The sequence below is a fragment of the Cibotium barometz genome, chromosome 8 (assembly GCF_041138505.1).
Source record: "Cibotium barometz isolate CiBa-2024 chromosome 8, ASM4113850v1, whole genome shotgun sequence".
Taxonomy (NCBI): Eukaryota; Viridiplantae; Streptophyta; class Polypodiopsida; order Cyatheales; family Cibotiaceae; genus Cibotium; species Cibotium barometz.
The window spans coordinates 53,107,278-53,179,366 of NC_141053.1; the positions used below are offsets into that span (position 1 = coordinate 53,107,278).

Consider the following 72,089-nt stretch of genomic DNA (forward strand, 5'->3'; position numbering starts at 1 on the left):
TTGATTTTGATGAGACCTTTGCTCCCACTTGTCGTATGACTACCATTCGTAGCATTTGTGCATTGGCAGCTCATAATGGTTGGAATGTACATCAGTTAGACATAAAGACTGCGTTCTTGAATGGATATGTATCGCAGCCTCGTGGTTTTGTTCAAAGAGGGCAGGAAAACAAAGTGTGCAGGTTGAAAAAGGCTTTATATGGTTTAAAGCAAGCTCCACGAGCTTGGTATGAAAAGATACATGCATATTTGACTGCACATGGTTTTCATAATAGTCAAACAGAAAGCATTTTGTATGTTAAACATGTGGATGATGTACATCTAATCATTGCTGTCTATGTCGATGACATGCTACTCACAAGACCAAATGAGAGTCATATTGCTGATTTTAAGGCTGATTTGAATGCCTCTTTTGATATGTCAGATTTGGGGCATTTGCATCATTATTTGGGGATACAATTTAAGCAGTGTGATGGAGGTATTGCTTTGTGTCAAACAAAGTATATTGAGACATTGTTGCGGAGATTTGGCCTTGAAGACTGCAAGCCTATTGCTACTCCAATGGAGACAAGTTTGAAGTTGAGTCCTCATGATGCTGGAGATCACTTTGATGTCACACTCTATCAGACAGCTGTTGGTTGCCTCATTTATGTATGCATTTATGTATGCATTACGAGGCCGGACATTCAGTTTGCAATCTCACAGGTGAGCAGGTTTATGCATAGCCCAGGGTCTCAGCATTGGAAGGCAATTAAACGCATCTTTCACTACTTGAGTGGCACCATACATCTTGGGTTGTTTTATCCCAAGGGGGGATCGTTGCCGCTAGATTTACATGCTTTTTCGGACTCAGATTGCGCTGGTTGCTATGACACAAGAGTGTCCACAAGTGGTTTTTGTTTCATGCTCTGGTAGCTCATGCATATCTTGGTTGAGCAAGAAGCAACCTACTGTGGCCACTTCTAGTTGTGAAGCTGAGTACAGGGGACAGCTTTCACAGCTACGGTTGAGTATGTGTGGCTCAGACGGCTTATGGGGTGGCTGACTTGGGTGTTGGACAGGAGTCTGCCACCTCTATCTACACTGATAGTCAGAGCGCATTGGCAGTTGCAAGAAACCCAGTTTTTCATGCTCGCACAAAGCACATTGAGGTGCATTATCACTATGTCAGGGAGAGACTCTCAGTACGAGAGATCAGCTTGGCCTATGTGCCAACACAGGACAACCTCGCCGATCTTTTCACAAAGGCGCTTCCTCGTGAAAAGTTTGAAGCTTTCCGCAAAGCTTTGGGCTTGCTCCCCTTTGTGGACTGCTCTACTTAGGGCATGGCACTTCCCTATACATGAGTGCCAGCTCTCGTTCACACCATCACTCCCCCAGGGGGGATTTGTTGCCATATATATAGGCAGTGATGTGTGTGAACATACTTAGGACCGCCGGGGCACTTTTTCCCTCTTTAGGAGGTTTTTCCCCCAGCTTGTATATACGCCCATCACTCTAGGGCTAACTTATCCTTGTACATTCACACAATCTAATACACTGTGTGTTGTGTGCATTCTTGCTTCTTCTTCTCCAAGCTTTGTGTGCTTTCCTGCAACCCTAATTCCAACAGTTCATAAGTGGTTATGTCGAATGTTTCATCAACATCATATAAGCTAATTTTTACACAAGGTTCCATTGTTGTAGATATTGGTTTGTAATTTTCCATGTTGAACCTCTTGACCATCATCTTGCTATATAGACTGCATACCCAAATAGATGTGAAAAAGACCAAGCTCTGACATCTCAAAATTTAAGGCAGCGTCATCCTTGAAGGCTATAAATGAAATTCTCATTGGCACGTATCATGTCATCTACATAGAGAATAACAACAAGCAAATCATGCTTGTCCTTTTTTACATATAAAGTGCTTTCTCTGTATGACTATCTTGAAATCTATGTTCAGTAACAAGCAAATCATGCTTGTCCTTTTTTACATATAAAGTGCTTTCTCTGTATGACTATTTTGAAATCTATGTTCAGTAAAAGAGCATGAATCTTTCGGTACCAAGCTCTGGGAGCTTGTTTCAAACCATATAAAGAGTTATTAAGCTTGCATACTTTTGTTCTTGACCAAATTGGGCAGCTGGTTGACTCATATAACTGCAAGTCACCATTAAAAAAAGGTGTTTTAATGTCCAATTGGTGCACTTTCCATCCATAATGGGGTACTAAAGCAATAACAAATTGGATAGTGGTCATAAGAGAAGTGGGAGAAAAAGTTTTATCATAATCAATCCCTTTCTGGGCATAACCTTTCGCAACAAGTTTGGCCTTGAATATGTCAACCAATCCATCTACTTTTCTTTTGACTTTGAAAACCCACTTAGTACCAATAGCTTTCTTGCCAAGTGGTAGATCCACTAAATCTCAAGTACCATTTTTATAAATGGAATGAAATTCATTCCATTTTTATAAATGGAATGAATTTCATCTTGCATGTCTTTCACCCAATTTGGATCTCCTTGAGTCTCTTCAAAAGACTCAAATTCATCTACATCATGTACAAAACTAAGAAATTTAAACTCAGCAAACATCTACTAAAGTAGTTCGAGCACATCAGATCTGGTTCGTAAACAATTTGCTATCTTGCAAAGTGCTTCTAACCCATCTAAGCGCATAACCCTAGATTCAAGTTGATCTTTCAGCATTTACTACATCTTCCATCTAGTCTAAGTTGGTGCATCAATTCCTTGAGCATTCTTCCCTTGCAACAAATAAGAATCAATAATCAAAATCTGTTGAGAATTGGTAAATACTAGCATAAGTAATATACCATCAAACATGTTCAGATAATTTACATAGGCATGCTTATTAAATTCCATTAATGGATAAATAGAATTCTCTATAAAAACAACATCCCTCTTGACAATAATCTTCTTAGTAAGATGATTGTAGAGATGATGACCTTTACTTTTGGCACTGTAGTAGCCGATTGAAATGCATTTCACTACCTTGTCACATCAAGCTTAGTTTGATTTTTTGTTGGCATTTGTGTATATGCCAAACAACCAAAAACATGTATGTGCTCAACCTTAGGTACCAAGCCTCATAATAAGGAGTGATAGTCCTCAAAGCTTTAGTGGGGAACTTGTTTAGCACATAGGTAGCACAAAGAACTGCTTCCATCCAAACTTTGTGTGGAAGTTGCTGACCTTAACCATGTATCTATTCCGTGACACTCATGTTGCATCTCTTAGCAATACCATTTTGCTACTTAATGTCCTTTTTTACCAAAAAAAATCTTTGAATGTATTAGAGATGTATCCCCTCCTTGTTGGAATGGAGAGTTTGTATTTTTAAGCTAGTTTCATTCTCAACCATAGCAACAAAATGTTGAAAGTGAGAAAATATCTCTTATTATCTTTCATAGGGTCAGACCAGTTGAATTCGCTAATGTAATCAATGAATGTTACAAAATATAAATTTCCTCCCAAAGAAGTAGTCTGCATCAGACCACACACATCATTGTGTATGAGATGTGATTTGTGATCAGCTCCATCTACTACATTCTTTGTGAAAGTTTAGCAAGCAAGTTTGCCATGTCTTGGTGGTGGATCGAGGTGAGAAAGACCCTCTTACATCCCATGTTGCTCTACCAAAAGCATCAAACCACCAATAAAAGTATTGTAAGATTCTTCCCTCCAAATTTTGAGATGTAAAGGTGTAAGAATCTCCCCTTCAGTCTCTGTAATCATCCCCTAATTCAGAATACAAGAAAACATTGTTTTTCCTTGTTTTGGCCTAGAGAGAGAAAATGTTCTAGAGAGAGACAATACAAATTTGAGATATTTTGGATACAAAGTTTCTCCTAATATCTAAGATGAATTTCCCTGACACAAAAGTTCAAAAAGCATTTTCCAATGTGCATTAGAAATTAATTGAATATGTGTATTGGAGACCTTAGCCTAAGGGTCCACATTTTCAAAAAAAATGATTAAGGTGCCTAAGGGTCCACATTTTCAAAAAAAAATGATTAAGGTCCAAATAATGTTCTAAAGGACCAATAGAATTAATCCAAGTGTTGGGATGAGAAAAATGCAAAGAATAAAAGAAAAACTCCCAAAAATGAGTAAATGTTCACATAAGATGAAGAGTTGACCAAGTGCTGGGTTTATTAGTTGGTTTATTAGTTAAAAAATTTAATTTTTGACACCTCAATAAGGGAGGAGAGGACTCATGAAGGAGGCACCTTTTTTTCATCATTACCTTTCATTTATAATTAAAAAAATGAGATATTTTTATCTCTCCTCTCTCCTCTTGCAAAAAACTGGATCAAAAAGTGAGCTAACTGGTCTAAAATGGATCAAACTGAAACTGGAAGCCTCTAGATCCCATTTGGACTTGGTTAGTGGCCTCCCTCACCTATAAATAGACCCCCGTTACTTTATAATTTCATCTTTGTGTATTTACATGCCAGTATTATCTTCATTTTAGTGTACTTTTATTATCCCTCTATTTTACCTCTACTTTGGGAAGCTTTGGAGCTTCACAAATCTCTATTCTCTCTTGGATATTACCCTCTCCATCTTGGTGGCCAAGTTCTCCCTTGTGGGCTTCACTTCTCTCCAAAGAATCAAGCCAAAAATCAAGGGTAAGCCTTAACCAATGATGTTTTTCTATCTTCCTCAATGGTAATCTTCTTCCCAACCCCTCTAATGCTTGGGAGGCTTTTTAATTGATGGTTTTCTCTTGAAATCAAGCTTTTTAGTGATTCATAATGTTTAATTAGATTAATGCTAATTTTTATGCTTAATTATAATATTTTTTATTAATAAATCTCTCTTTTTAAAAGATTAATCATCTTTTTGGATGGATCCTTGTTAGAAGGATGGATCTTAATGCTAATTTCATTATCTTAATCAAAACTCTAGGCTTGACAAGCTAGAGAAGAGGATTAAATATTTTTATGAGATTGAAAGAGTTATGCTAACATTTTGTAAGTATTTTCATGGATATTTTAAGAATAATCAAAAGGTTTAAATATAATTATGTTATAATTATGCTATGTATGCATAATAAAATTTTAGTTTAAAAGAGGAGTTCCTATCACATTTCAATTATGAGTATTTATTTAAGGTTAGAAAATTGAACATTATCTGAAATTGTAGCGAAGCTATGGTAAAATTTTCTAGAAAAAAGATGAATCTTATTTTTATGCATAAATTTAATAAAGCAAAAAGAGGAATTCCCATCCCCCAAACCTCAACTTCAACCACCCTTCAGAGAGGTCACCCCAAGAAGGAATGGGTACCCAAGAGTACCCTAGCTATCTAGGGCAAGTACAACGCTCATGCAAGAATCCCAACTGTAAGTGAAGCTATGCCAAGTGGGAACCCCAAGCAAAAGAGCTTTACTCGAACCCCGAGCCCCAATGGATCCCCATCAAGCTACTAAAATCCCCAAGGCTTCTACAAAGAGAAACCACATCCGTTTGGGTCATCTCATGAACCTCGCCATCTACACAAACCCTAAAGCCAAAAAGATCTGAGCAATGGCCTCAGTATTGAGTAACACCTCAAAATTTAACGTTTCATTGGCTCCCAACCAAGCTACTAGAAGCACAAGGCTTCTACAAAGGGAACCCCCACATCTTGGTGTCAAGGTCAAAGAAACCCGTGTACCCTAGACCCTGCACGAACACACCCACAAACGTTAAATCTAAGTGGGTGTGCCATGCCTTCAATGTCAACCCCAAATCTTAAGTAAGAGTGAAGAATAGTGGCTTCCACCTCCACCCATATCCTGACACTACCTTCAAAAAAGTCAGAAGAGCCCCTAGACTCCAAGCAACAAGAAGCAACACCTTAACCATGTGCGGTGGCCCTAACCATCCTATCTCCATCAAAGAAGAGCCACCCATCGTGCCAAACCCCAAAGAGAACCATGCACACACTTCAATAGCACTGCCCCCAGCATCCCTAAGGCTCAAAAAGATCATCGCCATCCCACAACATCTGCAAGCATAATACCTTGTCACACCAAGACATCCTGGACCTCCATCTACCCATGCCAATCATTACATGGGGTCTTTGCACTCTTTCTTCCACTCACGAGTGCAGGGATGGCAACTACCTCATGTTGAAGAGCCCACACCACTTCCATAACCTGGCATGAAGAATCTCTACATAAACTATCACTTTCCGTGCCGCCTCAACAAGCTACTTGCCACCACCATCACGGTTGCCACTCACGAGTGAAGGGATGGCAACTACCTCATGTTGAAGAGCCCACACCACTTCCATAACCAGCACATGCCTGGCATGAAGAATCTCTACATAAACTATCACTTTCCATGCCACCTCAACAAGCTACTTGCCACCACCATCACGGTTGCCAAAAGCTTTCAATCACTTTCCCTTGCATCTGGCTACAGATCGTCAGTCCCCAACTAACCACTTCAACTTCAGCCACAAACTCCATGACATATCTTGGACTATCCACACCATCCACTTCCCAATAGCAGCTTCACCGTCAACTTGGATTGGCTTGGGTGATGCGAGGACGTGATCACCATTAGAAAGGGAGTATGTTAACCACTCCGTTGGATTAACATGTTTTCGATCGCCCATCCTACGACAAGGTGCCATCTTACCAACGCGCAAACGAGCACTTTACTTTTGTAAGACTACTCTGGAACATATAACGTGGCCTTATCATGCACTTAATAACAAATAGGAAAAGTCTGCGGACTTAGTGTACACAGTTGCTTAAGAGTAATAATAGAGGTCAAAGTTTAGCCGACCTAGTGTGAAAACTAGTCATTTATATATATGTCATTTTTTATAATAAGTGATACACAATCATTCCCTTGTAATACATTACTTTTGAGCTCTCCTTCTTCCCTCTTCTTACTTGCTTGCTCTTTAAATCTGGCTTGCTTGATAGATGCATGCTAAACACATTTAATTGTGGGTTTTATTCTTACATTAGCTTCTTCTTGTTTTTGTTTGCTTGATGGATGCATGCTAGATAGGTTTGATTGTAGGTTTTCTTCTTGCATTCGCTTCTTCTTCTTCTTCCACCTTTCATGAGAGAGAGAACCATCACAAAGAACCATCTCTTCTTGCCTCCATCTAAACATTGAGAGCTCTCCCTTCACCCCTTTGGCAAGGAGCATTCCAATGTGATAACATAGTGAGGATACAACAGGATGAGCTACCACATCCACAATGGAAAGTTGCATTTAAGGCTCGAAGACAAGACCCAACAACACATGCTTCTACTATGGTCACCATTAGAAAGGAAGGTATTTTAACCACTCCATACATTAACATGGTTTCATCCGCCAACCTACCGTAAGGTGCTTTCCAATCTTACATGCACGAACATGCAATTATTTTCTGGAAGACAACACTAGAATATATAGTGAAACCTTAACGTGTGCTTAATGTCAAATAGGGAAAGTCTATGGACTTAGGGTACATAGTTGCTTAAGGCTAGTAATAGAGGCCGAACCATTTTTTAGTTCAACCGGCCTAGTATGAAAACTAGCCATTTGTATATAAGTCATTCTTTACAATAAGCAAGACACAACCATTCCCTTGCAATAGTTTACTTGTGATGTCTCTTCTCCCATCTTCTTGCTTCCTTGTATGCCATTGAATCTTGCTTGCTTGATGGATGCACGCTAGATAGGTTTGATTGTAGGTCTTCTTGCATTAGTTGCGACTTCATTCCCTGCCTATTTTGAACGGAAACACCACCAAGAGGAAACTTTCGTTGCCTCTATCAAGGCATAGAGAGCTCTCCTTTCACTCCATTGGCAAGGAGCATTCTGTTGTGATAATGAAATAAGAACAAGACGGACCAACTAGTGCATCCATACTGGGAAGTTGTATTTGCAGCTAAAAGGGAAGACCCAATGACACATGCTTCGACATGGCTAAGGTAAGCTCTTGACTTGAACATATGTATTAGTTATGAGTCAAGAAAGACATTGATTTAGGGGATGGAGTTGGAGGACAACCAAGATGCTAAGAGAGATGGAGTCTTTAATCTCAATTGGAAACTGATGATGGCACAAGAACATTGAGTCAAGCTATGCCTTCTCCAGAGATATTCATAAAACTTCAAAGGATATTCTCAAACCATGGTGCGGTGCTATGAGAAAATGTATCACTAAAACTCAATCCTAAGTTCTTAGCATTGTGCACCCTTTAAGTTGACACTAGTTTTATTAAAGGTGCTTCCTCAGTAAGTAGATGGCCTTATTCAATGGAAATGAAGAAGCCCCAATTTTAAATTCCTTAACCACCACCACATTGCACCAAAATTCTCACTTTCCGATAACTCTATTCATTACATGTGAATAAACATCTTTATCCTTTGATTGTTGATAGAAAGAGAAAGTACACGACGCTAGGGAAAAAATGTCCAAGCATTGAGGACACTAGACATTATAGATATGCATTACTACCCTTGAGAACACACCCATTTGCATTCCAATGTAACATGCATGCTCAACCCCAAAACTAATGCACGCCAAACACTAGTTTCCAACTTAATAGCATTGCATCATAAGAAAAGACTCTTTACTTATGCATCCACCATCATATAATAGCATCAGATTACAATCCAAGACTAAATGAGCATCATGGGCAAATCAAAACCATACCTATTCACTTGCTATATTGCAAGCTTCAAGTAGGACCCCCAAGATGAGACTCACTTTATCAAGCTTGTTAGGCTATCCATAACACTTCATTTGATTGCATAAACCATGTAGCATGCCCATGAAAACTTCCATGTCATTGAACTCATGGATGTGATAAACTTACATAATTGTGACCATTATTAATGCACATTTAACAAATAATCATCATAAGAGAATAATCCACAAAATAGTCCCCTTTTAGTGCATAAGAGGTCTCATGCAAACAAATGCCATTCGGAATAAACAAGAGCCTACTACTCTTCATTCGCTGTTAACTTGCACACGCATAAGTTAATTGAAAAACCTAAACCTTTGGGGTCTTTATCCTCATTTCATGAAGTTCCAAGCCTCTACAAAGGTCATACTTAAGGTTTATGTAAGGCTCAAACCATGATTACAAGCCTTAACAAAGGTCATACTGAAGGTTTATGTAAGGCTCAAACCATGATTATCTTTAGAGAAGAAAAAACTCTTGGAATATGCAGACACAGCAACCTTGCACATCTCTTCTATAAAATTTCCAAGCATTACATAATTGTGCATGATCACCTTGATGGTTAATTGCTTCATCCAATAGAGCTAAATGTCTCGGCCATTGTGCCTTGCTTTCTTGAGCTACCACATCCAGTTTGAATAATGGAGCATCTAAGAGAGTATTATCCACTCTTATCGATAGTTGCCCATTGGTCTAGGTGACTTGCATGCACATGTTGCAGTCTCTTCACAGTGAAATCAAACTCCAAAAGGATTAACAACGATTAGATAACAATCACAGTGAAATCAGGATTATCAATCATTAGATAATCCTTCTAGTCGCACAAGGATTGTTGATAAGATACAATAATACAAAAGGTTGCCTTGCTATAAAAGGTCTAAGAAGCTTTGTGGCAACTTGCCAGCAAGTCTTATGGATGAGTGAGGAAGTACAATCCACCTTCGTGCAACGAGAGTCCCTTGCATCCTCTTATCTCTGGGGATGTCTGAACCAAGGTTGGGAGTGTGGTTCTCAAATTCAACTCAGCACGTGTGTGGTTCTCAAATTCAACTCAGCACGTGTGTCCAAGCCTTGCCAGACATTGCAATCCATATATTCTGGAGAAGTTTTCAAAGACATTGATTGGTGCAAGTTTTGACCATGCTCAGAGCCTCGGAGCTTCGACCTCCAAGTACAACGAACCAAGAGAGCTAGTTTCCAACTACAATGTGAGCATGCCTTCTTAAATACAACGCTAAAGCACATAGAGCATGCTACATCAGTGAGAAACTAACATTGAAATGGCAAGTTACATTCTGATGGGTCCCCATAAGGAAGAAATTGTTCATAAGTTGTTTTGTATAATACTACGAAAAACGTCCCTTGGGAGTACACCCTCTGTCCGAATAGCATTCTTTTGGGTGTCTTTACTGACAAAGATAACAGTAGGCAAGCCTCGAACCTGCCAACAAACAAGAAGTGAAAGACATTAGAACCATATTGATGAACAATGCAGATGAGATATAAATCCTTCGGCATCTTGTGAGATAAACCAAACCTGCATCTTGTGGGCAAGCTCATATTCTTCATCTGTATCTATCTTCACAAATTTGACCACATGCCCAAACTCCACAGCTAACTGCAGCACACAACAGAGCATGGATAAGCTAGGAACTCTTGAAGACAATACGAAGCCAAAACCGGAATGCTCAATGCTCTATGTGGAAATGTGTCACTTATGGATGAAAAGCCTAGAGTAATCTGCAAGACACAATCAAAAGAATCTAAAGAAAATTCAAATGAAGACCAAAAGAATCCAAGAAGACCTGAAGGACAAGGACAGGATAGTAATGAAGAAAACACAAGTGTCCCACACCATCAAGCAAATGAACCACATTTGCCCGGACTTTCAAATACCATGGAGGAGCCCTGGGGTGCCCTGATCTGCCCCGTAGAATCCAGAGTGGCCAAGGTAAGGTCAAAGGGTGAACACCCCCTATTAAAGGACTGAAAATGGTATTTTATCCCAACCCCCAGAAAACTTCTAGACCTTGAAGATCTGTCTATTGAGGACAACCTTTGTGCTCTTTTCAACTCTATATGAATTTGCAAAAACACCTTCGTTCTCCAAATATTTCTACCATGAGTCTTGTTTGACTCGTGCTCTTAGCAATCTGTCAATTAGTGCATGTGTTGCTTTATCGACTGAAACATGAGCTTTAAAGATGCTTAAGAAAGAATCTACTATCTTCTAAATCCATGTCTTCAATCGATGTGTTTGAGATTGTCAAGAGCATATTGTAGAAGCAGTTAATTTACTAACAAATAAAACAATGAACAAGTCAAACAACAGAATGAAACACAAAACCGGTCACACAAATTAGACAGACATTGGTCACATATATAGACATAGATACTCGGTCCCAATCATAGTCACCAAAAAACGCGTTTTGGTCTGGCGAAACTTGCAAAACGTTTTGTGACAAAACGTGTCACAAAACCTTTGACAAAACGTTTTGTTCACTTTTAAAAAGTCAGTTTTTTTCATTTTTTTTCTCCCAAAAAATGCGTGACCATTGACATCGACTGCCCCCGATCTACTCGTTGCGTGCTTCTGTCACTGCCTCACCTTCGCGCAAGTCTGCTGCTAGTCTCCACGTTGCTACGCACAAGCCCTACATCTGCCCACATTGGAGACTCCCCATGTGCCCACGCTAGAGACCCCAACGCCCCACATCTGCCCCTTGCTGCCGACTGCTGCCCCCTGTGCCCTCTAAGCAGTGAGCACTTGCCACTGCTGCCCCCTCTTCTCCCCCTACTTGCCATGAGTTCTAGCCATACCATAGACACCTCTATGATGATTGAAATTTTATGATGATGCTTTAGTTTGATATTTGAATTGTGATTTATCATTTGTCACTCTGTGAAAAAAGTTAAAGTTCTAATTTGTATGTGTACAATACTACTATGTATATATAAATTAAAATTTCATATATATATATATCCAAAACCTGCAGTTTTGTAGGTGACGAATGAACCCTTTAGAAAAAAAACCTTCAAAACTCAGAAACGTTTCTGGTGAATATGGTCCCAATGGCTAGGATGACCAATGCACCTCCCCCCCCCCTCCCTCCCCCTCTCTCCTCTCCCTCTCCCTTCTTTGCGGCGTATTTGCTTTGCTAGTAAAGAAATGGAAAATACACACCAAATGTCACCTGATCACTTTTGCTCTGACAATTAGCAAACCAGAAATTTGTCCATCTAGTTATGTCGGGCTACTTCCACCTGACACTCAGTCCAGTTCTGCTAGGCTACTTCTGTCAAGTTACATCCCTATCCTATTGATTTCCATCCACCGGGCTGTTGTATGCTCTTTGCTACTGCATCTGCTCATGAACAAGGGAGGCAAGAATGAGATATAAAGATAGATTGTTGGCTGCAATTTTATAGGCTGCTTATCCCCCCTTCATACTGGTCCGCCAGTTGGCCTATTGGTGTTTTCAAGAATCAATAGACATTCAAAGTCTAGACTTGGTGAGAACAACCACCCTGAGAGAAAACACATCTCATCTTCCTCAATGGATTTGGAGAGAAAAATCTGAAGTGAAGTTCACTTGATGACTCCTCTTTGTCCTCAGATACTGGAATGGACTGTGGGATGGGTTGTTCTCCATCTGTCTAGATCACCTCCAAGCCTGGTAATGTCTGCTCCGTAGGTTCATCCTCCAGTATAATCTGCTCCTTTCTTGGGAACTCTATCATTGATACCACTTCCTCTCTTGAAAGATTTCCGGTATCCTTGGACACTCCCTCATGTTGAGCTTCATCTATGGATGGACTTACCAATATATGCGATGCCTTTCTTAATTGGGTCTCTTGTCAGCAACCTGCCAACTTGTTCTCCAACATCTAGATAGTCTCCTCATTCCCCTCTTATCTTATGCCATGTTGCTCAAAGAGATCGAGGTTGTTGCACCATTCTTTCTCCCAAAAAACCAAAGAGCTCTCTAACATCTGCCGAAACTCCATGTTCTGCTCCTACCACAGACGTACTTGAACAAAAAAAAAACAAAAAACAAAAAAAACACCTTTGTGGTCAAAGACTGGGCGAAGGTTGTTGGGGTAAAGGCGTTATGCCCACCCTTATAGTGTGTACAAGCCCATAAGTTATAGTACATAGTACACTTAGTACTTTTAATGTACTAAGTGCACTATGTGTACTAGTGCAATATACATGTGTGATAGGGGAGTCACACACTCATATTATTGATGAGTTGACTTATCCCCACAACTCTCTCTCTCTCCCCTTGCTTCTCTGTGTATGTCTCCCACCCTAACTGTTTCTCCCCATCAACTGGTATCAGAGCCTGAACTTCCAACATGGTTGTGTTGAATTTGCTGTAGATGAGAAGAAGGTGCAGGCGTTGATTTCTCTCCTGGCTTAGGTAGCAAATCAAGTGAGCTGCTTGTGTTGAACGCCAGGCAAGGCGAGCTCTCTGCTTCAACCTTCACACCAGGTGCTACAGCAAGGCGCTAGGCGAAACCACACTCAGTGCTACTAGGCGAAGGCAGCATAGCGAGGAGGCTAAGCAGCCAGGCGAACACCACGTGAGCGAGTAAGATAAACAAGCGATCGACTTCAAGCGTGGCTGAGGCAACGAGCGAAGCGCACAGCGCTAGGCGAATACAGAAGTGGCGGGCGTTGGAACACACACAGGCGTGTCAGCGCTGCCAGGCGCCTTCAGCAGCGCTCGCAGCAGGGGTCGACTACAATCGTGTAGCGTTGAGCTTGATGAGGCCAGGGGACTCGTAGAAGGGCAGGACAGGGACTCTTTCATGTCTGCTGGCCAGAGGGTTAGCACAGTGGATGTCTGCGTCACAGGCGAAGCATAGAGAAGCGGCTTCGGCTTTGCAGGTTACTACCGCCGTAGCCTGCTCGCAGACCTCACACATCCAAACCCTTTCATGGCAGCTTGTTTCATTCACTGGTAGGAGCGTAGCTGGCGGACGTCAACAGCACGAGTGGGTTTCATCTCCTTACTCCTTTGCCTCTTTTGCTCGCTTTTAACAGTAGCGAAGCTGGGGTTTTTTGGAATCTCTTCAAGCTCTTCAGCAGAGGGTAAACCAGGAGTTTGTCACACAGCCGTCCCTACCTGCACAGCTGCAAGAGCATCAGCATCAGCATCAGCATCAAGCATCAGCACCAAATTCGCCTGCAAATCAGAGAAAAATCAGAAAATTACAAGGTATTTTGCTTCAATTTTTTTTGGGACTTGCAATTGAGCAAGTACAATCAACAATTGAGCAGGTACAGGTGCCCAATTGCTCAATTTTTTGAGCAAAATTGGCAAAATTGGGTGACATTGGTCACAATCAGGATAAATTTGCAGGAAATTGGTCACAATCAGGATCAATTTGCAGGAAATTGGATGTCGAAATTTGGGGCTTTTGATGTAATTGTGCATATAAGCACTCATACATGCTGTATGATGTGAAAAATCGCACATTTGGGCAAAATTGCAGCAAATTGCAGTGCAAATCAAGGGGCTTTTGTGCCGATTTGGTTGATTTGCATGCAGGCAATCGCATTTGATGCTGTGGATAATGTGTTGATGCCTTACAAGCACTCAATGTGCCTGTAAATCAAGGGGCTTTCATGTATTGGATGTATATGTGGCCAAGGGGAAGCATCGTGAACACTCTGGATGCCTTCATGTGTGTCAATGTACCATGTATGATCAGAAATTGATCTTAAATCAAGGGGCTTTTCAAGTTTGTATGCTTGTTGAGCTTGGCAAAGCAGCAGGCAAGACATTTATGCCTTGAATCTTCAAAAATCAGCTTGCAGTCAAGGGGCTTTTGCCCAATTTCTGTTCGGAACTGTTGTATGCAGTGTACAGGACTGTAAAAGTCTGATTTTCACTCATTTGGACAGCCAGGAGAGCATTTATTGCTATTGTACCTGCTGGTACAGATTTGGCACAGCTTTGTGCATGTTTTGGCATGGCTGTACACTGTTTTGAGTGACCAAAAGGTTCAATTTTCAGCTGCTGAACTTGCCGGTACAGGTTTGGTACATCATTGGTGAGCACTTGGTACTGCTGTACAGTACTTTGGAAGGGCAAAAGAGCACATTTAAGGTGCTGTCCAAAATCTGCAGCAACCAGATTTTGGTGATTTCATCACAAAAAGTGGGAGAAAAGTTGCATTCTTGCTTCCGCAGTGGGAGATAAAGCTTGGGAGAACAACTGTGAGCACTTTGTGTGCTTTTGGTGCAGTGTTTGCACATTTGCAGGGAGTCAGGCATTGACAGGTTGCATTTTGCTATGGCAACCACAAGTGAGAGCTCTTCATTGCTTCACATCAAGAAGCTTGAAGGCTCGCATAATTATGATATTTGGCAAACCCAGTGCTACAATGTGTTGCTCCAGAAAAAGCAGCACAAGCCTATCAAAGAAAGGGGTGTAATGCCCGCTTCTCTTACAGCTGAAGAGTGGGAAGATATGGATGAGCTGGCAAGATCTACTATCATGTTGTCTGTGTCAGACTCATTACTTTTCAGCATTCGTGAAGAGAAGACAGCTTGGGGAATGTGGCAGAGATTGCAGGACTTGTATGCCCAGCAAAGTGCCTCAAGCAAAGTGTATTGGTTGAAGAAACTCATAGGTCTTCAGATGAAGGAAGGGGCGTCTATGACAGCCCATCTCAATGAGTTTAATGGTATTGTCAGCCAAGTTATAAATCAAAAGTTGGCAATGGACGATGAGTTCAAAGCCACTTTTCTGTTATGCACTTTGCCAGAGAGTTGGGACACATTCAGGACAGCCACTAGCAATTCGAATGCTATGCTGTCATATGCAGATGTTGAGGGTGCTCTTCTTCAAGAAGAGATGAACAGGAAAAACAACTCTGTTGGAAAGTCCAATGCAATGAATGCACGTGGGAGATCCCAGCAAAGGGGTAAAAGCCAAGAAAGGGGAAGGAGCAAGTCTCGCTCCAAAAAGGATTTGGAATGCCATTATTGTGGCAAGAAGGGACACATTAAAAGGCAATGCTACAAATGGAAAAATGATCAAAAAGAAAAGGGAAAAGGCAAAGACAAAGACAAGGATGAAGCCAAAGATGTAAAGCCGAAGGGCAAAAGTGGAGTCAAGATTGAAGAAATCAATGTGTCACATGCAGGTGGCAGTGAGGATGAGGTCCTCTTTACGTCTTCACTTGATGCCCATTCACTTCTTACAGGTGGTCATGGTATGCACTCATGGATCATTGATTCAGGTGCCTCCTTTCATGTCACAGGTTGCAGAGACTTGTTTGTCAGGTACACTGCTGGCAATGAAGGAGTGGTTTATTTGGGTGATAACCATGCATGCAAAATTCTTGGCAGAGGTGATGTGAGGCTTGTATTTTCAGATGGCTCACAGCTTATGCTCCATGATGTCAGGCATGTGCCTGAGATCAAGAAGAATCTGCTTTCTACTGGACAGCTTGATGATGCTGATTATGTTACCACATTTGGTAGTGGAAAGTGGAAAATTAGTAAGGGCTCACTGGTTGTTGCCAGAGGCTCTAAGGTGGACACTCTTTACTTTATGCATGCAGGTGTTTGTCACCATGCTAATGTAAATGCAACCGAGCTGCCGGAAATCTCTATGTGGCATAGCCGGTTGGGACACATGAGTGTCAAAGGAATGGAGCAATTGTCTCGTTTGGGTTACTTGCCTTCTCTAAAGTTTTCAAGTTTTCAGTTTTGTGAGCATTGTATATATGGTAGGCAACTACAGTGCCCCCACAAGAAAGCTCTTGGACAAAAAGATGCTCAGTTAGAGCTTGTGCATACAGATGTATGTGAGATGCCTCAGCTTTCTTTGGGAGGGGCAAAATATTTTGTGTCTTTTATTGATGATGCCACACGCAAGGTGTGGGTTTATCCTCTTCGTTTGAAGAGTGATACATTCTCAGTGTTTCAGAAGTTTGTTGCTCTTGTTGAGAATCAAACTGGCAAAACACTGAAAGCTTTGCGTTCCGACAATGGTGGAGAGTACATGTCCAAACAGTTTCAGGCCTTTTGTGATGCTAAAGGCATCAAGAGGGAGCTCTCTACTCCTTATGATCCTCCACAAAACGGGACAGCAGAGAGGATGAACAGGACCATTCAGGAGAAGGTCCGTTCTATGTTGTCACATGCTGCATTACCTCATGGTTTTTGGGCTGAAGCTGTTATGACAGCCGTTCACCTTATAAACAGGTCACCTAACACGAGGCTTGGTGGGAAAGTGCCAGAAGAAGTATGGACAGGGAAGCCTCCGTCATACAAGCACTTGAGAGTGTTTGGTTGCGTTGCGTACGTGCACATACGCAGGGAAATGCGCACCAAACTTGATCCCAAGTCTCACAAATGCATATTCCTAGGATATGGTGACAGAGGTGAAATGGGGTATAGACTTTGGGATCCCATGAATAGAAAGATCATACGCAGCAATGATGTCATTTTTGATGAAACATGCATGTATAAGGAGCCTGCAAGGCAACATGAGCCTGGCAGAGTCATCTTTGATGATGATGGACATCATGGACAACAACAAAGGGCTGTAAATCAGCCATTACAGCAGGAAAACCAGCCCTTAAATGGTGCTGAAAATGGTCCAAATGGACAGCCAGATATGGCAGAAGATATCCCTATGGATATACCACAGTTGGAGGAGATACCGGGCATGATTTTTCAGCCTTATGGCATGGAACAGGAGCCACCAATGGGTGATATGCAGGCTGGACAGCAACCTGCAAATGATGGTCATTGGGTACGGAGGTCCACAAGACCCTCCAGAGCCCCTGACAGGTTTGTTCCAGGGGTTGACTACTTGATGCTCACTGACTGTGGGGAGCCCTCATGTTACAAGGAGGCTTTACAGAGGGCAGACAAAGCTCTTTGGGAGCGTGCCATGAAGTCAGAGATGGATTCTCTGCATAAAAATGGAACATGGAAGTTGGTGCATTTGCCTGCAGGCAAGAAGGTTTTGCCTTGCAAGTGGGTATACAGGCTCAAAGTTACACATGATGCAAAGCCAAGATACAAAGCCAGGTTAGTGGCTAAGGGCTTCAAGCAGGAATATGGTGTGGACTTTGAGGAAATCTTCTCTCCAGTGGTCAAAATGACCACACTTAGAGCTGTGTTGGCTTTGGTTGCGCATGATGATCTGGACTTGATTCAGACTGCTTTTCTTCACGGTGATCTCCATGAGGAGATATATATGCAGCAGCCAGAGGGTTATGCAGTGAGTGGAAAGGAGAAGCTTGTATGCAAGCTGAAAAAGAGTCTTTATGGGCTCAAACAGGCACCAAGAGAACGGTATCATAAATTTGATACATTCATGAAATCTCAGAAATTCAGGAGAAGTGACATAGATCACTGCTTGTACACCAAAAAAGCTTTGGATGGCAGTCTATTGATTCTCATTTTGTATGTTGATGATATGTTGATTGCCGGGAAATCTCGTAAGGAGATGGATACCTTGAAGCAGAGGTTGCATCAAACCTTTGATATGAAGGATTTGGGTGATGCAAATCACATTTTGGGTATGCGGATACTTCGGGACAGAAATCAGCATGTGTTGTATTTGTCTCAGAAGGAATACATTGGCAAAGTCTTGCAGAGGTTCAATATGGACGGGGGGAAGAAGACTAGTACTCCTTTGCCTCCATATGTGAAACTCAGTGCTATGGACAGCCCACAGTCGGATAGAGACAGGGCTGATATGGCCAAGATTCCGTATGCTTCAGCTTGTGGCAGTCTCATGTATGCCATGGTTGCTACTAGGCCGGACATTGCATTTGCAGTGGGAGTGGTTTCTAGATACATGGCCAACCCTGGCAAGAAGCATTGGGAAGCAGTGAAAGGTGTCATGAGATACCTGAAGGGCACACAGGATATGTGCATTTGCTTTGGCAAACAGGATGCATTAGTGCATGGTTACACGGATTCGGATTATGCCGGTCATCCAGATAACCGGAAGTCTACTACCGGTTATGTATTTACATTCACAGGAGGTGCTGTGTCATGGATATCCAGGATGCAGAATTGCACTGCCTTATCTACTACAGAGGCCGAGTATATTGCAGCCACAGAGGCTTGCAAGGAGGCATTATGGCTATCTCGGTTAGTGGTTGATTTGGGTTATACAGGGGATATTCCATTGTTGCATTGTGACAGTCAGAGTGCCATCCAGTTGGCAAAGAACCCTGTCTTTCATGCAAAGACGAAGCATGTGGATGTGAAGTATCACTTCATCAGAGAGGTGATAGAGAACAAGCAAATTCAGCTTGTTAAGATTCATACGGATGACAACCCGGCTGATCTGTTGACGAAGAGTTTGCCTCCGGAGCGGTTTGCTCATTGCAGACACTTGATGGGCATTGGATGAGGCCAGTTTCAGCCTTGATATGGCCTTGTATATTATCATGTACATGCTGATTTTTTCTTTTCCTTTACTTAAGGGCACTTTGCCTTTAAGTGGGAGGTTGTTGGGGTAAAGGCGTTATGCCCACCCTTATAGTGTGTACAAGCCCATAAGTTATAGTACATAGTACACTTAGTACTTTTAATGTACTAAGTGCACTATGTGTACTAGTGCAATATACATGTGTGATAGGGGAGTCACACACTCATATTATTGATGAGTTGACTTATCCCCACAACTCTCTCTCTCTCTCCTTGTTCTTCTCTCTGTGTATGTCTCCCACATGACCTAACTCTGTTTCTCCCCATCAAAGGTTTTGTCACAAAATTCTTCAATTCTGTTGTTTTCTACTGTTCATGTGTGGGATATGGAACCTGACATGACATACATGTACGGCTTGTGGAGCCTGACATGGTGTGTTTGTATGGCATATGGAACCTAACATGACAATACATGTATGGCTCATGGAGCCTGACATGATGTGATTTCCCGGGACTAGCTATCTTGGTGATTATCTATATTTATGTTTTGGGAAGATTCCGGAAGGATCATGAATCCCTGAACACTTTACTTGATATAACTGAGCAGAGGGGTCTTTCTTCCAGTCTAGCTGCAGTCATGTGTGGGACAGACTTATAAGTTGTTCACATTAGGCACGACTATTTTAATACATGTGGCAACCAAAGACCGAACACCAGACAGATTATGAGCTAAGGCGCTTGTGTTATTATTGGAGGACAAGCTCTATTACTGGAAAAAACTCGAGTTTGGGCTGATGTGCATTCTTTCTTGATGCATGGAGGGCTAGCCGACCTGATTTGGAGCTACCTACAGCTAACCTTCACGTCAGATATCAACCAAGTGGAAGGAGGGTGTTGGTCGATTACTCTGGAGGCTTTTCTAGTGCTGGCTGGCTCCTAACAGCCCTTGAAACGCTGCTGGTCAACTCATTTGGACACCAAAAAGCTGGTCGACTTGTGTGAAGACCTCCCTCTGCTGGCCGGTTGCCTTCTGGCAAGTAAAACTCTGCTGGTCGTGTAACTATTTGGCCCATTTAGCTCTATTTCACATGATGAAATCCATGCTGTGACCGCTCCCTACAGGAGGCTGCTGATCGGAAGACAATATACACATACTTAGAACACTTAATTTAACTGTTATTAAACAATGGAAACAACATCAGCAACACAAATACTAGAAATACTGAAAATACAAATGACACCAGCACTGGGGCCGAAAAATATATTTGTATAAGTGTCACGGGCCTGGCAGGCCAGATTTCTCCACAAGGGAGTGAAAACAACCAAATAAAACTGGTTCAAGTCAATGCAGAGGTGTTGGTCGGAGTAGCCCCAAATCATAGGCTCATTCCCACCTTCAGTGGGTGGACACCTGCCTTTCACTGGTCTTCCGAGACCGTGCACCAACAGGCACGCCCGTACTAACGCAGGCAAAGGAGTACACCGCAGAGGGAACATGGCCTGGTTCTCCCCAATGAGCTTTGCTCCCAAATTCCCTGGTGAGTCTAACCTTCACTGGCTCGCAGAAGCTCTGAGAGTGCGGTTAACAACACCACACAGGGAAATATATTGACCACACCAAGAAGAACATTCCTGAGCATGGTCAGCATATACATGCTTTGCTCCTACACTACACAACTTAAAGCATTCTCTGAATTTAAATTTGCAAATTTCATATTTATACAAATGAGAAAAAATATAAGAGCATCTGGTACGGTGAGTATAATCCAGATACAACTCGTACAATTTGTAGCAGGTACAATCCAGCACATCAAGAACTTCACATGTGTGCAGGTACAACAGATACTGTTTGTACAATTGGTACAATGAATTCAACAGGCAAGTACAATCGGGTACAACGGGTACATATGGACAGCCAACAGGTACACATGGGCAGCCAACATGTACAACAAGTACTGGTCAGATACACGTGGGCAGCCAGCAGGTACACAAGGGCAACCAGCAGGTACACATGAACGGTAAATGAGCATGAGGGTGGTGTACAGCAACAGGTACAAGCGTGGGCAGCCCTGTAGGCGGGTACAACAGCCAAGTACATACGTGGGCAGCAGGCAAGTACAACAACTGGTACAAGCATGGTACAATCGGGTACAACAGTTGGTACAAGCGTGGTTCAGTCGGGTACAACAGCTAGTACAAGCGTGGGCAACAATCGGGTACAGCAACAGCACATACCACAGGCGATGGAGAGAGAGAACCCACCAACCTCACACGTGGGCAGTTTCCAATAATGTTCCATGCAAAAGCCTTATCAAAGGTTATAAAACCTTAATACATAATTAACACTTATGGGCACCATCCAAGAGAAAATGTCCAGCCCCTTTTTAAATGTGTGAACACATTAGCTTATAAACATTAAAGTTAACCATAGTTTATAGATTTTACATTTTAAAAGGACCAAAATGGTAATACTTACCACCTGTTCGCACGCCACACCACCAAGTCAGCAAACAGCATTCCACGGTACTGGGGGCATCCCCGTCCAGTGTATTGACACGACATAACAAGCAGACACGCAAACAAGTCATGCAAAAACAAATTTATGCCTGCAGGCATAAATGCATGTGCACAAATAGTGGACGAAATCTCCCTTTCATGAAACTTGTACAAGAGGTTCTTGTCGGGCACAAAACTGGCGCGACAAATATAAATAAATATGCCCTGGTCTTTCTATGGAGTGACAATCCCATAGGTAAGACACCATCCTGGCTATACACGGGTGGCACCAACAGGCTCCCGTCCATACAGCACGAAGCATCACACACGGGTGACACGAAACTAGTTCCCGTCCATGTGACGCAGCACTAGGCGCACACAAGTGATGTTGGGTTTTATGTTGTGTATGCACCCAGGGGAGTGCTAGTGATCATCAGTATGTTACTGGGGCACTTTTTACTTCAGTTAGTGGAGGTTTTTTTCCCAGTTTAGCTTAGTTTCACTTATAAAGGTTTATAAGTGGTTTTGGTCCACCTGGCACTATTTATGGCCGGACCATGTGAACACACTATTAGGTCACATCTTTATGTGGCTATTGTACTTCACTTTATCACAATCAATACATGAGCAGTCGTGTTCCCTCTCTCTCTCTCTCTTTGCCCCTTTCCGCCAGTTCGCCTCTGCCCCCCAGTTCGCCATTTTGACTCTGCTTACCCCTTTCCGCCAGTTCGCCTCTGCCCCCCAGTTCGCCAGTTCGCCATTTTGCCCCTTTCCGCCAGTTCGCCTCTGCCCCCCAGTTCGCCATTTTGCCCCTTTCCGCCAGTTCGCCTCTGGCCCCCCCAGTCCGCCAGTTCGCCATTTTGCCTCTGCTTACCCCTTTCCGCCAGTTCGCCTCTGCCCCCCAGTTCGCCATTTTGCATCTGCTTACCCCTTTCCGCCAGTTCGCCTCTGCCCTCCAGTTCGCCAGTTCGCCGCCTCTGCCCCCCAGTTCGCCATTTTGCCTCTGCTTACCCCTTTCCGCCAGTTCGCCTCTGCCCCCCAGTTCGCCATTTTGCCTCTGCTTACCCCTTTCCGCCAGTTCGCCTCTGCCCTCCAGTTCGCCCCTCTACCCCCCCCCACCCAGCCACCCACCCAGCCACCCTTGCTCACCCACCCTTGCTCAGGCCCCCAAGGCAGCAACATAACTCTCTCTCTCTCTCTCTCTCTCTCTCTCTCTCTCTCTCTCTCTCTCTCTCCTGCCTGTGGGAAGAACTGCAGAGTGACCTGGAGGGATGGCCCCGAGTCTCCAAGAGAAACTCGAGGCCCTCGAGATGGCAATGAAGGCACTAATCAAGGAGAACAAGAAGACATCCGATTCCAACCTCAATGAGGTGGAAAACAAACTACATCGGCACATCATAGCTCTCGAAGCACAGGTCACGAACCTCAAACAAGAGAACACGGCACTCAAGGAGGAGGTGAGTGCATTGAAAGTGGAAATGGTAGCCATCAAGAATGCTGAGAAGAAAGAAGGGGAGATCAATGACAACACTCTCACGGCCATCAAAGAAGAGATCTCCAAGGAGATCACAAAGGACATGGAGGGAAAGCTCGAAGCCAAGCAGTCAGGATGGGTCGAGGTGGTGAAGAAGAACATCCATAAAGAAGTGAGGGAGGAGACTCAAAGGGAAGAACACCAAATCATTCACACCACCATTGAGGAGGAGAAGATGAGGCATGCCCGCCGCCTCAACATTCGAGTCACAGGTATAGCCGAGACACCCGACTCCACTCCCGAGAAAGATGGACAGCTTCTATGCATGAAGCTCGGCTACAAGGAAGAGCACCCTCTCCCCTTCACCAAAGCATGGAGAGCCGGGAAAGACTCAACACGCAAGCGAGCCCTCATCCTACAGTTTGCAGGAGAGACGGAGAGGGTCACCTTCATGAGGAAGAGGGTCATACTACGAGGTTTAGAGGGAGCTCCTATTTTCTTGGATGATGATCTCACGAGGATGCAGCTTGAGCATAGGAGAACTTGCATGCCACGAGTCTTACACGCGAGGAGAGAAGGCAAGAAGGCCTTCTATCGAGATGGTCGGGTCATCATTGATGGCCGGCCCATGGATTAGCGGTTTGGGGTCTATGGGACACAGACCAAGCAACTGACAGAGATACACATGGCAGTATGGAACTGTAATGGTTCACTAATGGGTGCAGCCTGGATGACTGGAGCATGTTATGGTGGGGAGAGACATCATACTTCTGACAGAGACACATCAGAGCCCAGAGAGAGGGCTACCTCGAGTAGAGGGATTCCGGTGGGAGTCAGCATACAGGAGGACCACACGCCAGGGTACCTCGAGAGGGTTGGGAGGAGTAGCAGTCCTATTCAGACGGGAGCTACAGGGAAGACTGAGAGTGGTAGCACAGGATCCAGAGGCCAGATACATGTGGATCAGCTTACAGCTCTCACATGATGGGAGAATTAGGGTTAGGTCATGTAGGAGACATACACAGTGAAGCAAGGGAGAGAGAGAGAGAGAGAGAGAGAGTTGTGGGGATAAGTCAACTCACCAAGTATGAGTGTGTGACTCCCCTATCACACATGTATATTGCACTAGTACACATAGTGCACTTAGTACATTAAAAGTACTAAGTGTACTATGTACTATAACTTATGGGCTTGTACACACTATAAGGGTGGGCATAGTGCCTTTACCCCAACAACCTCCCACTTAAAGGCAAAGTGCCCTTGCTGCTGCATATATATCTCCTCATGGAGATCACCGTGAAGAAAAGCAGTCTTCACATCCATCTGAATCAAGTCCAGATCATCATGTGCAACCAAAGCTAATACAGCTCTAAGTGTGGTCATTTTGACCACTGGAGAGAAGATCTCATCAAAGTCCACACCATATTCCTGCTTGAAACCCTTAGCCACTAACCTGGCTTTGTATCTTGGCTTTCCATCTGGTGCAACTTTGAGCCTGTAAACCCACTTGCATGGCAAAACCTTCTTGCCTGCAGGCAAATGCACCAACTTCCATGTTTCATTTTATGCAGAGAATCCATCTCTGACTTCATGGCACGCTCCCAAAGAGCTTTGTCTGCCCTCTGTAAAGCCTCCTTATAACATGAGGGCTCCCCACAGTCAATAAGCATCAAGTAGTCAACCCCTGGAACAAACCTGTCAGGGGCTCTGGAGGGTCTTGTGGACCTCCGTACCCAATGACCATCATTTGCAGGTTGCTGTCCAGCCTGCATATCACCCATTGGTGGCTCCTGTTCCATGCCATAAGGCTGAAATATCATGCCCGGTATTTCTTCTAACTGTGGTATATCCATAGGGATATCTTCTGCCATCTCTAACTGTCCATTTGGACCATTTTCAGCACCATTTAAGGGCTGGTTTTGCTGCTGTAATGGCTGATTTACAGCCCTTGGTTGTTGTCCATGATGTCCATCATCATCAAAGATGACTCTGCCACGCTCCTGTTGCCTTGCAGGCTCCTTATACATGCATGTTTCATCAAAAATGACATCATTGCTGCGTATAATCTTTCTATTTATGGGATCCCAAAGTCTATACCCCATTTCACCTCTGTCACCATATCCTAGGAATATGCATTTGTGAGACTTAGGATCAAGTTTGGTGCGCATTTCCCTGCGTACGTCCACGTACGCAACGCAACCAAACACTCTCAAGTGCTTGTATGACGGAGGCTTCCCTGTCCATACTTCCTCTGGCACTTTCCCACCAAGCCTCGTGCTAGGTGACCTATTTATAAGGTGAACGGCTGTCATAACAGCTTCAGCCCAAAAACCATGAGGTAATGCAGCATGTGACAACATAGAACGGACCTTCTCCTGAATGGTCCTGTTCATCCTCTCTGCTGTCCCGTTTTGTGGAGGATCATAAGGAGTAGAGAGCTCCCTCTTGATGCCTTTAGCATCACAAAAGTCCTGAAACTGTTTGGACATATATTCTCCACCATTGTCGGAACGCAAAGCCTTCAGTGTTTTGCCAGTTTGATTCTCAACAAGAGCAACAAACTTCTCAAACACTGAGAATGTATCACTCTTCAAACGAAGAGGATAAACCCACACCTTGCGTGTGGCATTATCTATAAAAGACACAAAATATTTTGCCCCTCCCAAAGAAAGCTGAGGCATCTCACATACATCTGTATGCACAAGCTCTAACTAAGCATCTTTCTGTCCAAGAGCTTTCTTGTGGGGGCACTGTAGTTGCCTACCATATATACAATGCTTACAAAACTGAAAACTTGAAAACTTTAGAGAAGGCAAGTAACCCAAACGAGACAATTGCTCCATTCCCTTGACACTCATGTGTCCCAACCGGCTATGCCACATAGAGATTTCCGGCAGCTCGGTTGCATTTACATTAGCATGGTGACAAACACCTGCATGCATAAAGTAAAGAGTGTCCACCTTAGAGCCTCTGGCAACAACCAGTGAGCCCTTACTAATCTTCCACTTTCCACTACCAAATGTGGTAACATAATCAGCATCATCAAGCTGTCCAGTAGAAAGCAGGTTCTTCTTGATCTCAGGCACATGCCTGACATCATGGAGCATAAGCTGTGAGCCATCTGAAAATACAAGCCTCACATCACCTCTGCCAAGAATCTTGCATGCATGGTTATCACCCAAATAAACCACTCCTTCATTGCCAGCAGTATACCTGACAAACAAGTCTCTGCAACCTGTGACATGAAAGGAGGCACCTGAATCAATGATCCATGAGTGCATACCATGACCACCTGTAAGAAGTGAATGGGCATCAAGTGAAGACGTAAATAGGACCTCATCCTCACTGCCACCTGCATGTGACACATTGATTTCTTCAATCTTGACTCCACTTTTGTCCTTTGGCTTTACATCTTTGGCTTCATCCTTCTCTTTGTCTTTGCCTTTTCCCTTTTCTTTTTGATCATTTTTCCATTTGTAGCATTGCTTTTTAATGTGTCCCTTCTTGCCACAACAATGGCATTCCAAATCCTTTTTGGAGCGAGACTTGCTCCTTCCCCTTTCTTGGCTTTTACCCCTTTGCTGGGATCTCCCACGTGCATTCATTGCATTGGACTTTCCAACAGAGTTGTTTTTCCTGTTCATCTCTTCTTGAAGAAGAGCACCCTCAACATCTGCATATGACAGCATAGCATGCGAATTGCTAGTGGCTGTCCTGAATGTGTCCCAACTCTCTGGCAAAGTGCATAACAGAAAAGTGGCTTTGAACTCATCGTCCATTGCCAACTTTTGATTAATGACCTGGCTGACAATACCATTAAACTCATTTAGATGGGCTGTCATAGACGCCTCTTCCTTCATCTGAAGACCTATGAGTTTCTTCAACCAATACTCTTTGCTTGAGGCACTTTGTTGGGCATACAAGTCCTGCAATCTCTGCCACATTCCCCAAGCTGTCTTCTCTTCACGTATGCTGAAAAGTAATGAGTCTGACACAGACAACATGATAGTCGATCTTGCCAGCTCATCCATATCTTCCCACTCTTCAGCCGTAAGAGAAGCGGGCATTACACCCCTTTCTTTGATAGGCTTGTGCTGCTTTTTCTGAAGCAACACATTGTAGCACTGGGTTTGCCAAATATCATAATTATGCGAGCCTTCAAGCTTCTTGATGTGAAGCAATGAAGAGCTCTCACCTGTGGTTGCCATAGCAATATGCAACCTTTAATGCCTGACTCCCTGCAAATGTGCAAACACTGCACCCAAGATGTGCAAACACTGCACCCAAAGCACACAAAGTGCTCACAAATGTTCTCCCAAGCTTTGACTCCCACTGCGGAAGCAAGAATGCAACTTGTCTCCCACTTTATGTGATGAAAACACCAAAATCTGGTTGCTGCAGATTTTGGACAGCACCTTAAATGTGCTCTTTTGCCCTTCCAAAGTACTGTACAGCAGTACCAAGTGCTCACCAATGATGTACCAAACCTGTACCGGCAAGTACAGCAGCTGAAATTGAACCTTTTGGTCACTCAAAACAGTGTACAGCCATGCCAAAACTTGCACAAAGCTGTGCCAAATCTGTACCAGCAGGTACAGTAGCAATAAATGCTCTCCTGGCTGTCCAAATGAGTGAAAATCAGACTTTTACAGTCCCGTACACTGCATACAACAGTCCCGAACAGAAATTGGACAAAAGCCCCTTGACTGCAAGCTGATTTTTGAGGATTCAAGGCATAAATGTCTTGCCTGCTGCTTTGCCAAGCTCAACAAGCATACGAACTTGAAAAGCCCCTTGATTTAAGATCAATTTTTGATCATACATGGTACATTGACGCACATGAAGGCATCCAGAGTGTTCACGATGCTTCCCCTGGCCACATATACATCAAATACATGAAAGCCCCTTGATTTACAGGCACATTGAGTGCTTGTAAGGCATCAACACATTATCCACAGCATCAAATGCGATCGCCTGCATGCAAATCAACCAAATCGGCACAAAAGCCCCTTGATTTGCACTGCAATTTGTTTCAGTTTTGCCCAAATGTGCGATTTTTCACATCATACTGCATGTATGAGTGCTTAATTGCACAATTACATCAAAAGCCCCAAATTTCGACATCCAATTTCCTGCAAATTGATCCTGATTGTGACCAATGTCACCCAATTTTGCCAATTTTGCTCAAAATTGAGCAATTTGGCACCTGTACCTGCTCAATTGATGATTGACCTGCTCAATTGCAAATCCCAAAAAAAAATTGAAGCAAGATACCTTGTAATTTCTGAATTTTGTTGCAAGAAAGGGGGTGTGCTGAATTTGGTGCTGCTCTGCAGAAAAGGAGGCGTCGATTTTTGCTGTTGATGCTGCTGTACACACTGACAATAGAGGGCTAGGCTTGCTACTCACACTAGTGCCAGCCGTAGCCAGCATTCAACATTCTGCAGCCGGCGCTGAACCAGATCAGCAAGGTGTAATCGTGAAGGCGAAGATCGTCGTTGGCTACGCGCTCACGTCCAGTCGGCTGCAACGCCTCAAGGTGGCGAACACACGCGAAGTTGCCCCTCTTCCAGCCACGTAGGCGTGTCGCCTTCGCCCAGTTACGCGGACCTTACGCGGACCAGTTGTGTGTTCGCCATGTTCGCCTGAGTTCGCACAGCCGGCGCCTTGTTCGCCTGAGTTCGCCTTCTACGCCAGTAGCCAGTTGACGACTTGATTAGTAGCCTTCGCCTGTGTTCGCTCGCTTATGAACGCCACTCGTTTACAGCAGCAGCCGCTGGTGGCCACAAAGCGCAACAAGCGAACAAGCAAGTGCAGTTTGGGCAGCCACGTATGTTGGTTGGGCAGCCTGGGCAGCCACGTATGCTGGCTGGGGCAGCTGGTTGGCCAGCCCCTTTTGTGCTGCAAGGAGCAGGGCGACCAGGAATCAGCAGGGCGACCAGGAATCAAAAGGCCCAAGAGCAGGCGACCAGCACAAAGGGGGGGCGGCCAGCAGAGCAGAAGAGGGAGGAGAACCTGGTGACCAAAGCTCTGATACCAGTTGATGGGAGAATTAGGGTTAGGTCATGTGGGAGACATACACAGTGAAGCAAGGGGGAGAGAGAGAGAGAGAGTTGTGGGGATAAGTCAACTCACCAAGTATGAGTGTGTGACTCCCCTATCACACATGTATATTGCACTAGTACACATAGTGCACTTAGTACATTAAAAGTACTAAGTGTACTATGTACTATAACTTATGGGCTTGTACACACTATAAGGGTGGGCATAGTGCCTTTACCCCAACATCACACGACAGGGTTATATACATAGCTCTATGTTACTTTTCTCCATCAGGATCCTCCTATGTCATTACAGAGGACATGCCACAGGAGGAGGAGACAGGAGCCTCGCCATACACTTGTCTGTCAGAGGAGATTATGCATTATTCTACACTAGGGGAAGTATTTCTTACGGGCGACTTCAATGCCCACACACAGAGCAGACAGTGTGAGGTGTATGACTATGATGACATGGAGATCCTCCACCCTGTGGATCCAGAGGAGATAGGGGCTAGTCGGGCATCAGAGGACACTGGACCAGACAGAGGACATTATGGGGACCACTTACTAGAGTTGGGAGCCAGGCATCGTCTCGTTATTTATAACGGGATGTTACAGTGGCCGGGATCAGGAGGGCTGACATGCTTCCCACATGGGGGTCATACACGGACCGGAGGCACGGTGGTAGACTACATTATGGGGTCTGTGGAGGCATCACAGCTTGTCACCTCATTCTCCATTCCAACTCGTCCTATTGGGGCAGATCATACATACTTGGCATTTTCACTAGCCGGATCACCAGTATCACCAGTCCCCCACATATCGACGCCACACACTACCATCTACTTCACACATGACATGGCAGACATATACACTGGCAGAGTAGAGGATGGACTCCTACTCACGGATCCCCTGGCACCTATGGATACCATTACAGCCCAGCTGGCATCACTCCTACACACGGCTGCATTACAGAGCTTCCCACATCGTGTACACTCAGGAGAGCCTGCGAGACCTGGGACTATGCCCCAGAACAGATGGTATGATGACGAGTGCAGAGCTCTATACTCACGCCTCCGCATACAGAGAGCCTTGGGAGCCATCACAGAGCAGGAGTCGAGGAGAGAGATGAGGAGACTTACTCGCCGCAAAAGGCGGGCCTTCGCAGAGATACAAGAGCTAGAGATCTTTCATTTCTTCATGAGTAGAGATAGCCCTGTCTCATGGCGGCACTTTAGAGAGCCCCGGACCCCGACACCTATTGCAGACCCACAAACATGGCACACATATGCAGAGGGTCTATACCATGCCCCACAGCAGCCACCTATACCTCAGCCACAGGAGCCTCGACCTACCACAGCTAGCTTCTTTACCCACTCGATGGTACAGAAAGCTATCTTCCGCCTACAGCATGGACGGGCCGCCGACCATATGGGCCTGCAGGGTGAGCATCTCATATATGCAGTAGATTCTTTAGCTCCTTTTCTTGCACACCTGTTTAACAGGGCACTAGCAGAGGGTTTGCTTGCGGAGTGGACGATGCACACCATTGTGCCGATTTACAAAACAGTGGATATGCTCGATCCGAGCAACTACAGGACGGTTATGGTTAGCCACGCGCTGGCCAAACTCTATGGTGCAGTGCTGGAGCAAGAGTTTAGCTTATATGCTGAGCGAGCAGGTTTACGCTCATCAGGGCAGGCAGGCTTCAGGAGAGCTTTCTCTACCACTGACCATGTATTCACTTTGAGATGTATGATTGATCAGGCCAGAGTGAGGAAGAGAAAGCTCTATTGCTGCTTTGTGGATTTCCGCAAGGCATTTGACACAGTACCACGAGAGAGGCTCTTTCAGCGCCTACAGTCTCTTGGCATACCAGCAGATATGACATGGGGCATCTATGCATTATATGAGCAGGTTTTTGGGCGAGTCAGATGTCCAGGAGGTATGTCCGAGACTATTGCTAGCACCATTGGTGTGAAGCAAGGATGCCCACTTTCCCCCACGCTATTTGGGTTATACATTGATGAGGTGGCTGACTTCATTACACGGGGAGGCGGAGATGGAGTTGATTTAGCAGGTACCTCAGTACATATTATGCTCTATGCTGATGATATTGTATTAGAGTCTGAGTCTCCAGGTGGTCTACAGCAGCATCTACATGCACTCGATGATTTCTGCACACAGAGGGGTCTTACTGTGAACCTTGGGAAAACCAAGGTTATGGTCTTTCATACATCGAGACAAGGCAAGAGTCAGCTGACATTCACTCTCGCAGGATGCCAGGTGGAGGTGGTGACATCATACGTGTACCTAGGGGTTACCTTCTCTGCAGCAGCCACACGCTTCACCATGGGTTCAGTAGCCAGAGCTAGATTGACACGGGGATATGCAGCATTGGCTATGCTAGAGAGACAGTGTCACCAGGCGCATTTTCAGGAACCCCGGACGAAGGGGTGGCTATTTGACACATTAGTCACACCGGCATTGATGTATGGAGCAGCGGTATGGGCGCCAGGCCTTGCTACCCATTGGTGGACACAGATAGAGAGACCACAGGCCCTCATGATGGCACGCATGATACGCAGCGAACCGTCAGTACCTCATGACATTATCCGAGCAGAGTTTGCTGCGCCTCCTATGATGGTAGAGGCCATATTTCAGACTATATGCCTGCTAGACAGATTCAGAGAGATGCCACAGGACAGACTGTCATACAGAGCTTTTGAGGCATCTAGACAGCTGGCTAAGGCAGGAGACAGAGGATCATGGTATGCACAGGTCACACATTGGTTCTCACAGCATGGCCTAGACATGGATCATCTACCACCATTCCAGTATGACAGGAATGCACCACATATCCGTCTCTCTCATAGTGAGAGGAACAGAGTATCGAGACAGGATCTATGGCAGCTCTATACACGAGAGACATGGATATCGCCTACACAGCCTCTTCCACCGAAGATGCTATACTACAGAGATCACTTCATGAGTATCACTGATGATGGATTTATAGAGAGGCCTAGATACATGGAGGGCTTTTTACCACACGGCTCCCGAGTGGCTATTGGTCAGCTCAGAGTTTCATCACACCGATTGGAGATTGAGACTGGCAGAGCAGCACGGATCCCCCGAGAGGAGAGGGTATGCAGATTGTGCAGAGAGGAGGTGGAGAGTGAGGAGCATTATGTATGCAGATGCAGAGCATATACAGCCATCAGAGAGAGATATCCCATTTTATTCAGAGAGCCACATTCCCTACGCCAGATCTTTGAGGCAGCAAACCAGCGCATACTGGGGAGATACATTCTAGACATACAGCGCCACAGAGAGACATTATTACAGGCTCAGACAGCTCCAGAGGGGGGGCGACAGACACAGATTACTACATTTTTTCAGAGATCCATCCCCCTCCCAGCCCCTACACGGCAGGGAATTACTCTCCAAAGAGCAGACACACTTAGAGCCCACAGGAGACAGAGGACACCTGGCTTTCGGACACCACACCTATACCAAAGAGAGATGACAGATATCAGAGCTCAGTTTCACAGAGAGGGTGCGGAGCGACTGGCTCGCTTCAGAGCACACCCAGGCATGTTCTTCAAGGAGCTGTGGACACCCCCTTCACTGATGTATACCATTTTATACCCCCAGTATGGTACAGGATGGAGCTAGCTAGGTTGCATATCATGATTGTATACTCCATGCATATAGCTTTGCATTCTCCTAGTAGTAGAGCTCCATGCCCTGCACACCCAGATTCAGGTTTTTTTTTTGTTCAGTACTTTTGCATTTTGTTGGGATGACAGAGGATACCCCATACAGGTACTCCGATTTGTCTCATAGGCCGAGTTCGGTCTTTTGGAAGACGTTAATAAAATCTTTCTTTCTTTCTTTCCTCTCTCTGACTGCTGTCACGCCTCTTGTTGAAGTGCCTTCCAAACCCTAACCCTAACAGCTCAAACCCTACATTTGGTATCAGAGCAGGTTAGCCTAGGTGTCCGCACACGCCAGAGCCATCAGTTCGCCTGCTTTCAATTCAGTTGCAGCCACTCAGTCACTTGCCATCAGTGCCCGTACAGTTCCACGCCATCAACTGCCTTCCCTGTCCTGCCCGTACAGCTGCAACTGCCCGTACTGGTTCGCCATCAGCTGCCCTATACGTACAGGCTCTTCGCCTGTTCTGTTCCGTACCCTGCAGCTGCACGTACAGTCCCACGCCATCAGACTACTCAGCTCCGTACACAGTCGCCAGTACCTGTAGCTCCGTAGAGTACCTGCAGGCGACCAACAGCACCTGCTGCGTATACCTGCAGCAAACCAGCACCTGTCTGTCCATACAAGCGACGACTGTTTCCGTACAGCTATTCCGTACAGCAGCTGCCGACTGTTTCCGTACAGCAGTCGATTAGTACCTGCAGCCTCATACAGTCGCTTCTACTCCGACAGCTGTTCCGTACTACTGTTTCGTACAGTCTCCAGCCGAGTGTACCTGCAAAATCTTTTGGGTAAAAATTTACAGCTTTACATGTTTTGAAATTTGGGCATTTTCTCTGTGAGAGTTTTTCTGGCAGATACAGGGAGGTTTTCTTGCAAAGAAACCTCTACAGGCTTTTTGCAAGGCTTTGGGTGCAGAAATTTTGGGACAATTTTTTGGGCATTTTGGCACAGTGTGAGCCACTCTTGCTGCTCTACTCAGTCAATGGTGCATTGTTTTGCACATTCAGAGGATTGAGAATACAAGCATATTTGGGTCAGTTGTACTCAGTGGAGTACAGTGGATGGCATGAATTACTCCTTGTGGAGTTTTATGCTGAGAAATGTGCTCGTGGCAAAAGATCTTTGGGATTTTGTTAGTGGTGATGAACCACGTCCAGGTCCATTGGCTCCAGAGACTCCTCCCCAAGGGGGTGCTCGTGGAAGAGGACAACAGCCACAGGCACCAGGTCAGCCACTGCCTGTTCAAAGAACAAATGCCCAGAAGACATGGGATGCCAAAGATGCACAAGCCTTATCACTTATTGCATTGTCAGTACAGAGGTCTATTATACCTCATATTCGTTCAGCTGGCTCTTCACGGAATGCATGGGTGACTTTGGAGCAAATGTATGCTGCTCGTAATGAGGCACGGATCTCATTTTTTAAAAGAGAGCTAGAAAATCAGAAGATGCATGAAGGAGATGATATGTGTAAAAATCAGCATCGAAATGATACAAATCTCGCATGGCAAATAAGTCCCCATGAGAGGCCACTGAAACCGCAGCCACATAAGGCCTCCTGGATAATGCATCTGCCACCACATTTTTCTTTCCCGGAGTATGTACAATCTAAAAATGAAACATGGAAAGAAAGTTTGCCATTCTCATCTGCTTCTCCGAAAGCTTTGTTTCAGATAGAAAGTTATCTCAAGCTTTGATGATCTGTCTTGACTACAAATTCAACCCCAAGAAGATAATGTTTCCATATCTTTAAGGCATGAATTACAGCCAAGAGCTCTTTCTCATAGATATCCATATGAAGCTCGGCATCATGCAACCGACGGCTCTCATAAGCAACTGCATGAGCTTCTTGATTTAGGACAGGACAGCCCCTATACAATCGCCACGACAGTCCCTATACAATCGCCACAAGCATCACATTTCACTATGAATGACCTTTGCAAGTCGGGAACAATCAATACGGGTCCACATATGATAGCATTCTTGAGTTGCAAGAAGGCATCCTGCTCCTTTGGAGTCCATTTTCAGTCTAAGCAATTGCTCGATAAACTGCCGTGCTAATGTAGCTGTAATAGTCTTCTGGATCGGTAAAAATCTAGCCATTTTTGTCAAGCGATCTACCACATAGAATCATGGCCTTGATGTGTTCTTGGCGATCCGGTAATAAAATCCATGGAAATACTTTCCCATTTATTACTTGGGATTTGCAAAGGATGCAACAATCCAGCCTGTCTAAAGCGTTCAGCTTTATTGGCCTGACAAATTTAACACTTGAGAACATAATCTTCTACATACCCTTTCATCTTTGGCCAATAAAAAGTGTGTTTTACTAACGATAGCATCCTGTGTACCCCTGGGTGTCCAGCAGAAGGGACGTCGTGACATTCCTTAAGAATCTTGGACCTAATGTCCGAGAACTGTGGTACACAAATTTTGTCATTACGGAATAGTGAACCATTCCGAATCATCCACTAGCCTCTTGCAGCCTGAATGGTAGGCTGTTCAGTCATCGAGTCTTGGTCAATCAATGAGCTCCCGTCCTGGATCTTCTGCCAAAATGGACCAAAATAACTATCAGTCCTGCAAAGCCCTCTCAATGACTGATTTATTTTGCTGTTCTTATATCAGGCCAGTTGCCCTACCTTGAAGCAAGAATGGATAGCCAAGTACGGCTGCCACTCTGGCACTGAAGGCAGACTACACGCCAGTAAAGCCAAGAGAAGAAATCCCTTACAATAGAGCTGCTCAAGGCTAGAAATACCATACTGTCTAAGATTTGTAGAAAAGCTGAAAGTGCCATAACAGCAATGCTGGGGAAAAATAAAGTTTCAAGTTCAAGTAAGGGAGGTGAAGGAGGACGTGGAGGTCAAAATAGATACCATGTTGTTTGGCCAGACTCAACAACAAAAGTGCAATCTTAGCTTTATAACAGTCTGCTCATGAAGCTTCAAAACATCAACTCCATCATAGGCAGACTATATGCTATTTCATCATCATTGCCCAAGATGGATGCACATCTATGTATGAAGATATACCCACCTTAGTGGACAAATCTTCATAGATACACTACCATACTAAGTTTCTATCACTTTTCAGAAGGCGAAGAGCAGACCAGCCATGATGAAGGCTAGCACTAAAGAGCAAAGCCAGTGAAATGTATCCATTTCTGCAGTCAGCTTAGACAGCAATAAAAATGCATGAAGTCGTCTTTCAGCTTGCTAGAAAACACAGACCCACCCACAATCACGCTCATATGTATGCACACCACATATCACACATGTTAGATGGTAGCCAAAAAAGGTGAGACATGTGATGGAGTGTGCACACACACTAAAATTAAGTTGATTTGGGTAAACTGGCAGCACACACCCCACGGACATGTGCAATAAGAGCCAATAACTTTCTTTGCTGCATGTGGCCCATAACACCCCACCCAGGCGAGCCACAGGTGAAGCCCAGAGGCTGCACTGGGACAGCCTGTATGATCTGCATGCGCATGGGCAAGCACCCTTTGTGAAGCAGGTCTTAGAAACACTAAGGTAAGCCGTGTTGTGATGCTAGTTTCCATCAATGGTAGAACCTTCACACTAATCCTTTGTGTTATACTAAGACAAAGGTGGTAATATCCTTCAGTTATTTCATGTAATCTCCCATATACTGAAACGCTATTCCGACTGTGCTATTCATTCAGAAAAATCAAATCGAAAGGTTCTGCATTTGAGCTTACCCTTTCAAGCTCCTGAGCAAGGATAATGCAGGGCCCACACCAGGTTGCATAGAAGCCCACAACAACAGACTTCTTTCTGTCAGCATCCAGGAGCTTGTTCAGTTCAGCTCCTGAAACCTTTTCCTGTTTGGCAACATGCAAAGTAAGCTACCCATTTTTAGAGGTTTAAGGGTTAAATATAAGCTAGGCAAAATAATGGGGGCGAAAGCAAAGCTAAATGGGCTTTTAGAGCTTAGGGGTTTAAGGGCTGAGAATCAACTGAACAAAACAATGGGCATTAGATAGGTTATAAGGCTAAACGAGCTTACCACTAGATAATGTCTTGGCGCCTTGGCTACAAGCAGCTGCACTTTCTGCGAATGGGTTCTTAGAGGCGGGACCTCTTTCAATCGCAGGCCTCTCACAGAAGAAGTGAGTGTTGTTTTCCATGTGGGTTTCCCTGAGGCCTGCATAGGAATGCAAGCAAGAGCATCGCATTTAACAGCAGATATGCAGCTCGCGCAAGCGGCTGCCATGTCCCAAATACAAACTCTCCCGCCCCAACCCTGCTGCAACTTCAAACTTTACAACTGTAGTTTCATCTCAAGATTGATGCATGTTGATGTTAACAAATTTGGGAGACAGCTATAGAAAAACACTCTTATTCTTTAAAAACTCACATAATATATTTAATGGAAATGTAATACAACATTTTGGTGCCTTATTTTCTTTATTCGTTATTATTATTATTCAGGGCCTTAATTCATTGGACTCTTGACATCCCTAAGGTCTCCAACCTTAGAATGGCTCCTCCTCCACACCAACTTCCTACTTCTCTCACCTTCCCTCATTGAGGCCCCTCACTTAATGTCGTTGCACCGCTCTAGTAGGTCCACCAAGCCAATGACATCAGCTTCAGCGTTGCAAGATGGCCATGGAGAAGCGCATCATCACCTAATCAGGCCAACACCCCACCAAAGTGGTGAGAGCCTTCCACAATTCGTACACCAACACTAACAACATGCCCCCATCCATTCGCCTACAACATTGAGATGATGTAAGAGCTGGGGGGGAAGAGAGAGAGAGAGAGAGAGATCAATATTCCTTGATCGATGTTGCAAGCACAAATAAAGAGATGATGTAAAAGCTGGGGGAGAGAGAGAGAGATCAATATTCCTTGATCGATGTTGCAAGCACAAATAAAGAGATGATGTAAAAGCTGGGGGAGAGAGAGAGATCAGTATTCTTCGATCGATGTTAAAAGCACAAATAAAGAGATATACAACTCTCTACTTAGTGCTATAAATAGTTATAGCTCTTTGATTGATGCTATCATTGCCTTCCACCCACACGCAAACACACAAAGAGAGAGAGAGAGAGTTTCTCATTCCCTGCATAGAGAGAGATGTAGAGACATGCTAGTCAATGGGGGCTTGTCAACACAAGGCAAGGAAATGTCAATTCCTATGTGCATAAAATTCACCTAGTTTTCTATGTGGTGGAGACATTAATTAATGCCCTTAAGTTACCTTACTCTAACAGCCTTGCACCTCCACGCACCTCCCCTTACTATGCCAACTCCTCGTCGGATCTCCTACTCACGCTATTGTCTCATCCTCTGCTTGCCACCTCTACTCACCTCCCTCCTACTTTGCAGTGTTCCCTCATCCTCTACCCACCCATTTGCACACATCTATCTCCCAAACCTCAAAGAACCTACCCTATTGTATGCAACTAGATAGAGACACAAGGAGATCTAATTTTAGAACCTCCTCCATTTTATTGTGAACTAGAGAGAGAGAGAGAGAGAGAGAGAGAGAGAGAGAGAGAGAAGAGGGGATCTCTCTACAAAATGCCAAAATGAACTATGAGACCAAATACAAAATTGAAAGACCATGTCAGTCTTGATCATAATAATCTATAATCCTTAAAAAAAAAGAAAACATACATGAAAATAAAGGCATACATGAACACATCATACTAATCTACTAGTAAATATGCAATGTCAACAAGCATCAAGTATAATCACCTTTGTTAAAAAGCATTTAGTATTGGCTTTTTTTTGCTTTTTCTTTTGGTTTATGAAAATCTTTAATGAGCCCTCTACCTTCACGATGTACTGCCCACTTGCCTTCTTTTCAAGCTCCTTTAACCTTGGCTAAGTATTCTTCTACTTGAGTTGCATTTGGAGTGAGTTCCTCAGCAATCCATGTCTTTCCACCCTTAGGTTTATTCGATTGTTTTAGAAGCCCAATCTTATCATTCTTGTAACGATAAGATTGGGTATATGAATACCCTCAATTGAATTTGAGGCAAACGCTAACTCCAGTGACATGTAGTTGCTCACCTAAGTACCCCTCCTTATCTCCATGCATAAAGTAAACTACCCACATAGATATAAAGCATCTCTAATCATCTAGTTTTTTTTCCAACTTTGGTTGTGACTTTTGATATGATGTGTTCTTTTCAAATCTTCAGTAAACCACTATCTCAATGCTCATGATCGTCTCATGTAAACCTTGCTCCATCTCTTCTTTCACCTTGACACAATCTTCATCTTCCTGTTGTAGGGCTTGGAATATAGAGTCTCAAGTCAATCTTCTACTTCGTGAAGCCACAATGTTACGACCCCCCACGGATCTCCTAAACACAAAACACGAGTGATTAGTACAAATCCCCTTAAGAGGTGTGCAATCTAGCTCACCTCCCAACCATAGGTTCTATGCTTCGAACCACCCTCGAGCTAGGGGCAAAGGTGTAACCCCCATAGATCCATGCCAATCTATGCTCTTCCACACACATAGCCAAAGTCTTGGTCAAACTTTGACCAATAGTGAGGTAATGTTTCGCTTATATAGTGCCCATTGCTGTTATAAATAACTAAACTATTATAAATAGCCACTAGTACACATGGATTTATTAATAATAACTTAAGCTTCCCGTATTAGCCTGCTTTCTCCTAATATCAGGGCTTTCCTAACCTTATCATATTAGACCACTAATCCTTAAGATTAGCACTATGCATGTAACATACTTCCCTCCTCAGATGTTTCCACTAAAGGAAACATCTAAGCTGTAAACTAGCAACTGCAACAAACTAGGAGGTAGTTGATGTAAACTAGCAACTGCAACAAACTAGGAGGTAGTTGATGTAAACTAGCAACTACCTCCCACGTTGAACACATTCTCAATCTTGGAAATAAATAGGGGAAACTCGAATTTATTTGACAATTGACTCCATAATCTGGTTCACCATTCATGTACTTTCTACTCATTACTAGGCCATAGAAACTAACCAGATCTATAGCCCCCATCCCTATACAACTATCTTACTGGAACTAAAAACAAACCAACTTGAACCAAAGTCGTGAGGAACACAACAATCCCTCAATCCAACTCCCAAGGAATCAAATAATCTGACATCATAGATATAATTACTGTAGCCAATCAAATTACCTATTCTATGAAGATTAGGTAATTCCTTGTACCTAGGGGATATAAAAAATACCTTGTTATTTATTGGGAGTTATATTTATTATTTTATATGGGGGACACCCTACGTGTGATTTAATATTATGGTTACCTATCTCTCATGACAAGCATTGGGATTGATTGATGTATTTAATTGATTATTTAACTAACATGGATTATGTCTATGAGTATAGGTAGTGAGATGTGTATCGATAGAGGTGATGCACTGCACGAGGGTACCGATTGAGATGTCGTACGGATGGTTGGTGCAAAGATGAAGGTCATGTGCTAATCATGATATTTTTGCATCTAAATTTTATTGATCATTTGAAGCCTATCATGTGATCAAATTTTATGTGCATATATGCACAAGATTATTTTATGTGCACGTGTGTAGTTGTATAGGCCCATTTGTATTTATCATTGGGCAAAAGTTTTGTCATGTGTAAACCCTATAAACTTCGGAGAAGGTTATTTATATGTAAAGCAAAAGGCCCAAAGTGAAAAAGGTGCTATTATTGGCTCCAAGGGGTTAAAATATGAATATAACATAATACCGTGTGTGGGAGAAGGAGCCACACATGTTGGGGGGGAGATTGCACCCAATGCTCTTATTCATGTGTTGATAAGTATTTTCTTCTTCTTATGCTATGCTATGGTGTGTCAATTAAATTAGTATATTTATTTGAATTGTGAGCTAAGTAAGTACTTGGAGAAAAGATTCATGTTTCAATGGTATTAGAGCAAGGCGAAGAACAAAAGATTTTGATATTCTTTGGGAAAAGGAAATCAAAATTTTTGGAATTACTTACCAAGGCAAGGTAGGCCTCTTCTCGTAATAAGTTTTATTAAGATGAATTTATAAAAGCATGTAAAATACTTTTTAAGCTGCAAAGCCTGCCAACCGTGCATGGTACGAATCGACTTGTCTCTTTCATGGATGAAAAGAGAGATCTCTTAGACCTTTGGGTAAAGAAGTTAATGGTTTTAACCCTTGGACATAAGTAAAAGCTAAAGTTTAAAAGGTTAGCTTATTTAAAAAGGGAACAAATTTGGGATTACTTTGCATGTTAAAGGCTACCATGGAGTTGCTTGAATAGATCAAACATTACCAACAAGACCAACTTATGTGAGAAACTTCGCTAGCCTTCTCTCTTCTATTGAACGGTGTAGGGCAACCTCTATCAGCACATATTTTCAACTTCAAGGCCTAAGTCTATATTAAAATATCATGTTTTAGCTTTAATCTATAAAGCTTATAAGGCTTTTTACTTTGTTGAATGCCTCAAACTACCTAAAACTGCCGATGACCCTACAAAACCACTCTTGGTTGAAAAGAGGTTTCTCCAAATCCAAATTTGAGACATTGGATGCGATTAGTACACCGAGGAGACTAAATCTTCCACGCTCAAAATTTCCAACATCATAATTTTTCTCCCTCTCTTCCATCAACGGTGGCTGCTGCTCGTGTCTTCTTATTTTCCTTTTTTTTCCTTGGTTGCGTTGAAATAGTTGGCCTCTTTTATTTATTTATTTATTATTTATTTATACTATCTTTCTTTCTTTTTGATGATGCGTTGCCGCCACCTGAACACTCTTTCCCTCTCTTTGCTAAATTGGTAATTGGCACATGCCCATCAACCACCCCTTTCTTCTCTAGCTCTTGTTGATTTGAGCCGTTTGTTGTCGGTTGTTTTTTCCCTCTCTCTCTCTTCTCTGGTCCACCATCAGTTTTCTTGTTTGCCCGTTAGTAGCTAGCTTTTATTCAATTCAAAGCTTACAAGCTTTGCTATTTCAAAGCCTTAAAAGCTTAGTTATAAGCTATATCTTAAAGCTTTAACCTTAAAGCCTTCCATTCCTTTTGACCTTAACATTCTATATAAATATAGCCCCCTTCTACACTTTTTGATAACATAGATTACTTTATGCATAGAATCTAATTTGTAGTCTAGGCTTCTTTATACATACATACATATATATATATATATATATATATATATATATATATATTACATAGGGCCATATTATAGGGTATGACCACCACTGATCCGGCAATCGTGGCTCTCTTGGAGCAAATTGGGCTCGACGGCTTGCCCACCTTGGAACCCTGGGGGCCGGAGCTCCTCAATTGCTTGTACTTCATAAAGACTTATGATGCGAATGAGGCTACAAGACAAGTGTTGGACAACAAGGGCCACCCCCACATAATCCACCTCACTCTAGACCTCGTTCGGGAGGCGCTCCATCTCTCGCAAGTGGAGTAACCGTATGTTCTCCTCACCAATGTAATACACCACATCCGCGACACTTACCAGGGCTCCACCACCAAAGATGGGGTCGAGTGGCAGAATATCCCCCAGTAAGAGTTGGTCATGACCGCCCATGCCCTCTTCTTTCTCCTCACCATCCGTTGGACCAATCATTTCAATCGGTGCCATCCCTCTACCCTCACCCTGTGTCCAGCAAAGAATGACAATAAACTGGGCCAAGGATCTACACAAGGATCTCCAAGCGGTCTCTGCATGAACCCACAAGGAAAGCTCACATGGCAGCCTCACTCCTCAACCAAGGTTTTATATCATGTTGCAAGCGACCTCCCCCGCCCCGTCCAACTTGAGGGTGCCACCACCATTGCCACCCCTCTGCCTCCACCTCGCCCTTCTCCAACCTCTCCACCCCCATTGCCACCCCTCTGCCTCCACCTCGCCCTTCTCCAACCTCTCCACCCCCCAAACGCCATCATTTCCCTGACACTCAGCAATAGGAGCCTGCTCCCCACCACGCCATGGCTGGAATAGACACGGATGCCCGCCCGCTGTGCAAAGCCGCTAAAGATGAGGAGCTGCGTCGCACATCACAATTCTTCAACTAAAACCTCTACGAGACACTCCCTCCTCATGTGTCCTCTCCACTCCCTCCTCCCTTCTCCGAATTAGGCACTTCCTCCCCTACCGCCTCCCAGCGCAACGCCATGGATACTCTACGATGGGCTCATGCAGGCAACTTCCACTCCCAGGAAGCTTATTCAACGGGTATCCACTCCACCCACGGTGCGGTGCCCAATTTTTCCCAAGGCTTCTCTAACCTAGCATGGGAGCTAATTAACCAAATGACAGATTACATGCACATGCAATAGGAGTAGGTCACCGCCGCTGTGCAACAATAGATGATGATCATGAAAGCTAACTATCCAGTAGACCCAGGAAGCCCTCCACGAGCCATGTTGGCTAATCACCACCTCCAAGCAGCCCTGGAGGACTGAGAAGCTATGCTCACTAACAACCTCGCCTCCCTCACTGCCCTGGTAGGGTGCCCAAGAAGTGGAGCAGTAGGCCTTTCACGCCCTCTCTCTCGCCCAAACATAGGCCCATCAACTCCAACAGCGAGTGGCGCGCGTTGAGGAGGACAACCGCAATATCAACCTCTCCTTCCACTAGTACATGGAAGTTACAGAGGGTGCCCTGCGCCAAAAGATTCCCAACTCCAAGCTACGGAGGCCTGGGCTCTCCAGCCTCCACACCCCACACAACCCTTCTGGCCCTGTCCCTAACATTGTCGAACGGAAAGTCAATGCACTAATTGGCACAGCCATCGAGCTTCCAAACCTCGCCACCCCTCCCCAAAACCCCACCCAACTCCTTGACCTTAACTATCGAGCCATTCGCCTAAACCTTGTCCAGCACAACTTTTTCCTTGATGAACCTATTTCCTCCACCACATTTTCCTACATCCTCACCAAGCTCCCCTCCATCTCCATCTCCTTTCTTGCCACCCTTTTCTTTCAGGGTCAAATCTCCTTTTCCAAACCCGCCACCCTCTTCGACTTCCCCGTCCACCCCTTTCAAGCCAACCTCCACAACTAGGCCCACCTTCTTTGCTGCGAGCACCCTACCACCATCGATGAAACCATTGACCTCGTCATCCTCGACAGGCTCCGCCCCTACCCGTATCCTCCATCCTGCGCCGCCGAAGCCCTGCACTTCCTCCATCATCGGTGATGGGAAATTATTTGTGCCGGCTACAAATCCCTCTGCTGATACAAGCTACCCCCTTACACCCACGAAGGCCTTCTTATCCTCTACCACATGTGCCACCTCCAGCTCCAGGGAATCCACACCACTAGGATCATCCAATTCAATGATCTCCATGTGGCATTTCCCCTGGACTTCTCCCCCCAAGAGGCTGATGATGCCCATCGCTTCTTCTACTCCGAGTGGTCAGACAACGATTCCTCCTCTTAGGATGACAATGATGATGAAAATGATGGAGGAGCTGCTCCCAATAACCCCCCCAATGAGCCACCCCCACCCTCGTCTCCTCTTCATCAACCTTCCCCCCCTCACCCATCCCAACCTGGCACCAATTCACCCCCACCACCACTAGGTACCACCATGCTTTCCCTCTTCCCCTCACCATTCTTTACACCCCCCACATGCCTACTCCTCCTCCATCACCAACCCTTCCTTCACCCCCACCCTTACTCTTCATCTGGGCCTCCCCCTCAACCTAAAGGATATTCCCTTGACATCGGCAAGACCCCCACCTCTCCTTACCTCAACCCTCACCCATGGTCCCCTCTCCTCGCGACAGCCCCTCCACCCCCATCACAATCACTCCCCAACACCTTTGGAGGAAGACGAGATCCCCTCCACCACCCTCGCAAGAGAACGAAGAGATCAATCCACCCCTCAACCCTCTCAATTGGTGTACGACCCCCTAGATTGCATGGAGTTTGAGTAGGCCATCAACATCCTGCTCGATCAACAACTCCAAGAAGCCCCTATTAGTAGGGTGACAGACCGCATGGACATCCATGTCCTTCGGCCCTACTTGGACGCTAAGCACAACGCATGGAGGAAGCGCCAAAACCCCCATTGGCAACAACAAGGAGGTTACCAGCAACCCCCTCCACTGCTTGCCCCATCACCTTCAAACTTATGGTCGAGCAGCCTGCCTGGTGTTGGCCCTTTCTTCTCAAACCATTCATCTAGGAGCAGTATTGCAAGGTGCTGCCCCATCATCTATGGATCGACCCCGCCTACTTGCCCATTAGCCGATGTTGGGCTTGGGACCTCTTCAATAAGGAGTAGATGGCGAACCCCAAGCTCTAATACAACTTTTCATGGTTCAACCCATCGACGTCCCAAAGCCCCTACACTGAGGCAAGTATGCTCATGAAGATCCATGCCTTCGACAGATATGAGTATGTGCCTGATCTAGCGATAGTGACCACCATCCATTTCTTCCATCTCATTATCACACTTTTGGAAGAATTCCCGGATTGAAACGCTACTACGAGGGCACAACCAAGGCCTTGCATTCGACCTCAACAAAGGCCCCAATTTGAAGGAGTTATTCGACTACTACTATGAGCGCATCCAATGGATGCCCGCCTCTACTAGCGCATGTAGACCTTTGAAGATATGATGAAGACCACTTTTTGAACAAGCTAAAAGGTCCTCCATCGATCCCCCCAACATCCCAAGTCGCAGTTCGATTTCATCCGCACTTACTCCATCTACTATTGCTAAGTACCCTTGCTAGCTCCGAGGACGAATTTGAATTAGGGAGGGGGGTATGTTAACCACATTGGTTAACATCATTTTTCAAGCATGCTTATGCTTCTTGTAACTCATTACTATGTAACCACGCTAAGCGCTTCATGAAAAAGATATATGGGATGACCGAGCTTACAACTTGTGTAATGCCAGTTCACAAGAATGAGCCTAGGTGTACATATAGCTAGGAAGTTAGTTTTGGGCCCCCAATTGTAAATGGGCAGCCGACCATTGTAAAAAGTGTGCTCATGTATATAAGTGATTTATGAAATATGAAAAGGAACAATCCCATTATCACAATTGAGTTTTGCCTTCTCTCTCTCCACTCTCTTATGGCTATGGTGGTAAGCTTGTATTGGTTGATGCATGCTTGTTTGAATATGGTGTGTGTATGTAGGTGAGGATTCTTGTCTTGCCTTATCTTCTCCTTCTTCTTGTCTTCTTCTTGAGATCACTCTTGCATACACATAGGCATTGAGTAGAGGTAGAACTTTCCATAGCTCCCTTCCTCTTTGCTTTCTACCTAGCTTGTGGAAGCTCCATTTGAGTAGAGGTAGAACTTTCCATAGCTCCCTTCCTCTTTGCTTTCTACCTAGCTTGTGGAAGCTCCATTTGAGTGACGCAAGTGGAGGTGGAGTGAGCCCCTAGCGGCCTCACATCGGGGAGTTAACCCTCATTAGGTTTGGCTAAGTGCTAGTCTCCTAACCGACCCTTGCATGGCTTCTTTCTCTTCTTCTCTCCCTCTCTTGTGTAAGGTAGCATGTTGATTTGGTTAACAATGTCAAAAAATTTAAACATATTTATACAGATGATCAATTCTTTGGAGCTGATTTAATCTTTTTTGTATATGCAAATGAGGAAAATTTTAGGAGACTCTTAGTCATACTACAATGTTTTAGATTCTAGATGTAACTTGAGAAAGTCTAGGATTATTAGCCTAACTTCAAAGAATTCTTTGACATCTTTAGATGGGGTGTCCGCGATTGTAAACAAGGGGGGAAATGCATTCTAGATGTAACTTGAGCAAGTCTGTGATGATTATCCTAACTTCAAAGAATTCTTTGACAACTCTAGATGGGGTGTCAGGTTGTAAACAAGGGAAATGCATTGGGATGCTCTATGGGGGTGGTTGTAATTGTTACACCTTCGACAACTCCGGTGACCCTCTTCTTTGTCGATGCTGACTATAGATCACACTTAGCATATTTGCATTGTATATTTGTGGTTGGTGATTGTTGTGCCGGTATATTAATGGCGTGCCACATCGCTTAGTGAGCTAGGTTTACATTAGTATGGGCAACCGTAGAGGCCTAAGGACATTATTCTATAGTCTTGGATGCTTAACATGAATTCTAAAGGGTTTTAAAATCCACATTGTAAACCTAAAATGTATTCCTTGTTGGGACATAGTTTTGAGCTTTTGAAGTGATCTTGAAATCGATGTGCAAACCAAGGTGAAGCTTAGAGATTTTATATTCTATCTTGCCTATCTCTTGTCTCTCTTTCTTGCCTATTAGCTTGCCTCCAAGCTTGTGTGAGTGTGTGTGTGACTTGTATCTTGCCTATCACTTGCATGCTTACCTATGTGTGAGAGGTGTGTGTGAGTTGTATCTTGCCTATCACCTGCCTGCTTGTCTATGTGTGAGTGTATGTGTGTGAGGTGTGTGTGTGTGAGAGAGAGAGAGAGAGAAGAGAGTGTGTGTGAGGGAGAAGGTGGAAGATCTCGACGGCTACACTTGAGGTCTGGCGGTGGTATGACGAAGTTGAGTTGTGGGAGCACACTTCCTTCGGCATTGTGGCCATGGGGAATCCCTAAATCGACGAGTAAGTAAGAGGTGAGTGAGAGTTGTCTCCACTTATGCATTGCGTTTCTCATGGCATATTGAGTTCAGAAAGAGCTCAACTCGAGAGTGGAGTCCTAGTGAGAGGCCTGCCACATTGGAGCCTCCACATATTTTGGTTACATTGCCGGGACATCATTCTTTTGCCAAGCACAATGCATAGCTTACTTGCATTGTTTAGGTTACTAATGAGTTTGCAATGGAAAAAAGACTAACAACCCCCCCCCCCCCCAAAATCAAGTTTTTGCAAGTTTTTGCATTAATTTTAGTCTAATTTTCATCTCGTGTTACCCTTAATCTCTACAATTTCATCTTTGTTTTGTCAATTTTGTCAAGTCATTTGCATTTTTTTTGCACTCTTTATTTCCAAAGAGAAAAAACAAAATGCTCAATTGAGCCCCTAAACGGTGGATTAAGGACAAATAAATACCACCATTGCATGCGGAGCGTAATAATTAGTCTATTTGTATGTGTGTGCACATGTTTCGGCATGATTTGTGCTTCTTGATGTGAGAATCAAAGAGGGTTTTACACAAAAAAAATAATTCAAATTGGCATTAAAAAGAAAGCCAAAACACTCAATTGACCCTTAAAATGCCAAAATTGGAGAAAATGAACCTCGCCATCGCGTTTGGAGGCACGCCAATTAGTCTAATTGGATATGTGTGTACATGTTTTAGCAAGATTTTAGCACCTTCATGACCTATAAATCAAAGAGGCTTTTTGCTTCTTAAAAATTATTGTTTTTGTGATAAGTATCATAAATTGGGTTAACACTATCTCTCATCTCTCTTTAACTCTCTCTCTCTCTCTCTCTCTCTCTCTCTCTCTCTCTCTCTCTCTCTCTCTCTCTTTGTTTCTTTCTCTCTCTACCACCTTTTGCTCTCTCAAGGTGGGGCACTGATTGCAAGCAGTTGTAGAAAAGACAGGGCACTTAAGGTACCATGCTCCACCAGCTAACTAGCTATATATGTATCTCTCTCTCCCCCTGGGCCCTCCTCCATTGTTTATCCACACCATAGTAAAACAACTACCCACACACTTGGGTGACACCCTATCACACAAGCGCTCGCTATCAGTGTGAACACACACACCCCATGACCTAGAGACTAAGATGTCCACCACTTTTGCTAGTAATGAATTGAAGTTTGAATATGCAAACCTTGCACCAACATTAATGTTTGATAGATGCAAATTCTAAAAGAGGTTCAAGAAGCATATGCAATATGGGCTAAGGTTAGAGACCTTAAGGAGAGGGCAAAACTAAGCAAATAGTAAACACACTAGCACATACTTCTTTGCAAATATCTGAAATTGAATGCAACAAGTCCAAAGTGCCTATTGACCCTCTCAGCGGTCACATGAGCACTTGGACTATCTTAGTGTTCAAAGCAACATGGGCCTATAGCATTAGAACACAAATGCTCATGGATCACACCTTACGCATTCGATAACACAAACTATGGGCAGAGATTGTGGATGCAATCTCTAGAGCTATGAAAGGAAAATATCATTTTCCTAAAGTGATTGAGTGCTTGAATCAAACCGTGGAAAGCGAGCATGCCATGTGGAGTACTTTCCTAACACCGCTTGCATAGGACCTCACCCTTGGCTAGCTTAAAGAATACTCTGTCGTGTCAACAAAGCTCAAACTATGTTGATTCTATGAGCTCTAGACACATGGCCATATGTGAGCCTACTAGACCTGAGATTAGCCGAAGGTCTACTCATATCTAAAGCTCTAGCTTGCAAGAAACCAAGTCTAGTAGACCCAATTTCCATTGTACTCATTGTGTTGTGACCACTTGATCAAGGATTGTCCTACACATGCTCCTCAAAAAAACCTATTGCTAGCTTAAGCCTTTACTACCTCACAACAAGCAAAACAATCAATTCTAAGCTCATCATGTGCTACTTCTCACATGTCACCGCCAGGATTTTCGAGCCACACACTTAAAGTCATCAAGGAAATTAATGTGCAAATGAGTGGCTTGATGAAATAGCAATACAAACTTGATTGGCTGACACAAGGACCTTTAAGCACATGGACTACTTGATTTCTCTAAGGGAAAATACTAGGAATATGACATTGAGACTAGCATGCTTTGTGACCTAGACACCATGAACTCCCATCTTATCAATTGGCAGGAACTGTTATGCATGGTCACACAATGGAACTTAAACAGAGCCAAATCTTCATTGGATTATGACTGCAATTGATCATGTGCTAGGAGAAGAGAGAGAAGAAAATATTATCCTAACCTCTTTAATAAATATTGCGTTTGAGATGTCCAAAGACATTCCTTTATCTTTGCAACCCCCAAGTTTGACTTCACAAGTTGTACCACAAGAATCATTTATGATCAACCTACAAGATCCTTTACCAGTTAACAATGGACTCTTAGCACACGGAAAGCTGGCATTATCAAGGGAAAGATTGGGATTATAGCATCAAAACTAATATATTTAGAGACCTAACCTCTAAGAAATCGTATCTTTTTCCCTAGCAAACACTCGTAAGTCAACAGATGATCTTTATGGTCAAGAGTCAACCATTCAAATTGTATACACAGCCATGGATCAATTAGTGAAAGATATCAGAGAGGATTTGAATATTGTAGCTTCTATGTAGTACTTGCTAGACTCATAAAAAATATATGGATCTGAAGTCCCCAAAGCTTCAACATTGCAAGTGGAGAAACTATTGGCTAGTTGCCCAAAAGCTCATTGTGGGCCGCCCCCAAGATTATTTCCTAGGCCACCTAGCCCTCCAAAAGAAGAGAATAAGGAATCTTCTAGCCTAAACTCAAAGGAAACTTCACAAAAAACAATATCAAGTGGGACAAAGGATCCAAGAGCGACATCTAAATAGTTCAACCATAGTGAGCAAAATGTCATCACACCAGCAGCTACATTTTGTGTTGAGCAAGCTACAATCTCAATGAAGGTAGGTTTAGCTAATAAGAAGCATTGAGTTGCCTAGTCCTTATGGAAAAGTACTTCCTAGTGCTTTGTTAGATAGCGCACCTCCACATAATTTGCTTTCTTTTGCTGCTTGATGTCAATTGGGCAAACCCCATCTCAAACCAAGTGATACAAGAGTAAAGGCGAATAACAAGAAAAACACAAAGGTGCGTGGTGTGCTAAAAATTGACATCTTTTACAGCAAGGAGCACTTTTTTGACAAATTTTTGGTCATGCATGCAAGAAAATCAAAAGGTCCAATCATTCTTGGTCAAAACTAGACATCTAGAACAAATGATAGTGAGAATGTGACAACATCTCTTGATTTTGAGACTGCCCATTCATCAATGAAGCTACCAACTCTCAAGGAGTGTCACAAGATAGAGACTTTGGTAGATAATAAATTGCATGCCACCTCCTCTAATCCTCCTACACCATTGTCAAGTGAAGGTTCTTTGGCTTCTCATTCTCCATAAGTACCCCAACCAAGAAGAATCATAGGAATCATAAAAGGAAACCAAACCCTCATATAGAGTCTAACTCTCAATATATCATAGATCCAAATCTAACAGAGGCCAAATCAATTTATCTAGTTAGAGAAACTCAGCTACCAAAGCATAAACAAAAAAGGAGAAGAAAGAACCGTAATGGTCAATGCCACAAGCGGTTTCTCAATGGATTCCAAAAAGGTTGTTTGAAGCAGAAGGATTCTATGAAGGGAACAATTGGACATTGGTCCCCAAGCAAACAAGAGTTACTACACACTTGCTATCCAAGTATAGGCTTGTCTCAACATTGATGAGAAACCCAACTTTACCACCCGTAAAGGTAGATAAGGGAAGGGGAATTCTAATTTAGCCACCAATTTCCACAACCACGCTTGCTTGGATTCCAAAGTCAGTTCAGAGGGTAAACTTGTGTGAAGCTTCAACTTCTTCACCAATTACAAAAGTCAGCCTGGAGGCTCCAAAGCCCACAATGTCCACTTTAAGACCGATCATAGCTTCACAAATTCCTTCAATAAAGCCTACTCTTTTGAAGACACCCTTCTCGTGTCAGGTTCGTGGTTCAAAGCTACATTTGCGTCAAGAACCCTTTCACATCCGCTCCTATGACTCGACGTTACCCTCTTTGAAATTAGATGTAGAAGATGAATGAGTCCAAGTGCACTACAATGAAAGTGCCAAAACTTAGTCAAATGTGGAGAGGATGGATTAATCAAGCTTATAGATCACTCCGAGAATGTAAAGGATGACTTAAAGCAGAAAGGGGGGAGTGCACAACTCTCTATACTTGTACCCCCCAAACCAGTCTTTTTTTAAAACTCCCAAACATTTTACTCCTAAAGGATGACTTAAAGCAGAAAGGGGGGAGTGCACAACTCTCTATACTTGTACCCCCCAAACGAGTCTTTTTTAAAAACTCCCAAACATTTTACTCAACCCAAATCAAGAGGGACCTTGTTGGGAATAACAATACCCCAATATGTACAAAATATACACCTAAAAACCTTAAAGAACAATAAAAATATAAAAAAGTAAGAAAAATAGAGCTCTAAGCTAAAGATAAAAGATGTCTAGAAACCAGGAATATTGTTCATAGCAAAATTCCCAAGAAAACATGATCCATGATTGGTTAATTTTTGTTGTTGTAATTTTCATGATACTCTATGCATAGGGAATACACACGACAAAAAATTGCATGCACTTTGAAGTGGATATTTTGTAGGTTCATCTATATTTTTTGGAGTCTTCTATACACGACTAATCATCCAGTTTCTTGACTTTAAGACACAATCAAGAGAATACAACTTGACAACCACGAAGCAAAATATGTCATAAATCCTAGAGGTATGCACACTATTGCAAGTACTGCATCAACCTGAAGATAAGCTTTAGACAGGTGTATTCAAAACTTATTCTTCTGATATTTTTCAATCTTGTGAGATGGATTTTGAATGTTTGTGTTGCCTGGATGATCACATCACAAAAAGATGGTTAAAGTTTTTCATAGTTGCTATCTAAATGGACTTTAATTCTAAATTCTTGCTTAGAGCTAGTACCTATTTATACCTAGACTAACCTTAGATGTGTTAAAGGAGTATGCCAATATAACATCAAGAAGCTGTGAATTATATTTTAGCTTATAGTTAAAGAGTAGGTGAGAGGTGGAAACTAATAGAAGATCATAGAAAAGAGCTCTCAAATATATATATATATATATATATATATATATAAACAGAAAGAAACATGGTGCTACCATCACCATGTGAGATTCTTGGTAGGACCCTTGGATACCCACAAAAAACGGTGCTTTGGGGCCAATACCTTGGTCTCCATGGGGTCGACACTTGCATCTCAATTGTGATTAAATGAAAAACACTTTAATATGAGACCAAGAAGAAAATCATCGCCATGAAGAAACTCAATTGTGATTAAATGAAAAACACTTAAATATGAGATCAAGAAGAAACTCGTCGCCCCATGAATGATGTTTGGTAGGCCTCTTGGATACCTGTATGGTGCCTTGGGCGGCCCAATGCCTTCATCTCCATGGGGTAGGACATTGTGTCTAAGGGTAAGACTAAACCATTGTCTCGTGGTTTGAGATGCTTTGTGATTTTAAGATGCTCTTGGCGAAGGTCTTTGAGTCAATACTTTGGTCTCCACGCGATGGTGTCTTAACCTTATTCATCTAAAAATTTAAGAAGAAACAAATAAATATACAAAAACCAATGCATCTAATCACTTATACTTTTACTTCAAAGTTGGAATATAGCTTTGAGATAGCCCATAATTCTACTATAAAGAGACTCCAGTCATAACCATAGACATGCTATTATAATGAGTTTAGGTATAAATATTACTAGTACTACATGTGCTAATAAGAAAAGCTTTAGCTTCCATATTCATAGCACTTATGTAAACTCAAATTAGCCTCACACTTGAATGCTCTTGGATGCATCCTTTATTTACTCATTGTTAAATATTTATTCTTTTCATGGAAACACTTTACTTGTTTTCATGTTGCCATAAAGACTTGGACGAGATTCAACAATTTCAACACCTCTTACAATACCCACACCTTTCCTACTTGCAGCATCAACACACGCTCACACGAGATTTCGAGGATGGAATCTACTTCAGAAAGGGGGCATGTTACACCTTTGACAACTTGGGTGACCCTCTTCTTTGTCAATTCTGACTATAGACAACACTGCATTGTATATTTGTGATTGATGATCGTTGCTTGTATATTAATGGTGCACCACATGGCTTAGTGAGTTAGGTTTACATTAGTATGGGCGACCACCGAGGCCCAAGGAAATTATTCTCTAGTCTTGGCTGCCGAATGTGAATTCTAAGGGTTTGGTATAAAAGCCACATTATAAACCTAAAATGTATTCTTTTGGGCATTGATTTTGATGAGACCTTTGCTCCCACTTGTCGTATGACTACCATTCGTAGCATTTGTGCATTGGCAGCTCATAATGGTTGAAATGTACATCAGCTGGACATAAAGATTGCGTTCTTGAATGGAGATTTACATGAGGAGGTGTATGTATCGCAGCCTCGTGGTTTTGTTCAAAGAGGGCACAAAAACAAAGTGTGCAGGTTGAAAAAGGCTTTATATGGTTTAAAGCAAGCTCCACGAGCTTGGTATGAAAAGATACATGCATATTTGACTGCACATGGTTTTCAGAATAGTCCAACAGAAAGCACTTTGTATGTTAAATGTGTGGATGATATACATCTAATCATTGCTCTCTATGTCGATGACATGCTGCTCATAGGACCAAATGAGAGTCATATTGCTGATTTTAAGGCTGATTTGAATGCCTCTTTTGAAATGTCAGATTTGGGGCATTTGCATCATTATTTGGGGATACAATTTAGGCAGTGTGATGGAGGTATTGCTTTGTGTCAAACAAAGTATATTGAGACATTGTTACAGAGATTTGGCCTTGAAGACTGCAAGCCTATTGCTACTCCAATGGAGACAGGTTTGAAGTTGAGTCTTCATGATGCTGGAGATCACTTTGATGTCACACTCTATCAGACAGCTGTTGGTTGCCTCATTTATGTATGCATTACGAGGCCGGACATTCAGTTTGCAGTCTCATAGGTGTGCAGGTTTATGCATAGCCCAGGGTCTCAGCATTGGAAGGCAGTTAAACGCATCTTTCGCTACTTGAGTGGCACCATACATCTTGGGTTGTTTTATCCCAAGGGGGGATCGTTGTTCCAGATTTACATGCTTTTTCGGACTCAGATTGGGCTGGTTGCTATGACACAAGAGTGTCCACAAGTGGTTTTTGTTTCATGCTCGGTAGCTCATGCATATCTTGGTTGAGCAAGAAGCAACCTACTGTGGCCACTTCTAGTTGTGAAGCTGAGTACAGGGCAGCTTTCACAGCTACGGTTGAGTGTGTGTGTGGCTCAAACGGCTTATGGCTAACTTGGGTGTTGGACAGGAGTCTGCCACCTCTATCTTCACTGACAGTCAGAGCGCACTGGCAGTTCGAGAAACCCAGTTTTTCATGCTCGCACAAAGCACATTGAGGTGCATTATCACTATGTCAGGGAGAGACTCTCAGCACGAGAGATCAGCTTGGCCTATGTGCCAACACAGGACAACCTCGCCGATCTTTTTACAAAGGCGCTTCCTCGTGATTTGGGCTTGCTCCCCTTTGTGGACTGATCTACTTCGGGCATGGCACTCCCCTATACATGAGTGCCAGCTCTCGTTCACACCATCACTCCCAGGGGGGATTTGTTGCCATATATATATAGGCAGTGATGTGTGTGAACACACTTAGGACCGCTGGGGCACTTTTTCCCTCTTTAGGAGGTTTTTTTCCCCCGGCTTGTATATATGCCCATCCTTCTAGGGCTAACTTATCTTTTGTACATTGACACAATCTAATACACTTTGTGTTGTGTGCATTCTTGCTTCTTCTTCTCCAAGCTTTGTGTGCTTTCCTGCAACCCTAATTCCAACAAATCCTATATCTAGTTTTATACACCTTTCTCAAATCTTAAGTAATGTTGTTAACTAAAAATATTCTCACTTGAAATCCTTTGTGGAAAAATAAGTTACTCTTAAAGGACATACTCACTAGATGTGATGGAAAAATAAGTTACTCTTAAAGGACATACTCACTAGATGTGATGGAAAAAGGTTTACACTCTTGCTATCTTAGACCTTCAGAGCCAAGGTTGCTTCTCTAATCTTGGAAGAAATGATAGTGGCTCATGAATAACCTTGGGAATTGTTTCATATGGTATCTTCCTTTCAAGTAAAAAGGCTAAAGATATACAAAAGAGACAGTTGTGGATTGGCCAATGGCTCCTTTACTTTGTAAGAATTCTCCATTCTATAAGTTCCTTGTGGTGTCTTGGAAGATACTATTACACCACCTCCTACAATGGAAAGGGGATTTCAAGGTTGTTGGTAATTTTCAATATCTGGTGGTCTTAATCTTTCAACCATATTTAGACATAGCTGCAGCTACTAGGAGGCTAAATAATAAAGGGATTTATCACTTTGCAAACATCTGGGGATGGTCTAATCATTGGTGGTTGTGGAGGGAATCTTTGAAGCTGAAAGTGATGTTTAATTTAGAGAGAATTCATTGCACAAATAATTTTAGGGTATCCCACATATATATCCACCTCTCTAATGGAGTTAATGCATAACCTGGTTGCATCCTGAAAGTAATATTGTGAAAGAGTATAATAATTAAAATTTATAGAAAGAAGACAATTATAACTTCATCAATAAGATCTCATAATTATTATAATCCCATCCATTAACCTATATCAAACTCTGTACATTAGCAATACATGTGATTTTTAACTTCATCAAGTCCAATCCCAAGGAAACCATCTCACTAAAGGAATACCTCATTCCGTGAACACCAAATCTCTTGAAGTTAAGTAAATCTAATGATCCCAAAAATAACAAAAGATTATTCATAGGAGTTAATATCCTTACCCAAAATCCAATATGTCCATGTGCATCTCTAGCCAAACATCTATGGCCAAAGCCCTTTGATGGCTAGGAATTGATGAGTTGGGCAACCCTATAATAGGTGCCAAGGGTCCTTAACCCTAGACCTATCTACCTAAGGCCATGTTTCTTTTCATAGCTTTCACATCAATGAGGAGAACTCCCATGAGAACTCTCCCATGTTTATCTTACACACCAATGGGGAGAACTCCCATGAGAACTCTCCCATGTTTATCTTTATGACTTTCACATCAATAAGGAGAGCTCCAATTAGAATTCTCCACATGAAACCTTTCATATTCAATGGAAGATTCATCTCCAATTGAATATTTAATGTGGAGAGCTCCCATGAGAACTATCCACATAACTTTTATATTCAATGGAGCTTCATCTCCCATAATTGTTTGCACTTATATAGCCAAATCTCAATTGTCTAGTTAAGTTTTCACATGAAGTTCAATTAGTCCTCCATCATTATTCATTAGGTTCATATATATCATGGTAGTTTTAGGTCTAATTAAAGAGTTCTCATTAGGTGAGCACCAATCCATAAACCACTTGTCATATCTACGTTGTGTTGATGTAATGTATTATTTATACCTCTATCAACACCTCTCTCTATTTAATTAAAGAGTTTCCATTAGGTGAGAGCCAATCCGTAAATCACTTGTCATCTCTAATTTATGTGATGATGTAATGTATTGTTTCTACATTTACCAACACCTCTGTCTATTCAATGTGGATAGATCCCACGATAACTCTCCACATGAAAGTTTTCATATTCAATGGGACCTTCATCTCCAAATGAACATTCAATGGAAGCTTCATCTCCCATAATTTCCTGCATTTATATAGCCAAAGCTCAAGTGTCTAGTTGAGTTTTCACATGGAGTTCAATTACTCCTCCATCATTCTTCATTAGGCTCATATATATCATGGTAGTTTTAGGTTTAATCAAAGAGTTCCATAAACCACCTGTTGTCTATACTTTATGTGTTAATGTCATATATTATTTCTCTCTTAAAAACGCATCTCTTCTCTCCAAATAAACATCACTTTTAGCTGCGAAGACTCCCTCTAGCCAATTACTAGACCATGACAGATGTCTGCAAAGTGAAAAATCCCTTTATTATCTAGCCTCCTAGCTACAGCTATGTCCAGAGATGCTAATGGGTTTTTAAACATTCTAGACCACTAGTCGAGGATATCCTCAAACCAGAGCACATTTGTTCAAAGATCCTGCTAAAGAATGACCAATGCGCTCTACCATAAGCCTTCTCAAGACCCACTATAGTATAATACATTTTTTGGAATCATGATCCAACAAAATAATATTAATATATAAGATGGTCCTTCCTTGTATGAAAACATGTTGACTTTTGGCTACCAGTTTCTAAAGAAGGGGGTAGGTCTTGTGGCCACATTACCTTGGCCAAAACCTTGTAAACAATAGTTAGCATGGTTGTAGGCCTCTAATGGGACACATTTTCAAAAAGTAACTTGTTTAGGATAAGTTTGATTAGCCCTTCCTTTATCTGGTTCTCTAACTTGTTTAGGGATAAGTTTGATGAGCTCCCTTTATCCTATTCTCCAACTTGTATCCAACTTGCCTAATTGCTTCAAAGCATTCATCTTCTTATATCTACCTCTCAACCCATAGGGATTTCTCATGAGAGACTTCTTCTCTTAGGATATTATCAAGAAGCCAACTCTTTGACTAAAATCTTTGCAAAAGTGTCCTCTTACAAACATGAGTATCTCCCAAAAACTCAACCCACTTAGTAGCTAGAATATGGTGTCCTCTAGCATTTCAGGGCTTTACCTCCCAAAAACTCAACCCACTTAGTAGCTAGAACATGGTGTCCTCTAGCATTTTAGGGCTTTGAGTATCTCCTCAACCCACTTAGTCGCCATAATCTAGTGTTCTCTTGCATTTTAAGGGAGCATTTAGAGGGCGTGTCTATGTGGACTTGAAAGAGATTTTCTTGGTTAAGGTCCTACCAACATGAATTTCTAGCATATCCCCATCTACTTCTGGCATTGTATGAACCTTTGTAGATCTTTTGGATTCATCTTGGTATTCTGTCTCTTGGCCAACAATTGTCCCCACTCCTCCTCCTCCACCTTATTTTGTTCCTCTCTCCTCTTTTTGGCTCTCAATTTCCCTAAAGATTTGATTCTTGAGATTGCATCCTCTTAGCAAATCTTACCCAAGCATCCACTTTATGTCCTTATCTCAAGGGAGGGTTCTTTATATATATCCTCAATCAACATTTCTCTCAAAATAAATTATGTATAATCTAGAATAACTATTAGGGGAATATATTGTAGGTTGAAGTCGGTGTGACCACACTCTGACCTCCAATCCCCAAAGTAAATCATATTAGGGTATTATAAAGGCTGAAGTAGGTGTAGTAACCCCATTGCTCTGACCTCTCATCCCCAAGGTATGAGTCATCTGTGTGAACCACTTTTGAGTCCACAACCTCTCATCTTGTCTTTTATGAGCCATCAAGACAACCCCTTTTGAGGGCACAACCTCTCATCTTGTCTTTTATGAGCCATCAAGACAACCCCTTTTGAGGGCACAACCTCCCATCTTATCTTTTATGAGCCCATCAAGACATCATTGCCCCCTCTCTCCTCTTAACATGCTTAATAGCCATATTGAATTAAAGTCTATGGATTACTACCATTTTCCATTTCAACCAATCCCATAAGGCCTTCCTTTGTTTCAAAGTATGCCAACCATACACATTCACAACCTAGATTACCTTTCCTTCAAAGTGTACTACCAAATTAAAGCCCTACCACTAGGATGATTGGCCACCATCATGGGTTTCATAGACCTTCTCACATTGCTAACCCTTATATACGCCCCCATAGAAGGCTAGGCAGTGTAAGCTTTGCTTTTGATTCGCATTTATGACATACTTCCAAAAATCATCTCTTTTCCCTGTGTCCTTCAATCCCTTACATTCCAAGAAACTCCATTCATTTAGAATATTTTCAAATAATGTCTCAAGGATCATCTCATTATCACCCCCACCTTAGAGGCTTCCCCCCCCTTATTAGCTATGGAAACCTATAAGTTGAATCTCATTATCACCCCCACCTTAGAGGGTTCATCCATCATTAGCTATGTAAACCTAAAAGTTGAATCTCTACAATGAAGATGGACCACTATTTTCATCACTTAATGGAGCAAAGGAGTTATCAAAATAAAAAGGAGAAGAAAGACACAACTCTTTCTTGTTATTCCTAGCAAAGGTCTTCTTGAAAACTTGTTGCCACTAATCTTGATGTTCTTTACACTCTCCCCCTCCTTTATGCCTTCTAGAATTACCATTTTGCCCTCGCTTACACTTAAAAAAACCTTCCTTTTGAGAATCTCCCTCCCTTTATCCTTAAGATTTTTATTTAGACCTTCCCCTTATTCACCCCTTCATCCCTGATCCATAACTAATATGTTCACCCACTTTATCTCCAACATCTTTGTTTCCCCCTCTAGATTTAGAATCTCCCCCCTTCTACTCTTTTCTTCCTAAGAACTTGTCCCTTACGCATCAACATGCATTTCTTGGCAAAATTCCCAAATTGCTATACGGAAAGCATGCTCGAGAAAAAAGCACCAAAAAATGAGATTTAATTCAATAAAATTTATAGATATATACCTTTAATACTTGAATATTTGTACTTAGTCCTTAAGGTGCTTTTATAGCTTATGTTCCACCTCTTGTGATCAAGAATAGATAAGCTCTCTTTAACTAATTCCTTCATTAATATGGATTAAATAAAATAGTATTTGGTACTACTTATTATACTTTAAGTTATTATCTTCTCACTCCTTCATTAATATGGATTAAATAAAATAGTATTTGGTACTACTTATTATACTTTAAGTTATTATCTTCTCACTCCTTATTTGTTATACGTCGTAGGGGTAAAAGGCTTTTTTGATGCACCTTGTTAGGTATTGTAATCTTCGTGAGAGCAAGCATATGATTTTATTGACTTTAATACCAAATTGTTTTCATTGTAAGTACTACATCCCAACTCCAATTTTAGTCATACATGTAAATGAGAACACATCCGAAACTCTTCTATAACTCTTCGTAGACATAATTATAAAAAAAACATTAACATATAGTAAAAAAGGGAAATTTATTTTTGTGAGATTTTCACACTAGCTTTTTATAGCATCTAGCAAGCTTTTGAGGAGGGCCTCATGTTTTTCTTCCAAATATTTTAGTAGGATACCTTGATTCGAAAAACATTATTAACACTGTGGCATCCTTGAAGCAAATATATTTTTGCATTTTGAAAAAGCATGGCAATGGCAGTTGGATATCTAGATCTACATAATCAAAAACCTAATAACAAGGCTTATGTTATCCAAAAAATTATTAATACCATGGTACATTGGAAGTACATATATTATTTTTGTATTGAAAAAACATGGCAATAGCAAGTGGATAGATTTACATAATTAAAAATATAATAACAAGACTTATGGTATCCAAAAAAAATTATTCAACTTTAAGTGACGCAATATCTGCTTTACATTATCCCGTAATCATAAGTGTAAAAAATTATTCAACTTTAAGTGACACAATATCAGCTCTACATTATCCAAAAAACTATGCAATCAAAAGTGCCAAAAATTTATTCAAGCATAAGGGTAAGTGGCATAAGATTATATCTTCTCTTCTCCACCAAGCATAAAATCATGGATAGGACCTTGGACGCGATAGAGTCATGGCCCAAGAGCCATATCATCGATAGGTCCGTCGTGGACGGGAGAGAGCTTCCCTCACATTATGATTGGGTATCTTTGGATGGTGTATAAACATGTTTTCATTATTATGAAGCCCAAAACTCACATGAATATGTAGTAAATGTGTTTGCATGCCACATAAGACTTTTTCCTTGTAAACATTTCTAAAAATCTGGGCATGGATACCAAGATTGAGACTTTATATGCACTTCATATAATACTTCCTATCTGGTCCATGTGCTTCTATCTCAAATATTTCATACTCATACCGTTTAACAACCTTTTCAATTAGTACTGCTCGGTCCATTGTCAATGTAAAATCTATTCTCTTTTTTTCTTCTGTTGAAATGCTTATCGTCATTTCATGCAAAATCCACTTCTCCCAACTGAGTCTATGCACATATTGTTGAATTCGAAGAAGTATTTGATTGAGCACTAGCAATACCTTCCCTTGTGCCCTCACCTATGATGTTTGATGTTTCCATCTTGGGATGCGGTGACATTTCACAAGCTATGCCATCTATAGTGGCCAGCCTAAATCCAACGTGGACCAATGTATTTGCCTCTTCCTAAGTCAATTTTGTTCCCTCCTTAATGGGCCAAATAGAAGGCAAATCTGATATGGGTGAGATATTGCGATCTGGGTGCCAAGAGTGTACTACATCATTGGGGCAAAATCACATAAATTGTGGCCTCTTACCTCCTGGTCGTGGGTGATTTATCTTTGAAAAGAAACATGGACATGGCACACCTATAGAACAAGTGGATGATTTTATTGTGCTTTGTCCTCCTTGTTCCTTCAATGATCTAGCCAAGGCATTTCACCTTAGTATTTAAAGGTTTCCTCCTGATTGCCCACCATGAATGGACTGCTTCATAACACACCTTCCATCCAACATACATCGAAGTTGTGATGGAGGTGTGTCATGTTGAAGTGTTGTATCTTGCTATGTGAAAAATATTCTCCTTGGATGACCCCATGATTTTCTATTTTTATTTTCATAATTATACTTAGGACAATGGGAACAGTTATCCACCACAACCATATGAGATAGCCTTCTTTTGCGACATACAATTTCCCTATCATCTTTTAATACTTGATTTTCTTGATTCATTAGAGTTCAATAAATTACTCCTTCCACAAGGCAAGCCACTTCAGTTGCATGAGGAACATTCCTATTAGCAATCCTGGCCCCCATCAATGTCTCTAGATTAGCTCCAGGTCCTACACGCTTTCCCAACATATATGCATGCTGGGCGTGTTTGTTAGCTCCTTGGCAGAGACAACTAAAATTTTGACGTGTAAATATTAAACTTTACTTGATGTAAAAGATGTTATGGTAAATCACACAAACAAAGAGTACCACTGACATCAAGTCCTCTAATGTGCAATATGAATTTCCAACCAACTAAACCAACTATCCAAGGCAGGGATGTCTAATTTCCTCACTCGCTTACTTCTCCGCCAGTTGTAAATATGTCTATTGTGAGATATTGCCTCCTCTTTTGAACGTGTAGTTCTCCATTTCTCACACAATTCCTTGTCTTCCATTTGATCTTCTTTTCTAACACATCAGGTAGTGTGATTTATCAGATTCTATTTCCAATGGAAAAGATGATCTTCCATATTCTTATCAACCCCTTTGCTATACATTATCCTTAGGGCATTCTAATTAGCTTGTGCTTCATCTACCATGAAGCCATGGAAATTAGCTCTTTCACGACCACTCCTTTCCATTGTTTGATTAAGCAAAGTCCAAAAAAGGACTTGGGATTCCACATCTTCCTCTTTCATCTCCATGTTGCAATAGTATACTATTAAATATAGATAACTATTTACTATTACATAAATTAGCAATATACCTTTAATAAAATAAAGAAGTTGAAATAATATATTAACTTATTACACTTACAATGGGTCATAAAACATGGCATGCCATTGTGACCCAATCATGTACTCTATGTGTGTGATCAAGCATCCATGCAAGATGGAGGTCATAATCACCACTTTGTCTCATTCGATTCACCAAGTCCACACCTAAATTTGGATCCTTACTTGAGATTTTGAATACAAAACACCTTTCACTAGGTAGCCTTTATCTAGGGAACCTATTTCCTTGGAAGAAATTATACATTGACTTCCTCTTTGATAGCAAGATAGTGTCATAGCCAACCCCACTTGGAAAAGCCTTATTTCTTTCATTTGTAACAATACTTCTTAATCTACAATCCAAAAACAAATTACAAGTACCTAAAGAACTACACCAACAATTTTGACGTTACTAACACATTGACAAACAAGGGTAACTCTAGAGAGCCATTTCTTCCAACAAATTAGTCAATTCAATATCCCCAACTGCATCATCAACCCTATCCTCTTTCAACATTGAAGACATTATTAATTCTTTGGATATTATCATCTGAACCTTCCTTGGCCAACACTCCTATCTCCTCGAATAGCTCACTAAACTAACATTTTGGTGTCTTCTCAATGGCAGATTTAGATGTCCCTAGTTGTACTATTACATGCTTATGTTTCCCACAATGAATCATTAATCTTTTATAACTCTCATTTGAGGGCATGACATAATATACTGAACATTGGCACACCATAATGCATGCAGCAAGTATCTTGCAAAAGTGACAAATCACCTTAGTGTGTCCACATCATCAGCATACCCACTGTCAACTTCTCAGCCAATGAACCCTTGAAGTAGACTTAATTGTAAGTGCCAATATTTTGATAATTTGGACAATAAGGCTCTTGCATTGTAACATCCCAAGGCATTGATAGACTCTCATAGTGTCATTAAATGATTGTCTACTTATATTTGCTCTTGTCCATAGGTGGCCATCATATTTGTGCTCCATTGAATCCATGCTTATACACCTTCCAAATGTTCACCATGACAACTGGTCACTGAAGCATGTTGTAATGTAAAAGGTGGAGGTGTGGTGGTGGAAGTGGGGTTATCGGTTCTTCTTCTGATTCGTGTTCCGGTGCTTCTGGTTCTGCTGCTTGCAGGTTCTTTTTCGGATCTGGCAAATTGGAGTTCCGGAGCTTCGAGCTACGAGAAATCCTGTCCCTTCTCAAGAATGGGAGAAGGGTAGCATAAAGTAGGGTCATCATTAGGCTGCAATGCTGTACATGACGTATCATCATCATTACATTCCTGTTGTGCAATGCATCCCAGCTCATCACCATGACAACCCAATTGCAAAAAGTACCCTCATCCTGTGCAAAGTCATCATCATGTGTAGCCAGGGATGCAAAGGGGTTAGGGTGTTCCACTAAGTGCATAGGCGCCAACGCGGTGATGGGGGTCTGGGCAACACCTGCCATCCCAAACCATCACCCATCGTTGTGCAGCATGCTGAGATCCAGTAGGGGAAGACATTTGCTGAACATGTCCACACCGTCTCCTAATGTGGCCCTTGGATCGTGTAAATGATCATAGTTTTCTTTTTTGGGAGAAAAGCTAGAAAATATATTAAAATAAGATGGAAGTAGGTACAAAAGAACTTCCCAAGCCTCGTCCTCCACTTATAAGCCACCACCTGACGTGGCCAGAGATAAGACACTATCATAATGATATGCAAAGGTGAGGCCCAATGCTACATGATACAAGACATTCCTCGTGTCCAATATAGACCACCTCTACAAGGGATTGATACTATTTGGGAGCTCATCGCTAGTACCACAGCTTGGCAGAGTTGGAGGGTCAAATGCATAGAAGCACTTGAGAACACACATTATACGACACTCAGAGCATTTGTACTATATGGGGAGATATTATTCACCTTTATGGCCACATGTACTCGTATACAAGACCTTCCAGATTTGCGCATGCAAAGCACACTGTTTTCACAAGCAAGTGGGACCAAGGGATCTTTTTCTCATCGACCCCCACATGACTCTCTTGGCACCTTTGTGCTCCATATTGTTGAGATCAGCTTACATTTTGGGATGAGGTTTTGTTTTGCTCCAGAAGCCGTGTTTGTAAGGTTTATTCATACATGATAGAAGTCTCAAAAAAGGCAAAATTGTGCTTTGAATCAGCTTGAAATATCAGAGAAACAACTCCAATTTTTGCAAACGATAAGATAATCTCAAAAACAAAAGAACAAATATCATCTCCCAAAAAAAAATTTAAGGAATCTAACATTTTTACTGAAACTCAAAGATCTAGTAATTTGTATAGTAAAGAGCATTGCTGTCAGTCTGCCAAATATATTTGTAAGAAGGTGCGAGGAGGCAAGTTTTTACATTTCAGGCCATTGACATTCAACAAAAAAGTTTTGAAATCAGCCAGTTTTGAACATCTAAATCTACTAGCTGCAGGTGGAAAATCGCGAATATTTCGGTTAACTTCAAAGAAGTTATGATGGGAAAAACTAGACATCTGCATCATTAACAATAGGATGAGCTTCTCCATAAATCTCGCCACAATCACCACCTACCATCCTTGCTCTGCAACCAAAATTTTGAAAAAAGGTGATCACTTAACCTGTCAAATATAGTGACACTTAAACCCGGCATCAACAGACGATACTGCATGTCTTCAAGTAAACCCTAAAGCCCATACAAACATCCATATTTGCAAAGATACATACAGCTCCAATATGAATTTCCCTTCTTTATATTTTTGGCTCTTCTCGTATGCTTTTTCCTGCACATCCAACATGTGGCTAGAGGGGTAAGAATGGTAACAACACTCTCACAATTCAATGCAAGCCCATGCATGCAAGAAGTGCAGTAACAGAAATAGTTGGAGATGGGGTTTCTTGCACATGCGATTACTTACATATTTCCATCCAACTATTTGATGGCAGCAATTGCAGTAAATGTCGGAGACTGTGTGCGATCCTGTTGTCATCATCCGCTCCTCTTTAGGGCCTTCTAACACGTTAACTCTGCAAAAACCAATGCCACTTGAAGCACTTCACATTTGCAGAAGTAATAACACAGCAGCTCCAATCAGTACAGTACCTTCCATGGCTTGAAACCAAGCATATGACCCATTAAGAATGTAATGAAGTGACTGATAGGAGAGCTTACACTGTCTTGAACAGGTAAGCCTTCCCTTGCCGGCAATGAAAGGCCTGGAACAAGTACACTCACCATGAGCTAGCTGATTCAGTTTGAAGCCAAGCACTAAACATCATTTTAAAGCCTTTATGAAGGTTTTCTTTTCCAAACTATGTCTCGGTATCTTTTGTCTTTTGAAGTGTCAAGACCCAGCTGCACTGCCAATAAGGAGAGTATAGAGTATGTGATTGAATAGCAACGCAAACAGCACCTGCTAATGAACACATGGAAATTTATCATGATTCACCTAACTTAGGGTCTTTGCAAACACAATTCCTGCCCAATAAAGATGGCACCCATCCCGCTGGGGGGGGGGGGGGCGGGAGGGGGCTTTCCCCGGTCTGATCCACCCCCACCATCCAATGAACAGGGGAGGTGTCTGTCAAGACCCTTACCACTCCAATTCTGAGATATACAAATGCCTTTATTGCAATAATTGTGAAATGATTAAAGCCTTAGGATATTAGAAACCTTGAATGAGTCTTACTACCTAGGTTAGTACACTAATAACTGCAGTGTATTCATATGCAAATATACACACTTGTGCATAGATAACCTGAGAGGGTCATGGATAAACGTACAGTTTAGCACAATACACCAGCAGTACACGCATGATGAGGGGAATGTTCCATGTCGTCATAAACCTCCCCCACTAAAATCTAGGTTCACAATGTCACTCCACAAGCACCAGTCACTGCACTATTGAATAAATCCATAGAGAAGACAGACCTTTGAGACGAGCTGCTCGCTACTGGCAAGGTGGCTTTGGCAGAAGCGACAACTATAAATCCTTCCATCCAGTTTTACCAAAAACAGTCTTCCCATCTCTGGCTTGATCAGGCTTTGCAACAACAAGATAGATCCTTTCTATGCCCGTCTCCAATTTCTGTCCTGTTGCATGCAAATGCAAACACCACAATCCCATGAAGTTTCTCATAACAGCAAAAAAGAGAAACAGAGTTATCCAAAACAAAAACGGATTGTGAGTTAGGTTGTGCAGCCTATGATATTAATAAGTTGCATAAAACCATTAATTTCTTGGGCTTTCTCTGTTAAAGCCCTTGGCTACACTTACATTGACGTAAAGCGCATGTAGCCTCATATATCAACATAGACTACACGTAAAGACCGATCACAACTTAGGAATGCATTCTTCAGCATTCCATTATTAACCTACTCACACTTCACATAAAATGTCACCCAAATCCTAGCCATACATACAAAGGATGCAATTCAAACCATACTCGTGCTTCACAGAGATGGAACTTCACATAAGATGAAATCCAAGCCCTGGAGATCCTTCACACAAGATGCAATCCTAGCCCTTGCCTTTACATAAGATGCAATCCCAACCCTAGCAATGCTTCCTAAGTAACCTTAGCCATGCTTCACATAAGAAGCAAACCTAATCCGAACTCTAGAAAAACTTCACATGTAACGCAATCCAAATCCTGGCAATATTTCACATATAATGCAATCCAAACCTTAGCTATGCTTTCCATAAGATGCAATCCTAACCCCATAAAAACTTCACATAGGACGCGATCCAAAGCTTAGCAAATGAAATAATTGGCATGTGATCAAGGTTCAGAGCCATGGTTACACTTATGCCCACATAGAATGCACTCTCAAGCCCTCTGCTCATCGTTCAAGATGAAATGGAAATAACAAACCCTAGCTTCCCATCTCCCCAATGTAGAAATACCCGATTGACTCGAGATTCAAGATGGAACGAACGCAGGGAAGCGCACCTGTTGATCACCCTTGCCTGCAGCTAAGGATGTGTGGCATGCTGCTGTGAGGTAACCCTCAACACACCTTGGTGGTGGGCTCAACTCTTGAAGGCTGCGTGCAGATGGGTCGCACAGAAAGCAGGGCAAAAAAGAGAGATGCAAGCTCTGTCTGCACAACAAAGGGCACGCGGAGGCTGACAAGGAAGTGTGTGCTATGTAACTTTGGTGTTATTGTTGTTGTCAGAGAGTAGAAAATGTGAGTTTCTGTGCAAGAAGGAGAAGGAGAGGGTTGAAAGCGAAGGGGCCGAGGCAGGCATCAAGGGATAAGCAAAGCAGACGACAGTGGGGATGGAGATGGAATGATAAAAATGAAGACCGTGGGCAACTTGGCGGATATGGTGCACTTGATGAGGTGCGTGCTCCCATCATGATAATGTTATGTGATGTGGGGGGAGAGAGAGAGAGAGGGAAGGGAACCTTTTCACCGGCCAGTGTGCAAGGACGGCAGGTATCTTGTGAGAGATTCACGTGAAGTGTTGGTGAACTCAACCACCTTTTTCCCCTAATGAGAAAGCCCTCCCCTCTTCCACCATTGTGTTGGAAGCGTCTCGACTTTCATAGTTTTTTGTAATATGGCTCCATTAATTAATCACCATGGATGAACAAATATCCTCCATTAATTAATTAACATGGATGAACAAACCTCTGGGCTAATATAGGGTCACATGGATGAACAAACCTCTGGGCAAATATAGGGTAACAAAATCAACATCCACTATTTTCAAAGGTCATCTTTCACCATCAAAACCAGTCGATCATTTGGTAGGGATTCCTTTACGAGTGGCACCATACACAGAGATAGGTGGCCACGCCAAATCTCTGGCCTTGCCTCTCTCTCTCTCTCTCTCTCTCTCTCTCTCTCTCTCTCTCTCTCTCTCTCTTTAGTGAGCTCTTGAGCAATCCCAGCATTGTCTCTTCTCTAGGGTGGGAACATGGTAGACATTAGAGTTTTTAAAGCAAAAACTAGAGAAGCTCTCTCTCTCTCTCTCTCTCTCTCTCTCTCTCTCTCTCTATGCCCATATATATACACACACACACACACACACACACACACACACATACATACATATATACATATGTATATACACATACACACACATATATCTATATATATGTGTGTATATGTATGTATATGTATATGTATGTGTATGTGTGTGTGTGTGTTGAGATGGTTACAAAATAATGAAGCGCTCTTGTTCCTCAACTATGAACATCGTAAAAGCTCTTGTTTTACAAGTGCTTTGAAGGGGAAGAAGGGGAGCAACCGCACCTTAGAATCCTAAGGTTACATTAATTAATGCCTACATCATATATATGTAACATCATACTTTTCTAAATATATATATATATTATGAAGGTGGTATAATTTATTGGGTCAAATGTGAAAAGGATATTAAGTAATGCCCGCTCTCCGCCGCAAAAGGTGCTATTAATTAATGATGCCTGCTCACCATGGGCATTAAAAATAGCACCTAAGGTCCAACCTTCCTATGTGAAGGTTGAACCTTACTACACATGGGGACTCTCAATCACAGTCTGCATGAGAACCAAAGACAAACGCATGTCATCATGACTACTCCCCCTCCTTATGGCTCCTACCCGTCCTTACACCTTCCTCACCTATAATCCTCCAACCCCAGTTGCCTACACCAACATCTCTAATGTCCATGGTACATTAGCCAACCTAGAGAAAGATATCTTAGCATGCACGAGATAAAGAATGGGATTTGTTGAGAGAGAGAGAGAGAGAGACAGAGAGAGAGAGAGAGAGAGGGTTTTCCCTTAGGTAGGTTGAAATCATCGCTTTCCCATGCCCACACACACACACACACACAAAACTTCCCTTAGGTAGGTTGAAATCATCGCTTTCCCATGCCCACACACACACACACACACAAAACTTCCCCTTGACATCTACAAACAATAGTAAATACACATGAGAGAGAGCTCTGTGATGGTTGCATACAGAGTAAAGGGCCTGAGGACAAAAACTTCAAATTGAGACTTCCTCCTCTCGAGACACCCAATAGAGATACCTACATTGACACGTTACAAATTACCATAATGAGAAGATATTAGAAGATCCTTACTAAATTGAAACCTTGCTATGAAACCTTTGAAATGCTAGTAATGTTCTAGTCTAATATTTATGAAATCAAAATTCAACATTTCCATCATCTATTATAATTTTATTTTTAGGAAACACACACTTTCTCTTAATTTTTCTTGAAGCCCCAGAAACACCCTTACTTTTTGAAAGTTTTTACATTAATATTTCATTTTCTCAACTAAGTTAATTCCTTATGAAACTGGCCATTTTGAATTTTCAACTAAGTTAATTCCTTATCAATTGGCCATTTTGAATTTTCAACTAGCTGAAGGATAGCTACCCTTTCGTTGGAACTTGGAAGGGTGTATACATTTATTTAGGATGTGGAGTGGTTAAAGAGTTTACACATATTTAGAACCATTTCGTTGGAGCCTGGAAGTATACATTTATATAGGATGTGGAGTGGTTAAAGAGTTTACACATATTTAGAACCATGTCCACTTTGCATTACCTATGTGTCAAAGCTAAATTGGGAGAGATACATGATATATAAAAGAATGATGGTTGACTAGTATTTGCTCTATAGAAATCGTAATTAAAAAAATCATTAACAAGGCGCTCCAATTAGCATGATGGGATTCATGCTTAATAATAGTGTGTGAAATAGAAAGCACGTAGCTACAAGAAAATAGCAATGAAACCGTATGTTGCTCTACTTATGAGGCCAATTTGATGATGGGCAGTTTATCACAAGTGTCGAAGGGTAGCATTCACCATCCAAGATCACATACACCATGTCCCATCATTAGATATTTCATAACATGTGTGTAATGTCTAAGTCCTTCAAGGCAAAAGAGGCATAAAGGGCCTTGCACATTATGCACATTTATAGATTTATGGAAGGCCTAAGATGGAGCTTTCCTTTTAAAAACCAATTTTAAGCTTTCCCCAAACTAAGCAACATAGTGTCTTTCTTCCAAATTCACTTACCACCACCATCAGACAACACCATCCATCCACAACTATTTCAAACATTTTATGGGCTATATGGATGGATATAAGCACTAGTAGATGATGAACTCAATTGAGACGTGTGGAATAAAATCAATAATTTTATTCTAACATCTTTTTCACCCATTTACATTGTGCATGATACGCTAGAATGACCAATTTTTTTATCCACATTGAGGTTATCATTGAGGTTTGGCCTTCTTTAAAAGTGGGAAATTAGAAGTTACTCAAAATCTCCATATGTATTGTCTTGTCTTTGTTTTGTAAAATCTTTCATATTTGTACACCTTGGTATTATACATTGTTCATTTGACAGACTTGCCTCCCTTGCACCCTCATGACTTTTTTGACATGTACTTTATATCAAGTGGCATGTCTTGGTTGTATATAATCAATGGATATGGTTAAAACTTATAATACAACAAAGCTCCTAGTTGAAGTCTCTTCTTTCAAATATTTTCCCATTTTGAATTTATATATGGGGAATATCTTAGAAGTAAACGTATGCAACCTAATAATAAAAACATGTGTCATCATCATCATCCACTTGTAAAGAGAGGTAGTGGCTAACCGATGTAGAAATATATAATTCATGATGCTAAACAACATCCTTGCACAAACAAGGTACATCCTTATCTAACAGCATATACATGATATCTTTTTTTATAAAGTTTTCTTAGGAAGAGAATGTCATTGAGGAAAAATAAACCAAATATATTTTTTTTTCAAGAGCTTTATTTTGCATATTCTACCTAGATAATCACGATTGTACCAAAATTTTAATTAGGGTATGCCTAAATAGTTGATTAGTTGATTGCATAGTCATCATAAAGATAAAGTGACAACATACTTGTGCATGAAGGATATGTACAAACAAGAAATCAAAAATTTTAAACTTAAAATAATTGTTGCCATGATTTTTATTAATTTATTTATTGCATCCCTAAAAGGAACTAATTTCTCATTCCTTATCCAAGTCTC

At 42.3% G+C, this 72,089-nt stretch overlaps 2 protein-coding genes across 4 annotated transcripts; both read right to left on the minus strand.

Annotated features, from left to right (window-relative positions):
- Positions 1-9,421: 9,421 nt before the first annotated feature.
- LOC147636397 (thioredoxin-like protein CITRX, chloroplastic) lies at positions 9,422-37,166 on the minus strand. Of its 3 annotated transcripts, none has more exons than XR_015266529.1 (5): positions 36,872-37,166; positions 36,564-36,686; positions 10,227-10,307; positions 9,964-10,130; positions 9,422-9,879 (listed from the first exon to the last, which is right to left on the minus strand). XR_015266529.1 is itself a non-coding variant. In XM_086801833.1 (5 exons), exons 1-4 carry the CDS (start codon positions 37,076-37,078, stop codon positions 10,014-10,016), a joined length of 528 nt encoding a protein of 175 aa, XP_086657959.1. In that variant the 5' UTR covers positions 37,079-37,166; the 3' UTR covers positions 9,422-9,879; positions 9,982-10,013. The 3 variants fall into 3 exon arrangements, 2 of the variants coding, with proteins under 2 accessions (XP_086657959.1, XP_086657958.1); XM_086801833.1 differs by having other exon boundaries at positions 9,982-10,130; XM_086801832.1 differs by having other exon boundaries at positions 9,422-10,130.
- A 28,164-nt stretch (positions 37,167-65,330) lies between these two features.
- Positions 65,331-68,445, minus strand: LOC147636398 (protein yippee-like). Its single transcript, XM_086801834.1, has 6 exons — positions 68,006-68,445; positions 66,984-67,145; positions 66,225-66,268; positions 65,971-66,079; positions 65,780-65,835; positions 65,331-65,636 (listed from the first exon to the last, which is right to left on the minus strand). The coding sequence occupies exons 2-6, from the start codon at positions 67,077-67,079 to the stop codon at positions 65,561-65,563; spliced, it is 381 nt and encodes a 126-aa protein (XP_086657960.1). The 5' UTR covers positions 67,080-67,145; positions 68,006-68,445; the 3' UTR covers positions 65,331-65,560.
- Between the last annotated feature and the right edge of the window lie 3,644 nt (positions 68,446-72,089).

Excerpts from the sequence above, each read along its gene's own strand:
- LOC147636397 (XM_086801833.1), bottom strand. The coding sequence starts at position 37,078 with ATGGCAGCCGCTTGCGCGAGCTGCATATCTGCTGTTAAATGCGATGCT. Across the intron at positions 36,687-36,871 it reads CGCCAAGACATTATCTAGTG|GAAAAGGTTTCAGGAGCTGA; the intron begins GTAAGCTCGTTT and ends GTTGCCAAACAG. Across the intron at positions 10,131-10,226 it reads AGCTTGCCCACAAGATGCAG|GTTCGAGGCTTGCCTACTGT; the intron begins GTTTGGTTTATC and ends GTTTGTTGGCAG.
- LOC147636398 (XM_086801834.1), bottom strand. The coding sequence starts at position 67,079 with ATGGGAAGACTGTTTTTGGTAAAACTGGATGGAAGGATTTATAGTTGT. Across the intron at positions 66,269-66,983 it reads GCGAGCAGCTCGTCTCAAAG|GCCTTTCATTGCCGGCAAGG; the intron begins GTCTGTCTTCTC and ends TACTTGTTCCAG. Across the intron at positions 65,637-65,779 it reads GGGAAATTCATATTGGAGCT|AGCAAGGATGGTAGGTGGTG; the intron begins GTATGTATCTTT and ends TTTTGGTTGCAG.